Source organism: Gymnoscopelus braueri (assembly GCF_963280865.1).
Source record: "Gymnoscopelus braueri genome assembly, contig: SCAFFOLD_58, whole genome shotgun sequence".
Lineage (NCBI taxonomy): Eukaryota > Metazoa > Chordata > Actinopteri > Myctophiformes > Myctophidae > Gymnoscopelus > Gymnoscopelus braueri.
The window spans coordinates 399092-471180 of NW_027660470.1; the positions used below are offsets into that span (position 1 = coordinate 399092).

The 72089-nt window shown below is 43.8% G+C and overlaps 1 protein-coding gene and 1 long non-coding RNA gene across 5 annotated transcripts; both read right to left on the reverse strand.

Annotated features, from left to right (window-relative positions):
* Positions 1–17632: 17632 nt before the first annotated feature.
* LOC308081210 (uncharacterized protein) lies at positions 17633–55288 on the reverse strand. Of its 4 annotated transcripts, none has more exons than XM_080457601.1 (8): positions 55220–55288; positions 55057–55127; positions 28954–29242; positions 26827–27536; positions 25471–25905; positions 19705–24247; positions 18334–18990; positions 17633–18076 (listed from the first exon to the last, which is right to left on the reverse strand). In XM_080457601.1, exons 3-8 carry the CDS (start codon positions 29077–29079, stop codon positions 17726–17728), a joined length of 6822 nt encoding a protein of 2273 aa, XP_080313727.1. In that variant the 5' UTR covers positions 29080–29242; positions 55057–55127; positions 55220–55288; the 3' UTR covers positions 17633–17725. The 4 variants fall into 4 exon arrangements, with proteins under 4 accessions (XP_080313727.1, XP_080313725.1, XP_080313726.1 ...); XM_080457599.1 differs by having other exon boundaries at positions 18334–18993; XM_080457600.1 differs by lacking the exons at positions 55057–55127; positions 55220–55288 and adding an exon at positions 47040–47076 and having other exon boundaries at positions 18334–18993.
* A 10282-nt stretch (positions 55289–65570) lies between these two features.
* LOC308081209 lies at positions 65571–65848 on the reverse strand. The gene is made up of 2 exons (XR_013932809.1): positions 65734–65848; positions 65571–65670 (listed from the first exon to the last, which is right to left on the reverse strand). It is a non-coding gene; the product is annotated as an uncharacterized lncRNA (long non-coding RNA).
* Between the last annotated feature and the right edge of the window lie 6241 nt (positions 65849–72089).

The following is a 72089-nucleotide window of genomic DNA, read 5'->3' on the forward strand; positions in this document are numbered from 1 at the left end:
TGTAGAGAAGAGATACTATATGAGTTCTACATGTCATTATGTTATCTTCTCCACACTCAATAACCCTGTAGAGAAGAGAAGAGATACTATATGAGTTCTACATGTCATTATGTTATCTTCTCCACATTCAATAACCCTGTAGAGAAGAGATACTATATGAGTTCTACATGTCATTATGTTATCTTCTCCACATTCAATAACCCTGTAGAGAAGAGAAGAGATACTATATGAGTTCTACATGTCATTATGTTATCTTCTCCACATTCAATAACCCTGTAGAGAAGAGATACTATATGAGTTCTACATGTCATTATGTTATCTTCTCCACACTAAATAACCCTGTAGAGAAGAGAAGGAGGAGAAAGAAAACATCACATGGATGCAACCAGTGGTAGAAAAAGTGCTCAAAGTCTTTACTTGATGTAATGTACCAATACTGCAATATAGAAATACTCTGTTACTCTGTTAAGTAAAAGTCCAGAATTCTAAATTTACTTCAGTTAAAGTACAAAAGTATTGGCATCAAAATGTACTTAAAGTACCAAAAGTAAAAGTACTAAAATATTTGAAAATAGCAGATCTACAAGCTCACAACGGGTCGCGATGAGACGCGTTGTGAGCATCGAGATAGCCTATGTATAAAAAATAGGGCTAAAGTGGTTAATGTATGTTTCAAAATATAAAAAATATTTATATCTGAAAAGTAGTGGAGTAGAAGTAAAAGTATTGGAAATTGGAAATACTCAAGTAAAGTACAAATGCCTCAACATTTTACTTAGTAAATGTACTTAGTTACTTTCCACCACTGGATGCAACTGGGACGTATCATCAGTGTTGTAGCCTGGGGTCGACGGGTGTTTGGGGTCTCGCAACAACAGAGACCCTCACCCAGGTGACCCAGCCGAGGTTGATCAAGCCCCGACTTACGTCCCAGTAGCTACTGTACCCACGGTCAGTCCTCTGAGGAACGACAGGGCCACTCAGTCTGCTTCTCTGGAAATACTCTGCCGGGGCCGGGGGAGAGGAGAGGCTCTGGCACGTGGAGGGACTAGGCTCTGGATGGCCTCCTGGCCGGGCTCCTCCTTCGTCTCACCAGGTCCAGGACCTGAGCGTTGCACCAGACTCCCCCCCCGCTCCAAACATTTCATTCTGGCTTGATGGTTTCTTGGGCCGTGGTGGTACTGCAGGCTCCACTTGCGGCTTGCCTGAAAGGCCCTCCTCACCGTGGCTTTGTTGGGCTGCTTCCTCACGGAGGACACAGGCTGGGGCGCTAACTAACCCATCTGCTCCCGGAGGAGATACTTATGTATATGAGTTCTACACTGTCATTATGTTATCTTCCCCACATTCAATAACCCTGTAGGCCTACATCAGTTGTTCCCAAACCTTTTTAGCTTAAGACCCAAAAGAGAACTCAAAAGGGATATTTCACTTAAAAAAAAATTTGGGTCATTTTATCGTCTACACAGGCTTTTTTTTTAAGTTGCTTGATTCAGTATTTAGATATTTGATATTCATTTTATCAGACTCGCCCCCCTTCCTATACAAACCTTATTTCTAGTGACTGATATTGTCCTTCTAATACGTGAGGAGACCGTGTTTTTTCAATTACTTTTTTCATTTATTTTTTGGGAAAATGAAAAAGAAAAAGAGAAAAACGTAATCGAAAAAACACGCCCCCTCACATATTAGGAGGGATGTGTGAGTCACCAGAACCGAAATTGAGTTTGAATTTACAATGGGTTTGTATAGGAAGGGGGCGTGTCTGATCAAATTAACATCAAATATAAAGTATAAATACTGAATCAACTCTCTGGGGGTTTCACAAAAGCCTGAGTAGACGATAAAATGACCCAAAGTGAACCAGAGAGAGAGAGAGAGAGAGAGAGAGAGGGTGAGAGGGGGAGAGGGAAAGGGAGAGGGAGAGTCATGAGAAGAGAAATAGACATTAGCGATATTTTTTACTTTTTACTTTTTTCCCATGTTGTTTAAATCAATGAGAAAAGTCAGATTGTCTTCACTGTGAAATACTGTTGTCTTTCTTGTGTTGTTCAGGAGCTATTGTGTTGTTAAATCAATTAATAGGAATAACACAATGATAACATTGTTTTACTATATAAAACAACATTTTCAACTGCCTCTCACCATTTCATCCTGGTGCCGGGCATGGCTCCATATCTGAAAATTCAGGGTCCCAGACTGTACAATATAGAACTAGAAAATGTGCTCCTCGGAGCACAAGTCTCCGCCAGCAGACCTGTGCTATTTTAATCAAACGGCTTTGCCGTAGGGATATCTGAATTTGATCTTTGACTTGTTGTGCTTCCACCATGTACTGAGCTGCCAGGAGATAGTCTATGTCTTTAGCAAAACGGCCATCACAATGCAAAATACGTTGGTTAAAATATTTTCTGTGTGTGATGTTTTTTGCTCTTTCTGTTTTTAAACCACCGCGGCCATAAGGGTACTTTGATGGGTTTGCCAACTCTTCAAACTTGTCGTCTTGGTAGAATGCGCGTGGTTTTTGGTGTTCTGCAGGGGCGACTGAATATGTAGTGTCTGCATCTAAAAAATGTTCTTCTTGAAGCAATGTGTCATACGGGAGTCCTCGTAATTGACTGGTTTGTTCAAATGCTTGTCTGTCTTCTTCATCTTCATTGTCTTGAACAGTTTCAGCAGTTGATTGGTGTGTTTGATCTATGTCAGTTTTCTCTAGTGCTACATAATGTATTTGATCAAGGTGACCTATTGTTACAGTATTAAGAATTCGGCCTTGTTGTGGGATCAATTCAACTCTATAGTCCTCTTCTGTGTTACTGTTGTAGATGAGTATGCTTTCTTAGCTTTGGCCTTCTGACACACAGCGGGAGAGAACGAAAACATACTCTCCACCTCCGGCGGAGACAATTATAAATATATTATATTATTATTATAAAATATATAGTGCCAAGTTTCATGCTTTTATATAAAAGTGAACAATTCACCAAAGATTAGGGACAAAACCACCGGACTGTGAGAAATGAGCTAAATGTGAAGTAAATGCAGGCTACCTCAAAATGGGTACTTACTGTATGTCGAGTATTTAAGTAAATGTACTTAGTTACTTTCCACCAGAGGGTAGCACAGGTCTGCCCAGAACCGAAGACCTGAGCCCCAAACTGAGAACCGAGCCGGGTGGAGTCCAAAATATTGACTTGTCCCTCTGGCACGAGTCAAACGGTTTCAATTGCCACGGTCCTCTGTCTGTTCATTTGAAGTGGATGGACCCGTGAGGACCGGACAACTAGCTTATTATTATCATTATTATTATTATTATTATTACTATATTAAACTCTTTAAACTTCAGTTTTAAAATGAAACATATGTGTTGTAATTATCCTCCAAAATCCATATCGTCTGTTGTTCTCGCATATTGAATGAGCCCCGTTTAACGTTAACAGCCAATTGAAGCTCACTGCACTGTTAAACACTATGGAGACTTTTCACTGCACCGTTAAACACTATGGAGGCTTTTAACTGCACTGTTAAACACTATGGAGGCTTTTCACTGCACTGTTAAACACTATGGAGACTTTTCACTGCACTGTTAAACACTATGGAGGCTTTTCACTGCATTGTTAAACACTATGGAGGCTTTTCACTGCACTGTTAAACACTATGTAGGCTTTTCACTGCACTGTTAAACACTATGGAGGCTTTTCACTGTACTGTTAAACACTATGGAGACTTTTCACTGTACTGTTAAACACTATGGAGACTTTTCACTGTACTGTTAAACACTGGAGGCTTTTCACTGTACTGTTAAACACTATGGAGGCTTTTCACTGCACTGTTAAACACTGGAGGCTTTTCACTGTACTGTTAAACACTATGGAGGCTTTTCACTGCACTGTTAAACACTGGAGGCTTTTCACTGCACTGTTAAACACTATGGAGGCTTTTCACTGTACTGTTAAACACTATGGAGGCTTTTCACTGCACTGTTAAACACTATGGAGGCTTTTCACTGCACTGTTAAACACTGGAGGCTTTTCACTGCACTGTTAAACACTATGGAGGCTTTTCACTGCACTGTTAAACACTATGGAGGCTTTTCACTGCACTGTTAAACACTATGGAGGCTTTTCACTGTACTGTTAAACACTATGGAGGCTTTTCACTGCACTGTTAAACACTATGGAGGCTTTTCACTGTACTGTTAAACACTGGAGGCTTTTCACTGCACTGTTAAACACTATGGAGGCTTTTCACTGCACTGTTAAACACTATGGAGGCTTTTCACTGTACTGTTAAACACTATGGAGGCTTTTCACTGCACTGTTAAACACTGGAGGCTTTTCACTGCACTGTTAAACACTATGGAGGCTTTTCACTGCACTGTTAAACACTATGGAGGCTTTTCACTGTACTGTTAAACACTGGAGGCTTTTCACTGCACTGTTAAACACTATGGAGGCTTTTCACTGCACTGCTAAACACTATGGAGGCTTTTCACTGCACTGTTAAACACTATGGAGGCTTTTCACTGTACTGTTAAACACTATGGAGGCTTTTCACTGTACTGTTAAACACTAGGGAGGCTTTTCACTGCACTGTTAAACACTATGGAGGCTTTTCACTGTACTGTTAAACACTATGGAGGCTTTCTCTTTTCACTGTACTGTTAAACACTATGGAGGCTTTTCACTGTACTGTTAAACACTATGGAGGCTTTTCACTGTACTGTTAAACACTATGGAGGCTTTTCACTGTACTGTTAAACACTATGGAGGCTTTTCACTGCACTGTTAAACACTATGGAGGCTTTTCACTGCATTGTTAAACACTTTGGAGGCTTTTCACTGCACTGTTAAACACTATGGAGGCTTTTCACTGTACTGTTAAACACTATGGAGGCTTTTCACTGCACTGTTAAACACTATGGAGGCTTTCCACTGTACTGTTAAACACTATGGAGGCTTTTCGCTGCACTGTTAAACACTATGGAGGCTTTTCACTGCACTCTTAAACACTATGGAGGCTTTTCACTGCACTGTTAAACACTATGGAGGCTTTTCACTGCACTGTTAAACACTACGGAGGCTTTTCACTGCACTGTTAAACACTATGGAGGCTTTTCACTGCACTGTTAAACACTATGGAGGCTTTTCACTGCACTGTTAAACACTATGGAGGCTTTTCACTGTACTGTTAAACACTACGGAGGCTTTTCACTGCACTGTTAAACACTATGGAGACTTTTCACTGTACTGTTAAACACTATGGAGGCTTTTCAGCAGGTGAAACGCAAACCAAAGCCTCTGTGTGGAGCATGTTTATGTTTATGGTTCATTTCTGTGGAGACGGACGGTATAAAGTCAGCGAAAATGTTCTTTCCTCGGTCCAACTTCGGGCCGGGTCCAGTAATTTAGAAGTTTTCTCGGATCCGTTCAGACCGGTCCAATTATCCACGAGTATGTTTTGGTTTTGACCAAAACATACTCGTGGATAATTGGACCTTTTTTTTTTTGGGACCCGTGCTACCATCTACTTTCCACTGGTTATAGTACTAACCTCTACTTTACACTGGTTATACCCTCTACCCTCTACTTTACACTGGTTATAGTACTACCCTCTACTTTACACTGGTTATACCCTCTACCCTCTACTTTACACTGGTTATAGTACTACCCTCTACTTTACACTGGTTATAGTACTACCCTCTACTTTACACTGGTTATACCCTCTACTTTCCACTGGTTATACCCTCTACCCTCTAATTTACACTGGTTATAGTACTACCCTCTACTTTCCACTGGTTATACCCTCTACCCTCTACTTTCCACTGGTTATACCCTCTACCCTCTACTTTCCACTGGTTATACCCTCTACCCTCTACTTTACACTGGTTATACCCTCTACCCTCTACTTTACACTGGTTATACCCTCTACCCTCTACTTTCCACTGGTTATACCCTCTACCCTCTACTTTACACTGGTTATACCCTCTACCCTCTACTTTCCACTGGTTATACCCTCTACCCTCTACTTTCCACTGGTTATACCCTCTACCCTCTACTTTACACTGGTTATACCCTCTACCCTCTACTTTACACTGGTTATACCCTCTACTTTACACTGGTTATAGTACTACCCTCTACTTTACACTGGTTATAGTACTACCCTCTACTTTACACTGGTTATAGTACTACCCTCTACTTTACACTGGTTATACCCTCTACCCTCTACTTTACACTGGTTATAGTACTACCCTCTACTTTACACTGGTTATACCCTCTACCCTCTACTTTACACTGGTTATAGAACTGCCCTCTACTTTACACTGGTTATACCCTCTACCCTCTACTTTACACTGGTTATACCCTCTACCCTCTACTTTACACTGGTTATACCCTCTACCCTCTACTTTAAACTGGTTATAGTACTACCCTCTACTTTACACTGGTTATACCCTCTACCCTCTACTTTACACTGGTTATACCCTCTACCCTCTACTTTACACTGGTTATACCCTCTACCCTCTACTTTACACTGGTTATACCCTCTACCCTCTAATTTACACTGGTTATAGTACTACCCTCTACTTTCCACTGGTTATACCCTCTACCCTCTACTTTCCACTGGTTATACCCTCTACCCTCTACTTTACACTGGTTATACCCTCTACCCTCTACTTTACACTGGTTATACCCTCTACCCTCTACTTTCCACTGGTTATACCCTCTACCCTCTACTTTACACTGGTTATACCCTCTACCCTCTACTTTCCACTGGTTATACCCTCTACCCTCTACTTTCCACTGGTTATACCCTCTACCCTCTACTTTACACTGGTTATACCCTCTACCCTCTACTTTACACTGGTTATACCCTCTACTTTACACTGGTTATAGTACTACCCTCTACTTTACACTGGTTATAGTACTACCCTCTACTTTACACTGGTTATAGTACTACCCTCTACTTTACACTGGTTATACCCTCTACCCTCTACTTTACACTGGTTATAGTACTACCCTCTACTTTACACTGGTTATACCCTCTACCCTCTACTTTACACTGGTTATAGAACTGCCCTCTACTTTACACTGGTTATACCCTCTACCCTCTACTTTACACTGGTTATACCCGCTACCCTCTACTTTACACTGGTTATACCCTCTACCCTCTACTTTAAACTGGTTATAGTACTACCCTCTACTTTACACTGGTTATACCCTCTACCCTCTACTTTACACTGGTTATACCCTCTACCCTCTACTTTACACTGGTTATACCCTCTACCCTCTACTTTACACTGGTTATACCCTCTACCCTCTACTTTACACTGGTTATAGAACTGCCCTCTACTTTACACTGGTTATACCCTCTACCCTCTACTTTACACTGGTTATACCCTCTACCCTCTACTTTACACTGGTTATACCCTCTACCCTCTACTTTACACTGGTTATACCCTCTACCCTCTACTTTACGCTGGTTATACCCTCGACCCTGTACTTTACACTGGTTATAGTACTACCCTCTACTTTACACTGGTTATAGTACTACCCTCTACTTTACACTGGTTATACCCTCTACCCTCTACTTTACACTGGTTATACCCTCTACCCTCTACTTTACACTGGTTATACCCTCGACCCTGTACTTTACACTGGTTATAGTACTACCCTCTACTTTACACTGGTTATAGTACTACCCTCTACTTTACACTGGTTATAGTACTACCCTCTACTTTACACTGGTAATACCCTCTACCCTCTACTTTACACTGGTTATACCCTCTACCCTCTACTTTCCACTGGTTATACCCTCTACCCTCTACTTTACACTGGTTATACCCTCTATCCTCTACTTTACACTGGTTATACCCTGTACCCTCTACTTTCCACTGGTTATACCCTCTAACCTCTACTTTACACTGGTTATACCCTCTATCCTCTACTTTAGACTGGTTATACCCTCTACCCTATACTTTACACTGGTTATAGTACTACCCTCTACTTTACACTGGTTATACCCTCTACCCTCTACTTTCCACTGGTTATACCCTCTAACTTCTACTTTACACTGGTTATAGAACTGCCCTCTACTTTACACTGGTTATACCCTCGACCCTCTACTTTACACTGGTTATACCCTCTACCCTCTACTTTCCACTGGTTATACCCTCTAACCTCTACTTTACACTGGTTATACCCTCTATCCTCTACTTTACCCTGGTTATACCCTCTACCCTCTACTTTACACTGGTTATAGTACTACCCTCTACTTTACACTGGTTATACCCTCTACCCTCTACTTTACACTGGTTATACCCTCTAACCTCTACTTTACACTGGTTATAGTACTACCCTCTACTTTACACTGGTTATACCCTCTACCCTCTACTTTCCACTGGTTATACCCTCTACCCTCTACTTTCCACTGGTTATACCCTCTACCCTCTACTTTCCACTGGTTATACCCTCTACCCTCTACTTTCCACTTGTTATACCCTCTACTTTCCACTGGTTATACCCTCTAACCTCTACTTTACACTGGTTATACCCTCTACCCTCTACTTTCCACTTGTTATACCCTCTACTTTCCACTGGTTATACCCGCTACCCTCTACTTTCCACTGGTTATACCCTCTACCCTCTACTTTCCACTTGTTATACCCTCTACTTTCCACTGGTTATACCCTCTACCCTCTACTTTCCACTTGTTATACCCTCTACTTTCCACTGGTTATACCCTCTACCCTCTACTTTACGCTGGTTATACCCTCTACCCTCTACTTTACACTGGTTATACCCTCTAACCTCTACTTTACACTGGTTATAGTACTACCCTCTACTTTACACTGGTTATACCCTCTAACCTCTACTTTACACTGGTTATATTACTACCCTCTACTTTACACTGGTTATACCCTCTACCCTCTACTTTACACTGGTTATACCCTCTACCCTCTACTTTACACTGGTTATACCCTCTACCCTCTACTTTACACTGGTTATACCCTCTACCCTCTACTTTACACTGGTTATACCCTCTACCCTCTACTTTCCACTGGTTATACCCTCTACCCTCTACTTTCCACTGGTTATACCCTCTACCCTCTACTTTCCACTTGTTATAGTACTACCCTCTACTTTACACTGGTTATACCCTCTACCCTCTACTTTACACTGGTTATAGTACTACCCTCTACTTTACACTGGTTATACCCTCTACTTTACACTGGTTATCCCCTCTACCCTCTACTTTCCACTGGTTATACCCTCTACCCTCTACTTTCCACTTGTTATACCCTCTACTTTCCACTGGTTATACCCTCTACCCTCTACTTTACGCTGGTTATACCCTCTACCCTCTACTTTACACTGGTTATACCCTCTAACCTCTACTTTACACTGGTTATAGTACTACCCTCTACTTTACACTGGTTATACCCTCTAACCTCTACTTTACACTGGTTATATTACTACCCTCTACTTTACACTGGTTATACCCTCTACCCTCTACTTTACACTGGTTATACCCTCTACCCTCTACTTTACACTGGTTATACCCTCTACCCTCTACTTTACACTGGTTATACCCTCTACCCTCTACTTTACACTGGTTATACCCTCTACCCTCTACTTTCCACTGGTTATACCCTCTACCCTCTACTTTCCACTGGTTATACCCTCTACCCTCTACTTTCCACTTGTTATAGTACTACCCTCTACTTTACACTGGTTATACCCTCTACCCTCTACTTTACACTGGTTATAGTACTACCCTCTACTTTACACTGGTTATACCCTCTACTTTACACTGGTTATCCCCTCTACCCTCTACTTTCCACTGGTTATACCCTCTACCCTCTACTTTCCACTTGTTATACCCTCTACTTTCCACTGGTTATACCCTCTAACTTCTACTTTACACTGGTTATAGAACTGCCCTCTACTTTACACTGGTTATACCCTCGACCCTCTACTTTACACTGGTTATACCCTCTACCCTCTACTTTCCACTGGTTATACCCTCTAACCTCTACTTTACACTGGTTATACCCTCTATCCTCTACTTTACCCTGGTTATACCCTCTACCCTCTACTTTACACTGGTTATAGTACTACCCTCTACTTTACACTGGTTATACCCTCTACCCTCTACTTTACACTGGTTATACCCTCTAACCTCTACTTTACACTGGTTATAGTACTACCCTCTACTTTACACTGGTTATACCCTCTACCCTCTACTTTCCACTGGTTATACCCTCTACCCTCTACTTTCCACTGGTTATACCCTCTACCCTCTACTTTCCACTGGTTATACCCTCTACCCTCTACTTTCCACTTGTTATACCCTCTACTTTCCACTGGTTATACCCTCTAACCTCTACTTTACACTGGTTATACCCTCTACCCTCTACTTTCCACTTGTTATACCCTCTACTTTCCACTGGTTATACCCGCTACCCTCTACTTTCCACTGGTTATACCCTCTACCCTCTACTTTCCACTTGTTATACCCTCTACTTTCCACTGGTTATACCCTCTACCCTCTACTTTCCACTTGTTATACCCTCTACTTTCCACTGGTTATACCCTCTACCCTCTACTTTACGCTGGTTATACCCTCTACCCTCTACTTTACACTGGTTATACCCTCTAACCTCTACTTTACACTGGTTATAGTACTACCCTCTACTTTACACTGGTTATACCCTCTAACCTCTACTTTACACTGGTTATATTACTACCCTCTACTTTACACTGGTTATACCCTCTACCCTCTACTTTACACTGGTTATACCCTCTACCCTCTACTTTACACTGGTTATACCCTCTACCCTCTACTTTACACTGGTTATACCCTCTACCCTCTACTTTACACTGGTTATACCCTCTACCCTCTACTTTCCACTGGTTATACCCTCTACCCTCTACTTTCCACTGGTTATACCCTCTACCCTCTACTTTCCACTTGTTATAGTACTACCCTCTACTTTACACTGGTTATACCCTCTACCCTCTACTTTACACTGGTTATAGTACTACCCTCTACTTTACACTGGTTATACCCTCTACTTTACACTGGTTATCCCCTCTACCCTCTACTTTCCACTGGTTATACCCTCTACCCTCTACTTTCCACTTGTTATACCCTCTACTTTCCACTGGTTATACCCTCTACCCTCTACTTTACGCTGGTTATACCCTCTACCCTCTACTTTACACTGGTTATACCCTCTAACCTCTACTTTACACTGGTTATAGTACTACCCTCTACTTTACACTGGTTATACCCTCTAACCTCTACTTTACACTGGTTATATTACTACCCTCTACTTTACACTGGTTATACCCTCTACCCTCTACTTTACACTGGTTATACCCTCTACCCTCTACTTTACACTGGTTATACCCTCTACCCTCTACTTTACACTGGTTATACCCTCTACCCTCTACTTTACACTGGTTATACCCTCTACCCTCTACTTTCCACTGGTTATACCCTCTACCCTCTACTTTCCACTGGTTATACCCTCTACCCTCTACTTTCCACTTGTTATAGTACTACCCTCTACTTTACACTGGTTATACCCTCTACCCTCTACTTTACACTGGTTATAGTACTACCCTCTACTTTACACTGGTTATACCCTCTACTTTACACTGGTTATCCCCTCTACCCTCTACTTTCCACTGGTTATACCCTCTACCCTCTACTTTCCACTTGTTATACCCTCTACTTTCCACTGGTTATACCCTCTACCCTCTACTTTCCACTGGTTATACCCTCTACCCTCTACTTTCCACTGGTTATACCCTCTACCCTCTACTTTCCACTGGTTATACCCTCTACCCTCTACTTTCCACTGGTTATACCCTCTACCCTCTACTTTCCACTGGTTATACCCTCTACCCTCTACTTTACCCTGGTTATACCCTCTACCCTCTTACTGTTATGGTTATAGTTATTGTTATGCCCCAGTCTAGGGGTGCCTGAGACACAACATGAATATGTTCCCGCCTTCCCCAACTCCAAGTAGCCACACAAACAAAGGGTTGAAGTGCAAAATATAACAATGGTTTATTTATAAAGATATAAAGTAATAACAAAAGATTAACATATACTTGGGTCATAAGGGTGTAACTCACTGAGGAACTAAAGTAACAAACCAAAAGAACTAACTGAAAAGAAATCTCTTACCTATCAAAAGAACCAATAATACGATATCTTACCTTCCTAACATAAACAATAAGCAAAAGAAACATCACCTCAGGATCAACTTATATCAACTGAAAATAACTTAGGTCAAATCATAGAACTCATAAGTAACAGAACATAAGGTGTGGCCAGTTGGAAGTGGAGGAAGACGGGCTCCTGCCCCTGCGTGCTGCACTGAGATCTGTGCTTCTCTTATATAGGGAGCCTCCACCCTATTAGCCACTTGGAAGGCAGCACTCCTATGAGCTCCCCACCAATCACTGGCCGGCTTGGATCAGCGCCCCACCAATCGCCTCCCGGGAATGGCACACCTGAATTTGCATACCTTCCTTTCATCTCCACCATCTCACCTCTGACACACACACACACACACACACACACACACACACACACACACACACACACACACACACACACACACACACACACACACACACACACACACACACACACTTCCACACTAGGACCAGACCAACTCATAATAATAACCTTAAATACGACCCCAGTCGTAACACCCCCCTTCCCAAGAATCAAGCACCCCCCCATAGTGCCTAACCCTTGTAAAGGTTACCCACTCAAAACACTCTTGATAAGGCATCTGCCATTACATTTTCAATACCCTTTTTATGGCAAATCTCCAAATTGAAATCCTGCAAAGCAATGGACCAGCGCATTAGCCTCTCGTTAGAATTGCGCATCTGGGCTAAAAACACTAATGGGCTGTGGTCTGTAAAAACTTTGACAGTTTGTGGGGTAGAACCAATATACACTTAAAAATTCTGCAGGGCGAATAACAGAGCAAGAGCCTCCTTTTCTACTGTACTATAATTTACCTGATGTTTGTTAAATTTTTGGGAAAAATAGCAAACAGGATGGTCAATGCCCTGCGCATCCTCCTGCATAAGAACAGCCCCCGCACCACTTGCACTTGCATCTACCTCTAATTTGAAAGGCTTAGCAAAATCAGGTGCAGCAAGTACTGGTGTACTATATAGCAATGCAGACTGACAAGCTGGAGACCACACATATGGTTTTACAGGACTAACCATTGCTGTGAGAGGAGCCACTACAGCAGAAAGGTTTCTGCAAAAACCACGATAATATCCGCACATGCCAATAAATCGGCTTAAAGCTTTCTTTGAATCTGGACCAGGGAACTCAACCACTGCCCTCACTTTCTCCGCCACCGGACGAACCTGCCCCTGCCCCACCTGTTTACCCAAAAAAGTTACCGTACCTTTACCAAATTCGCACTTGGCGAGGTTTAGGGTGAGGGAGGCCTCCCTGAGACGACTGAAAATGAGGGACAAAGTATTTAGATGGTCCGACCATGTATTTGAATACGCCACTACATCATCTAGATATGCCTCACAACTCTCCACGCCAACCAGGACCAGCGCATTACGCACAAGTGCGCGCGTAATTGCGCACACAGGGAACACATTTGGCATGGTTGACGCAGGGGGATCGCAACTCAAAACAGGAATTTCAACGACTTCGGATGGAGGAAAAACTTGTCCTCCCGCTATGTCATTACCGAGAATAAACGCGATACCACCGATTGGCAATTTAGGACGCACAGCTACCTTAAACTGTCCTGACACCAGGGGCGAACTAAAATGTACCAAATGTAACGGTGCTCTAAGCACGCTCATTTTAATACCCCACACGAGCAAATCTGCTTTACACAAAGTTTCATTTGAGAGTGGCAGGACAGTATCCAACATAAACGGATGATAAGCACCTGTGTCTTGCAAGATTTTTATTGGCACTTTATCTTTCTCCTTACCAGTCACCGAAACAAAACCGTCAAACACAAAAGGCTTAAAACGAGGGTCCACCTCTATATCAGACTCAGACTCCCTTTCAGATTGGCTATGATGCAACGAAACAGACTTAATCAATCCAATGCCTGCGGGAAAGTTGTTATTAGACTGCCACCTTCTTTCTGGTGTCGCAGTAAAACCATGAGATGTTGGGGCAGAGAACACACTTTTATGAGTTAAAATAAACTCATCAGCCAGGATTGCACCTTTTGTTAATGATAATACCTTTTGCTCATTAATATACATCACAATTCGTTCGGGTAGGCATTTCTTAAATTCTTCAAGCTAAATTAATTCCCGCATCTCAGCCGTAGTATTGATTTTAGAAGCCTGGCACCACTTATCAAATAATGTGCTTTTCTCGCGTGCAAACTCCACATAACTCTGGTTGGCAGTTTTATCTTTATTGCGAAATTTTTGCCTATATGCTTCAGGCACAAGCTCATAAGCCTGCAATACACTCTGTTTAAGTGTCTCATATTCGAGATCAATGGATAGCATAGCGCCCGCTTCTTGGGCTTTTCCTATTAATTTACACTGTACTAGTATTGACCAAGACTCCTTGGGCCATTTTAAGGCCTCAGCAATTCGTTCAAAAGCGCCAAAGTATGAATCCACTTCAGACTCTCGAAATGGTGGTACTACTAATGCTATGTTTCTGCCAATGTCAAACCCCCCCGGCTTACTGACCCCGACTGTGTTTTGGTTACCCGACCTTATGTTGGACGCAGCTGTCGGGTTTTCAAGCTCAAGGGCTCTGAGCCTTAGGTGTAGGGCTGTGATCTACAGCTCTTTAGTTCGGCACTCTGCCTCCTTTATCTGGAGTGTCAGCTGGAGATCACCCGTTGTCATACCTGCCTGTAGGCCCAGTGAGCGAGGAGCCGACCCCACATTAGTGGCGGGTGTTTCCGTTGCCTCCGCCTCAGCAACCCCCACCTGCAAGGCCTCCTCCTCCTTCTCACCAGGTCCAGTCGCAGGTAGCACGCCTTTCTCCACTATTCTCCGCTATAGTACTTAAAGAGGCAGAAGGCAGAGGAATGGATTAAAAGAGTTTATTTATTGGAATGGTAAACAGACACAAACCAGCCCTGCTTTACTTGACTAGGAATCAAGTGCAACAATTATTATCCTACAAAGTATCATGTGTTACAAAACTAAAACATGACACGTTTCAACACAACCTGCACTAAGCTGTCTGCATGCAAAACAATGTGTACTTTACATTAAAATGTAACCAAATGAAACAATAAAACAAAACAAAACATGTGTACTTTAGTGATTCAATTAAAACGTGACCAAATTAAACGCAGACCAAACCTCCGTGGTTTTGATCACGTCTGTAAAATATTTCTAACGGTGATTCTAGAGATGGCAAATGGAAAAACTAAAACATTGCATGTAATAAAACTCAAATCAATCAGACCTGAAACATGGTGGTGAATAAAATAAACTCTTATTATTTATATTAAATCTGCATCATTTACATTCAAGCGTCCTTCTTTGTTAACATGTAGAAAACATACATGTTCATATCTCTGTTAACATGTAGAAAACATACATGTACATGTTCTTATCATCTCTGTTAACATGTAGAAAACATACATGTACATGTTCTTATTGTCTCTGTTAACATATAGAAAACATACATGTACATGTTCTTATTGTCTCTGTTAACATGTAGAAAACATACATGTACATATTCTTATTGTCTCTGTTAACATGTAGAAAACGTACATGTTCATATCATGTACGTGTTGTCGGGCACAAACCTGCTGTCGGGCACAAACCTGTTCTCTCCATAATTTAACTTTTAAAAGTAGCAAAAAGCGCCCAGGTGGAACAGTGGTATAGTACCACCCACCACCACTAGGTGGAGCAGTGGTATAGTACCACCCACCACCACTAGGTGAAGCAGTGGTATAGTACCACCCACCTCCACTAGGTGGAGCAGTGGTATAGTACCACCCACCACCACTAGGTGGAGCAGTGGTATAGTACCACCCACCACCACTAGGTGGAGCAGTGGTATAGTACCACCCACCACCACTAGGTGAAACAGTGGTAAAGTACCACCCACCACCACTAGGTGGAGCAGTGGTATAGTACCACCCACCACCACTAGGTGGAGCAGTGGTATAGTACCACCCACCACCACTAGGTGGAGCAGTGGTATAGTACCACCCACCACCACTAGGTGAAACAGTGGTAAAGTACCACCCACCACCACTAGGTGGAGCAGTGGTATAGTACCACCCACCACCACTAGGTGAAGCAGTGGTATAGTACCACCCACCACCACTAGGTGAAGCAGTGGTATAGTACCACCCACCTCCACTAGGTGGAACAGCGGTATAGTACCACCCACCACCACTAGGTGGAGCAGTGGTAAAGTATCACCCACCACCACTAGGTGGAGCAGTGGTAAAGTATCACCCACCACCACTAGGTGGAGCAGTGGTAAAGTGCCTGCCCACCAATACTGCTCATTGGCAGTGAGTCAGCGAATCCGCACGCTCACAACGTTTGTAGATCTGCTACTTTTTGCAATTTTTTAATCCCGGAAAGTAACCGTTTTGGACATTGGAGGTTGTCACCGACAGCAGCCATATGTACACACATATGTACACACACATATGTACACACATATGTACACACACATATGTACAGTACATGTATAAATACATTATGTACATCAAACTTCTCTTGGCGTTCTGTAACACTTCACTCAACAAGGTGTTATTACAGAATATTTGACCTCTATGACCTCTATGTTCAAAAGTATTAAGCTCCATAATAAATGGAATAAGGTCAATATGTCCTCAGTATTGGCTGTACACGATTCCCTGAATTTACACTTTGCACCTTCACTAATCACTGATTAAATGACCTCCACCTTCACTAATCACTGATTAAATGACCTCCACCTTCACTTTCCTCAGACATTAATCATCTTAACTTCATTCTTATTTTATATGAAAGGCACCATGGCAGCTCCACAGAGCTCCTCAAAGTCCCTGATTTGTTAAATTAGCAAGAAAAACTAGCAAACAAACAAATAAAAACAAACCAACCGTCAACATAATTCCAAAATGTTCAAAACTTCAAATCAAAGTGGACAAAATCTATTTCAATTGAAGAATTTGTCTCAAATCAACAATGTTTACACATTCAGGGCAAAGAGAGCATTTAGGGGCGTGTCCACTAAGAGGTTGTTTTTCTTGAATTGTTTACAATACAGCGTTTTGATGTGCTTTTGCTGAGAGCTGAAATATGTGCGTTTTTAGGATGGACAGGGTCTCTTACACAGCTGTTGCTCTGCTGAAGGCTCTTAGTAAACAATACATACTAATGTCAGTACATTGTCTTCTGTGACTCTTAGTAAACAATACATATTCTTACGCATTTCAGCACCACATTTTGGTGCCCAAATGCGGAAGACTTGAGCACCGAGCAGGCGCACTAGGGTTTCAGACAATAGAAACACGCGCAGTAGCGTTTTAAATGCAGAAGTCTTCAATCCCAGATTTGACCACCAGGTGACGCAGCTTCACTAATCCACACGGTTCTGGGGGCGTGGTTTATCCTGCACAGTGGGGGGCGTGGTTTATCCTACACAGTGGGGGGCGTGGTATATCCTACACAGTGGGGGCGTGGTTTATCCTGCATAGAGGGGGCGTGGTTTATCCTGCACAGTCCAGCTCCTCTGTTCCATAGAACTCTCCCAGCAGAAGGTCAGCCTGACCGTACACAGGCTCCAGGTACGGGCATCCCTCTGACGCGCCGCGCATCGGCCTGCCGCCAGACCTCTCGTACTCTGGCTCCCCCTGATGGCCGGAGGACAGCGGTACGTACTCTGGCTCCACCTGCTGGGCGGAAGACAGCGGCACGGGGACGAAGCGGTGGTGGTACACCACCACCGGCGTGTTCAGCAGCTCCATGGGAGACGCCTGCGGAATCGAACCGTCGGACGGCTGCACCGGCAGCTGCACGTAGCTCCCCGTCTCTGGGTCGAAGAAGGTTTTGGTCTTGACCTGTAGGGGGACAATAATGAAGATCATTTACTTAAAGGGCTAGACCACTTTGGTAGACGTTCCGGTTGTGTACACCTACTATTTACAGATACAACTGCCACTTTACCTGTAGTCTATGCTCGACTCACTTAAATGAACTCTATTTCCAATGTGTTCCAAGTTAACCATACCAGACTGTGCACTTCTTCATAGATGGTGTCGCCCCCAACCCCCCCCCCCCCCTAAAATCGGTACCAGGTGATTCTACCACCACTCACCTGGACGGGCATGTCCACGAAGAAGTACTGCCCCGAGTCGGGGTCCTGGAGGAGTTTGCGTTGCGTCATGATGGTGGTGGGTTCCATGCTGGACTGACGGGACAGCTGTCCCCCCGTGGTGCTGGACTGACGGGAGACATTGGAGGGGTGGGGGGAGGGGTGGGAGTAGGAGACGTCGCTGACGTACGACGTGTCGATGCTGTGACTGCGTTTGATCGTGTTGTCCCTGCCGGTCGGCCGATCTCTGGCCCGGCCTCTGAGCTGCAGTTCGTCCATGATGGATCTCTCGATCCGCCGAGCCCGGGAGTCCGTTGCCGTTTCGTTGGTGACCGCGTCGGTGCTGAGCCTGCGCTCCGTTGTTTTTTTATCACCGACACTCCTGTCGAAGCTTTGAGACCGCTGGAACGGACGCTCGGCCGCCGGTCGTCTCTCGCCGACGTGAGATTTATAGACGGGAACGTTGCTGAAGACGCGTTCAGTGCTGTAGTGCCGATACTCCGGCTTCTCCCGGGTATGTTTTTCGCCGCTGCGGCCTCGGCGTTCGCTGTCACCGCTTCTCCTCCTGCCACTCTGCTCCTCGGGGAGATCGAGTCTGCTGCTCTGGTGGCTGTCGCCACCCTGGTGGTTGTCGCCTCTCCTCTCGCTCCTGTTGCTGCCCTGCTAGAATAAAGAAGGATCATTAGTCTCTTACAGCAGTGGTTGATACATAGATACACACATACACATACACTAGCCCAGTGGTTCTCAAACATTTTTATCGCAGGTCATCCCTGTAAATAACGTTTTTATCCATGGCACCCCTGAATTACATTGTTACTTTATAGCGCCTTACATTTATGTCATATTGTGGTATGTAAATATTAGTGCAGGAACCAATACCCCAAAATTAGGACATACCCCTACCCAGGGTAGAACAAAACGTGACATTGTTTTTTCATATCTTTATATATTTTTTTGTTCCAAGACAACTAGGGGTGTGCCGATATATCGTCCCGCGATATATCGCGATACGTTTTCGTTTTATTTTTTAATTTTTTACAATAATAATAATCAGGCATGCAAACAGCCCCGAGGTGAAAAGGGTGACAACTTGTTGTGTTTCGGGTCAGGTGTCACACTATTTTCCTATTTGGATTCAAAACGGCTATTGTAGCTGAAAAGCTACAAGTTCGCATATCTGAATAATGCAAAAACAGAATTATTTGTTTGCATTTGCTTTTTTTCTCCCCCATATATTTTTCATAATAAAAAAGTGCGTATCGTATCGTATCAAAATCGTATCGAAGTTGTGAGCCACCCCTAAAGACAACCCTTTCCCATGTTCTACCTGCTGGTTGTTTTTACATCATAATTGCACAGATGTACCGTTACCTTGTATCCATCATGAGGACTCTGGGTCGTTCTCTCGCTGTGGTTCCCGCCGCTGCTTTTACGCTCTGACGATTTCTGCTCTGACGATTTCTGCTCTGACGATTTCTGCTCTGACGATTTCTGCTCGGAGCCGTCTGGCCGTGTGTGTTTATCCACTCTGTGTCTCCCGCCAACACGGGACGACCTGTGATTGGATGACTTGGCCTGCGCCTCCTCCTTTCTGATCCTCCTATTGGCCAGCTTCATGGCCTTCAGGAGAGCCTTCTCCGACTTGGGCAGGACCACCGGTGGTCTGGGGAGTCCTGATTGGCTGTCATTCCCGGTGCTGCAGGGAGACCCTGAGCGCTCGCTGGGGACGACCTCGTCCGCCGGCATGGCGGGAAGGAGCGGCGTTCCGTCAGAGGCGTCGAGAGAACTCCCCACCCCCTCCGATAGCAGGCTCTCTCCTGACACTCTGCCGCTGTCGCACCGCGGGACCGTGAGGAACACTCCGCACAACGGGCTTTTCTTGTGGCTGTCGCTGAGTTGTGGAGGAGAGAGGTTTAGAGGTTGTGGAGGAGGGAGGTTTAGAGGTTGTGGAGGAGAGAGGTTTAGAGGTTGTGGAGGAGAGAGGTTTAGAGGTTGTGGAGGAGAGAGGTTTAGAGGTTGTGGAGGAGAGAGGTTTAGAGGTTGTGGAGGAGAGAGGTTTAGAGGTTGTGGAGGAGAGAGAGGTGCGAGGGGAGGAAGAGGTCGTAAAGTGTGTTTGGGTTTAAAACTAGCGCCTGGGAGTTCGGCGGTGTCGGTAACGCGGCCTTTAGCTCTGCCACTACTGCTAGTTGTTGTTTCATTGTCCCGTGGAGGCAGCGGATTATCCTTCATATGATGTCGCTCCGCTTCTCCCTTCCATTCCAAACCAATCGGGTTCTCCCTAGGAGAGAACGGATGCACCGGTCTCACCGCCTTGTTAATGACGGTGTTGTCTTTGACTTTGAACAAAACGGGGACGCCCAGGACGGGTGAGAAAGTGCTGGAGGTGGGCGGGGACATGGTGCCGGAGGGCGGGGACATGGTGCCGGAGGCCGGTGACATCGCTGTTCGTTTGTCGGCGTCGTCGGACCAGCTTCGACTTGCGCCAGCATTGTCCGTTTCTGTACCGCTTTGTTCGCCATCGTGAACGGCCGCGGCCCACAGCGCTTCTTTCTCTCTGAGAGGAGAGACCGCCGTGTTCTTGCCAACTTCAGGTTCGCTTTCCTGATCGCTCACAGAATAATAATGTTCCTGTTCGTTCTTGTCTGAATCCCTCTTCAGGGTTCCTGACAGATCGTCCAGGTCGTCCAGATTCTCCAGCGAGGTGGTTGAGTTCCGGTGCAGAGCGCTCTCCACCGAAAAATACGATGACTTGGAAGACAAGCTCCCCTGATCAGGGGGGCTTTGATTGAAGTGAACTCCGTTCAATAGTAAAACGGGCGACACCGTCTTCCCGGGGAGGTGGTTGAACACTTCCTCATCCTCGGGGAATCGCTCACCGGTTTCATTCGGCTCCTCTGACACTACAGTCGTTGTTGCTGTGCCTTCCGGACTCGTAGTAGTGTCTTGTTTTGTCCGTTCCGCTGAGATTAAATTGTCTGGCTTTAATGGGGCCTTACGTTTGACTTTGCGCTGCTCCTGCTGTTCTGAATTACAGCTATTGTTATGATCTGATTTGGCTTCACTTGCAGTTCTTACAGTCGGCTGCCCGCTACCTGCTTTTATTTCATCTCTTCTGTCAGCCCTCGTCGGTAAAGGTGAAGGTTTATTTTTAGACTGATGATGGAGTTCTGGGGATCGAACATATTCAGGTACAAGTGTTTCAGAAACGTGTTTTGTCTTTTCAATATTTTCACTATCCCAAATATGGTTATTGGAACTGATTTGACTTTGCTCCAGATCCTTTGCATACACACGTCTTTTTTTTTCTTGTTTCCCTGATTCTGTATATTTGGTTTCTTTTGTAGTGTCTGTCGCATTTAAATATGTTTTATCTTTAACAAAGAATTCCTGTTCATGTTCTACCTCGGCTGTAATGCTGTCCTCTCTACTCATGACTCCTTTCTTGCTTCTCGGAGGAACCGGTGGAGCGTCTTTCTTTTTCCCATCAGTTTCCTTTCTGTTCATTGGAATTTCTCTGTTTTCGTCACCTGCCCTCCTGACCTCATGTCTCTTGCTGTCTTCTCCAGTCTCTACAGCTGTATGGTTAAAGTTAGCTACTGGTTCATCTGGTTTAGTTTGGTTGGTTTGTTTGACCAGTTCTCTGTTCACTTTCTCCACGCCTGGTGGAGCTGCCTTAGCGCTGGACCGGTGAGCATCACCGAGTTTGGCCTCGGACTGAGACAGAATCTGTTTCAGGTGAAGATCGCCCAACCGCCCTCTTGCATCTTTCTCTCGTAACGTGGACACGCTGCCATTTTGTCTTTCCTTAACCTCCGTCGCAGAATCCCGCAAAGCCTTTTTAGGGTGCTCTGCTCTCGCCACGTAACTGTCCTCATGGGCGTTTCCCTCACCTTCTTCCTCTTTCACAAATTTGTTTTTCAGCCTCTCTGATATGATCTCCTCGAGCGCCATCTTAGCTCTGTCGTAGTTGTTGTTTATAAGTGCTTTGTTGACGACCACGTTGCTGTCGATCTGGGAGAATATTTGGTGTTTGCTCTCCTCTCTCTTGGACGTGGAGTCTCTCTTGGTGAAGGTGTTTCCTCTCATGGACATCATGCCCCTCTTGATGTTCTTCAGCTCTCTGGAGATCAGGTCGTTCTTGGCCTTCGTCTCCTCGTCAATGTTTACCACGCTCAGTTTATTCTTGGCGTTCTCGATGATGCGGTCACTGAAGCGGGCTCTCTCCAGCTCTTTCAGAGCTTGCAGGTCGTTGATGATGTGGTCGCTGTCGTTTATCTCCCGCGGTGTTGTCACTTCCTCCCGCCTCTCCACTTTCGTGTTTGTTTTTTGCCCACCTTCCTCGCAATCTATTTCCTGTTCGTCTTCAGTCGTCACGTACCGTTGACTCTTGATGTAATTGTTCTGTCGCGCTGAGAAGACGTGTTTGAATCGCCCAGGATTGACGTTAGGCTCCTTATCGTTAGCGTTTGGCACCGGAACGTCTTGTTTTTTGTCGCCCAGATCATCGTTGAGAACTGGCTGATTTTCGAGCGAGTGTTGAATATCGGATTTAACAAAATTTCTCTTTGGCACTGGCGGGGGATCTTTTTTGACAAAATTCTTACTGACTGTAGTTGCTTCTTGGGTTCTGTTTGGAGACAGGGTGTGCTTTATCTCTGTTATTGACGTTTCCTTATTATTAATGAACATTTCTGTTGAATCGATGCCATGTTTGTTACTGTTTCTCTTTCTGGTCTGTGTTATTTCATCTGACAGAGTGTTTTGGTTGTTCTCTGACTGAGTTGCAGTCAGGGCTTTGTTTTTCACTGCATGACTCGCTTCCTTCGCCGCCCGTATCACATCCATCGTACTCTTAGGCAGAACACTCACATCCTTCTCCTTACTAGAAACACTCTGCGGGCCAATGTCATAGTCTGTTAAACCTGCTGAATGTCTTTTGTTTCCTGGCAAATTGAGTGAAACTCCATCTTTCTCCTCCAGCCCATAGGCCGAAAGTACTTTACTGCCCCCTGCAATGTTTGGTGAAACTACTTTCTGGACGTGTGCAACGTTGGGTGAAAGTCCTTTCTGGATGGGTGAAGTATTCGTTTTAGGTGAAAGTACTTTGTGGATTGGAGTGGTATTTGGCGCAGTTTTTGATGCAGTATTTCGAGCAGTATTTGATGCAGTATTTGATGCAGTATTTGATGCAATATTTTGAGCAATATTTGAAGCATTATTTGGTGCAGTATTGGGGGACAGTCCTGTGTTGGTGGCCACTGCGTGAGGTGAAAGTGTTTTGCTGTACGTTGGAAGACCTTTATTTTGTGCCACAGAATCGTCTGTGTTCAGGGGGGAAAGTGAATCGGCACCACCTAGTGGTGGAACTAGAAAGTGTTTCATTTCATTGTCAATAGGACTGGCCTTCTTGTACAGGTTCAGAGATGGGTAGCTCTGTTTGTTGGGACTCTTATTTTTTCTGGACTGCAACAACAAGGGGTAATGATTCTCCTCCCCGACGCTCCTGCTGCCTGCAGCCTCTCCTTTAGTTTGTAACAGATTTGATATCAAATAATCGTCGGCTGTTGGCAACTCGTTATCGCCTCTGTTCAGTCTGACCGTTGGCGGGTTGGACGTGTATGAAACAGGGCTACAGACGGCCTGTCCATCTATCAGGATGGCCGGAGTGCTGAGGCCCGAGGCGCTGCCCTCCTCAACTTGGGTGGTTTTCGGGGGATCCAACGTGGGAGACTGAGTCCCCCGATCAGGCAGCTCTGAGGGCAGCTCTGAGGTCCTGAACCTCGGGGGGGTGTAGCGACTCTTCACCCGCTTCCTGTTGTCTTTGAGGTTGAACAGAACGCTGGAGGCCAGGGACTTGTAGTTGTCACGCTTGACCACCGGAGGCTCCGGGGTCACTTTGGGCTCAGAGTCCGGCCTACACAGACAGACAGACGGACAGACAAACAGACAGATTAGATAAGATACTCTAACAATAGATACTATGTAATTGTAGCTGTACAGCAGTATCTCAGAAGTCTGGGTGTTTTATATGGTATCTATATAGATACTATATATACTAACTATAGCATTAGATACAGTAGATCTTATATAATCCTACAGTATAGATACTAACTATAGCATTAGATACAGTAGATCATATATAATCCTACAGTATAGATACTAACTATAGCATTAGATACAGTAGATCTTATATAATCCTACAGTATAGATACTAACTATAGGATTAGATACAGTAGATCTTATATAATCCTACAGTATAGATACTAACTATAGCATTAGATACAGTAGATCTTATATAATCCTACAGTATAGATACTAACTATAGCATTAGATACAGTAGATCTTATATAATCCTACAGTATAGATACTAACTATAGCATTAGATACAGTAGATCTTATATAATCCTACAGTATAGATACTAACTATAGCATTAGATACAGTAGATCTTATATAATCCTACAGTATAGATACTAACTATAGCATTAGATACAGTAGATCTTATATAATCCTACAGTATAGATACTAACTATAGCATTAGATACAGTAGATCATATATAATCCTACAGTATAGATACTAACTATAGCATTAGATACAGTAGATCTTATATAATCCTACAGTATAGATACTAACTATAGCATTAGATACAGTAGATCAAATATAATCCTACAGTATAGATACTAACTATAGCATTAGATACAGTAGATCATATATAATCCTACAGTATAGATACTAACTATAGCATTAGATACAGTAGATCTTATATAATCCTACAGTATAGATACTAACTATAGCATTAGATACAGTAGATCAAATATAATCCTACAGTATAGATACTAACTATAGGATTAGATACAGTAGATCTTATATAATCCTACAGTATAGATACTAACTATAGCATTAGATACAGTAGATCTTATATAATCCTACAGTATAGATACTAACTATAGCATTAGATACAGTAGATCTTATATAATCCTACAGTATAGATACTAACTATAGCATTAGATACAGTAGATCAAATATAATCCTACAGTATAGATACTAACTATAGGATTAGATACAGTAGATCTTATATAATCCTACAGTATAGATACTAACTATAGCATTAGATACAGTAGATCATATATAATCCTACCTGTACGTTAGTTCCAGTATCTCAGAGGTCTGGGTGTTTTGTCGGGAGGGGATCAGAGGAGTCATCAGCTGGCAGATACTGAAGGGAGTGGAGGCTGAGGAGCTGATCTCCTCCATGGCCTCCACCTCCTCCCCCTTCCTCCTCTCCTCCACCGTAGCTCCACCTCCTCGAGGAGGAGACAGTATCCCCGACTGGCCGGCCGGCACGGCGCTCTGCGCTCTGGTTCTGTGTCTCCTCCAGGGGGCGCTGCAGGCCTCGCCCACGTCTGACGAGCATCTCTTCTGAGCGGGAGTCATGGACGGTTTGGGGAGGAGCTTGGGTGGAGGAGGGGGAGGGGCCGGTTTAGCAGCACTACGAGGAGGAGGGGCCTCTGTCGCCTCCTGCTGGTGAGTCTCTATTTGATCAGTCAGCTCTTTGTAGAACACTGAGTCGTACCTGTGGTGGACAACGTAGTTATACAGTACTCAAGTAAATACTCAAGTATTCAAATTGTGAGAATTACAAAGTACATTTTCAGAAATTGTGAAAATAGCTTGTGAGCTTGAAACTTGGCTATTTTCACTACATTTGAAAAAGGCATAAGTGGTTAATTCAATGTTTTTAAGTTTGGGTCCCAAGAGTCTCTTCCTAAAAATGTAGTGGAGTCAAAAGTACAACATTTATATTAGAAATGTAGTGAAAATCATCAGCTTGCAAAAAAAAACTAAAAATAGAAAAGTGTGCTCCTCTTAACACAGGTCTCCGCCAGGCCGGGTTGTCTACCCAGGGCCTGTCATAGACACTTGGAAAGGGATCTGAAAAATCTGACTCATACGTCTTGATCACATGACCCCAGAAGTAATGTGTACCGAGTAACAAAAAACAATTGTTTTTTTTTAAATTGGCCTCCTGGTGGCGCTATAACAGGCCTATGTGAGACATTTGGGGTAGAAGTACGAGCCAATCGGTCCAACGCTGCCGGAGATTAGCTACGGACAGACGGACTTACAGATGGACACACACTGACAGACAGGGGCGAAATCACTCTTGGCCACGCCTTAGTTTTTTGGGTCACGTTTCGGTACAGTAAAAAAAAATACATTATTTAAACACATTCCAGTATTTTTTTCCTTTCATTATGCTCACTACGCCTCACACCCCCGCAAGGAAGAGGGAGGTACTGTCACAAAGAGTTTAGCAGGGATCCTGTGCTAAAGCTCGCTCATATTAAACCATAAATCCACGGTTCATAAAGGCGTATTGAACCATGGTTCATAAGGTTAAAGGTCAAAGGTTAAAGGTCAAAGGTTCATAAAGGCGTATTGAACCATGCATTCAGTTTAAGGTTAAAACTAATTCCGTAGTACGTGTACTTACCATGTGGGGGCGGTGTCTGTGGGCAGCATGGAGGCCACAGGCTCTCCTCTGAAAGGGAAGCGGTTGAAGTCTCTCCAGGCCTGGAAGGGGCTGAGCTCGCTGTGAAGGAACAAGTTCTTAATGTTCAGCTTCTTCAGTTTGACGGCTGCTTTCCCGTTCTTCACCTTGGCCGCCTTGCCGGCCGCGTCGTCGCCAGAAGAAGGCCCCGCCCCCCGGTGGTGACGGTTGTGACCGCGGCCGAAATGTCCGCCCTCTGCGGCCGCCAGATTGCCGCGGTAGTCCGAGGAAAACTCTGAGAGTTCCTGGCGAATACTGCGCAGCGCCGACTTGTCCCAGGACTCCCCGTTGGAGTCCTCGTTACAGAAGTCTCCGTTTCTGATCAGGATCCCGTCGTCGGCGCGTTGACGCGACTTAGCCGCGTCGCCGAGTGCCTGGAGGAAACACGACACGTCGGACACGTCGTCACGCATCTCCTGCGTCTGTTGTTGTTTCCATGACGACCGTCCTGCGTCTTTGGCCGCTGGGTTGGGGCCCTGATGTGTCCCCTGATGCGTCCCCTGCTTCCTGGATGAGGTCTTTCTGACCGGCTCCTCCACCAGCGGCTTGGTGCAGCTGAACGGGGAGTAACCGCCATACGTCAACTCATCGTTGTAAACGGCATCGTCTCCGACGCACAGGCTGCGGAACGCCCGGTCAGTGAGCGTGCTGACCTGGACAGATGAGAAGAGAATAAATACAATGGAATAGATCATTTAATTAATTCTAATAATAAAAATAATAAAGCTGGGTGAGCGTGCTGACCTGGACACAATTAAATTAAATTAAATTAAATTAAATTAAATTAAATTAAATTAAATTAAATTAAATTAAATTAAATTAAATTAAATTAAATTAATAATAACTATAAAAAGTGCTGGCGGAGCACAGGTCACCGCCAGGTCAGGTAGGTTATTGTGGGCCAGCAATGTTCGGAATTTGCCAATCAGCATGGAATATGAAAAATGAAACAGATCCATCTTGATCACTTGACTATAGAGATAATGTGTACCGATTTGCATGATGTTTGGACAACATTTGTAGGAGTAATATAAAAAAAGAAAAGAAAGTGTTGCAAATATCGGCCTCCTGGTGGCGCTAAAATAGGGCAATGTTAAAAGAGTGGCATTTGTTCCTCAACGTAGTGCGAATGTGCGTGGCAAGTTTCACCGCAATCGGACGCTGCGTTTATGATTTGCGGCATTTTGATCCAAGACGGTCTTAGAGATCCGTCTTGATCACATGACTATAGAGATCATGTGTATCGATTTGCTTAAAATTTTGATACAATCTGAAGGCTTAATATCTAACAATGTGTTTAACATAAGTCGGCCTCCTGGTGGCACTATAAAAGGCAAATGTCTTCTAGGGAGTGTGTGCGCAAAGTTTCACGCAGATATGGTTCAGTTATAGTTAAAAACGCAAATCGGCCTTTTATAGCGCCACCATGAGGCTGATTTGAAATTTTTCAAGTGGCATTTCTTCCTCGGCCTAGTGGGAAGGTGTGAGTGAAATTTCACGGAAATCGCTGCGTTCATGATTTGAGGCATTTTGTTCAAAACGGACCAATCTTGCAAACTTTGGAAGCCAACCTTAGCCAATCAGGATGGAATATGGAAAATCGGACAGATCCTTGTTGATCACATGACTACAGAGATACTGTGTACTGATTTGCGTGATGTTTGGATGAAATCTGTAGGAGTACTGTCAAAAAATGAGTTTTGCAAAAGCGGCCTCCTGGTGGTGCTATAACAGGCCCATGTGAAAGATTTGGGGCAGAGGTTCTGCTCCGGCATCCAGGGAGTGTGTGTGCACAGTTTCGCTGCGATCAAGCCAACGGTGCCGGAGATTAGCTGTACACAGAATGACAGAATGACACACGGACGGACACACACACTCACACACGGACGGACGGACAGGGGGTAAAACATACTCTCACAATAATTAAGCAGGGTGAGTGTACTGACCTGGACAGATGAGAAGAGAATTAAATGTAATTAAATTGATAATAATAATAATAATAATAATAATAATAATAATAATAATAATAATAATAATAATAATGATAATAATAATAATAATAATAATGACCTCACGGTCCGTCTCGTCCATCAGCAGGTCGGCAAAGCCGTTGGGGAAGCGGTGGTGCAGCATGGCTCCGCCCCCAGCCGCGTAACCACGGAAACCACCGTGGCGTTTTTCCACCACGCAGCTCATGATGATGATGATGATGTCATGGATGATGTCACTGGCCGTGTGGGCGGGGAGACGCTCGCATCACCGGTCTCTCTCTCTCTCTCTCGTCTGGTCTGAGGGCGATCAGACGCTCAGTGCTTTCCCCTGATGCTCGTCTGGAAGTTTGTGGGGAAACGTCAAATTCCTGAAAAGAAAAAAACAGGCACATTAATATGACAGTTTAAGCATGGAATATCTGTCTATGTACATACATATGTATGTACGCATGTACAAATGTACATATATACGTACGTACGTACATACGTATATATGTATGTATGTACATACATACATGCATACACACATATACATAGTAGTAGTAGATTTTATTTGGTCTGTAAGGCAGTTATATACATACACTTTTCTTTTCTCTCTCTTTTTTTTTTTCCCATCAATAATAATTACAATAATCGTAGTAATAAATAATAAATAATAATGATGGTAATACACAGACCAAAAGGTGTAGGCTGAAGCCTAAGCTTATTATGCCTACCCTTTGCACATGTTAATAAACATCATGCTTAAAGGAGATACTAGCATACTGGAGTAATACAACACAAAACAACCAAAACAAAACAAAGATCAAAACATGCAAGATGTTTTGACAGAAACGAGTACAAAAAAATAAATAATCAAAGTACAATCGCTTGAATTTGCAAACAATAAGAAAGAGAAGAAAGCAATGAAAGGTGCAAGAAGTTTTTTTTTTTTTTTTCCTTTTTTTTGTGTCACCCGATGTCTTTTTTTATAGAACACGTATATATATATATATATATATATACATACACATACATATATATATACACATTCACATATATATATATACATATTACGATTATACTACACCTAGATCCTCATTTTGTATATACAAATTAGAATATACTTCACTCTAAGGTTCTATATTTATTTATTACTTTTGATTTGTACATCTTTTTAAATTTATATATAGAGCTACAGTTTTTTAAATCGTCATCTAAACTATTCCATTCTTTTTTGTCAGGTGTTCATTTATGTAGACCTGGGTTCCCTTCAGCTTCTTCGCCTGCATCATTAAATCTGCTTTGTGCTTACGGTTCACAAAGCGCATTATGATAGCAGGGGTGGCCGTCTTGTCCTTCCTTGGTAGGGTATGACACGCTGAGATGCTGTTTGCATCAAACTTGATGTTTTTATTCTCGAGGAATTTCAACACCTGCTTCTCCAGCGTCAACAGATCTTCAGTCGCCGCGTCCGCGGCGACTTCTCCTCTTCCCTCCACAGCTCTGGCGTACGAGCGAGGTTGGACTTTCAGGCCAGTGATGATAACATCATCCATCCTTGAGTACTGTTCTAAATCGTGTACCCTCTTCTCCAGCTGGTCGATGGCTTTGTCCTTTTCTTGAATTACGGCTTTGAGTTGCTTCACTTCGCTGACTAGTTCAGTCAGCGTCTTCAGCTGCTTCAGCACCTTGGCCATGTCGGTCGCCAAGGTGTCTACAGACTTACGGAGCTCTTCGATGTCTCTTTCCATCATCGGATTTGCTCGAGTTTTCTTTCCTTGCTTTTCTTCTTTTCTGTCACTCATTTCGTCTTCTTTAACCTGCAGTGTTTAACTTTGTTTGAAGAGTTTTGCCGGCCGGCTACAGGGCGCCGCCATCTTGCTTACCCAGCAGCAACATCTCTCCTATACATGTATATGTACGTATGTATGTGTACATATTTATGTACGTACGTATGTTTTTTTTTACATGTATATGTATGTATGTATGTATGTATGTATGTATGTATGTATGTATGTATGTGAGTGTGTGTGTGTGTGTGTGTGTGTGTGTGTGTATGTGAGTGTGTGTGTGTGTGTGTGTGTGTGTGTGTGTGTGTGTGTGTGTGTGTGTGTGTGTATGTGTATGTGTATGTGTATGTGTGTGTATGTGTGTATGTGTGTATGTGTGTGTGTGTATGTAGCCCAGACTCTGAATCTCTGGTTTTTACACAAAAATGCTAATAAACAGCTTACATTTTGGGAACGCTCCAAATAAAGATGACAGTACTTTCAAGACTTGGAATCAAAAGGGATTGAGGATATTTGGGCAATATAGATAATAAAGGAATTATAAGATTTGAGTCTCTTAAAAGAGACTACGATCTACCACACTCTCATTTTTTTAAATATTTGCAAGTTAGAAGCTACATCGAGAAAAGCACCAGACAGAAGAAAAGTATTTCAGATTTTCATCCCATGACACAGTTCGGTTATAAATGATAAGTGTGCGAGGGTCAAGCACCAAATCTCTGCTTTATATAACATCTTGGAAAGGCAGAACAAACCAGAAGAATTGAGAAAAAATAAGATGGCAAGAAGAACTAGATTTAACCTTGTCTGAAGTTGAATGGGGAAATATAAGCATATCCTTACACAAGACAACAGCATCTCAGTTCTGGCGAGAATATGCTTGGAAATGCCAAATGAGATATTTTCTTACACCAGTCCAATTATCAAAATTTAAAAAATCAGCAACACCAAAATGTTGTAGAGATTGTGGAGAAAACCATGCCAACTACAGCCATATCTTCTGGGTTTGTCCTGTCTTGAAAAAGTACTGGGACAATATTGGTACGGAAATAACAATTAAGGTAAATATCAGTCATGAATATATCCTGTTGGGTAAAATACCAAAGGGGATAGACAGAACTGAAGACAAGTACCTTATTAAAATATTAAGATTAACGGCCCTCAAACTTATAACCAAAAACTGGCTTCAGAAACTAAGCGAAAAGGTTAAATAGTCCCACAAGGCTCTGTACTTGGACCAATACTATTTACTCTATATATGCTTCCTTTAGGTGAGATAATTAGGAAACACTCTATACATTTCCACTGTTATGCAGATGATACACAATTATATCTATCGATGAAGCCAGATGAAACAGATCAACTGGCTAAACTTCAAGCATGTTTTATAGACATCAAGAGTTGGATGACCCGTAATTACCTACTCCTCAACTCGGACAAAACTGAAGTTATTGTACTTGGCCCTAAGCACCTCAGAGATAAATTAGCCGATAAGAATTTTACCCTAGATGGTATTACCTTGACCTCCAGGGCCACTGTAAAGAATCTGGGAGTCACGTTTGACCAAGATATGTCCTTTCAGTCCCACATAAAACAAATTTCAAGAAATGCCTTTTTTCACCTGCGTAATATTGCAAAAGTTAGGCACATTCTGTCCCAAAATGATGCAGAAAAACTTGTTCACGCATTTGTTACTTTTAGGCTGGACTATTGCAACGCTTTATTATCAGGCTGCCCAAGTAAGTCCCTAAATAGCCTGCAGCTAGTCCAGAATGCCGCTGCGCGCATACTGACAGGAACCAGAAGAAGAGATCATATCACTCCTTCATTGGCCTCTTTGCACTGGCTCCCGGTTAAATACAGAATAGAGTTTAAAGTTCTCCTCCTCACATACAAGACTCTCAATGGACAGGCACCAGTATATCTCAAAGAACTCATCGAGCCCTATAAACCAGCCAAAACACCATTGCGTCCACAGTATGAAAAAATGCTTACGGCTCCAGGAAACCCCCAAAAAGTTAGAACAGGAGGCAGAGCATTTAAGTTTCAGGCGCCTCAGCTGTGGAACCTTCTCCCAGTCTCAGTCCGTGAAGCAGACACACTCTGTATATTTAAGACTAGACTAAAAACCTTTCTCTATGATAAAACCTATAGCCGAAGTGTATAGACTCAGTCACCCTATAGTCATCCTTTCTCCCCTCCCCTCCCCACCTCCCCCTTTTCCTCTCTCCTCTCGTCCTCTCTCTTCTCGTCCTCCCTTTGGTTGTGTGGGTTTGTGTCCCATTGGTACAATCGTAATTAACCCTGTACGGATTCACGCTCTAGTAAGGCCTGCCACTAATTCTACAACCGGGGACCCGCTCCCCGGAGTTTCTTTTATTTCCCACGTCGCAGGTCCATGGACTGTCACTACGGACCCCCAGCTGCGGCTCAAGACTGTGACTGCGGACCGGGCCTCTCCATGGAGCACGACCGTGGATTTCTACTACACTACACTATACCACTACACTATACTGTATATTATCTTAACATTCTTATATTATACCATTATATACTGCATACACACTATTGCTGTACTATATTATATTATCATATACTATCTTACACTATTATATTTGCTTCTATTGTTATTGTTACTACTTGCACTGTATCTCTTTCTGTCTCTCCTCTGTCTGTCTCTCCCTCTCTCTCTCTTCTTTCCCCCGACACGGTCGAGGCAGAAGGACCCTAGAGCCTAGGGTCTGCCTGACGTTTCTTCCTGTTAAAAGGGAGTTTTTCGTTGCCACTGTCGCAAAATTGCTTGCTCAGGGTGGGATGTCGGGTCTCTTCTCTACATGTAAAGTGTCTTGAGACAACTTCTTGTGATTTGACACTTTAATAAAATTTAATTGAATTGAATTGAATTAAGCCCTAGTGTACAGAAATGGAGGGAACTAATGGAACAAATAAAAGTAATGGAGCAGTTAACATATAAAATCAGAGGAAATCTCAGTAAGAGTAGTAGGGGGTGACCATAATGCAAGCTATGAGGACCTAGCACAGCAGCCTAACTAAAAGCATATAGAATACTATTGGAAATATATAAGGAAGAGTCAACAACCAAATGGGGGGAGCACTTCTAACACGGTACTGGTTTATTATCAGGCACTTGATGAAGGACTGACTTAATTAAGATCTTTTTGCTCTGATGTTGTTAGTTGGAGAAAAAGAGTGGTAAAGAATATGAACTTGAACATGGGTTAGTTTTTATGTGCCTCCGTACCTTGTTTCTGTTTTTTTTGTTTTGTTTGTTTTTGTTTTCTCCAGTTTTTCTTGTTTTAGTTTTCTTTTTTCCCTGTTAATGATGTCCACTTTGTGTTAATTTGGTGCCTTATTTGTTTTAGTTTTCTTTTTGTTCTGTTTTGCCCTGCTTTGTCCCAATGTTGTATTTTGTGTTGTCTTTGTAGTCACATGACTACTCACTGTGGTGCCCATCTGATTAAAAAAAAGTATTAAAAAAAAAATTTAAAAAAGAATTTGGGACTAGACTTTTCTCTCTTCGCTAAAACACCCTGGACAACGCTCCACACGTCCTAGACTCTTTTCTCTTCGCTAAAACACCCTGGACAACGCTCCACACGTCCTAGACTCTTCTCTCTTTGCTAAAACACCCTGGACAACGCTCCGCACGTCCTAGACTCTTCTCTCTTTGCTAAAACACCCGGGACAACGCTCCACACGTCCTAGACTCTTCTCTCTTTGCTAAAACACCCGGGACAACGCTCCACACGTCCTAGACTCTTCTCTCTTTGCTAAAACACCCGGGACAACGCTCCACACGTCCTAGACTCTTCTCCCTTCTGGCATCCTATAGTGTGTAGTTTCAATGTAGGTTGATGATAGGTTCTTGGTTTACGTACAGTACGTAGTTATTATTGTCTCCGCCAGGCCGACAGGCATGGCGAGAGAGTATGTTTTGCCCCCTGTCCGACCGTACATCTAGGACGTGTAGAGCGTTGGTAAAGAAGAGTCTAGGACATGTGGAGCGTTGGTAAAGAAGAGTCTAGGATGTGTAGAGCGTTGGTAAAGAAGAGTCTAGGACGTGTAGAGCGTTGGTAAAGAAGAGTCTAGGACGTGTAGAGCGTTGGTAAAGAAGAGTCTAGGACGTGTAGAGCGTTGGTAAAGAAGAGTCTAGGACGTGTAGAGCGTTGGTAAAGAAGAGTCTAGGACGTGTAGAGCGTTGGTAAAGAAGAGTCTAGGACGTGTAGAGCGTTGGTAAAGAAGAGTCTAGGACGTGTAGAGCGTTGGTAAAGAAGAGTCTAGGACGTGTAGAGCGTTGGTAAAGAAGAGTCTAGGACATGTGGAGCGTTGGTAAAGAAGAGTCTAGGACATGTGGAGCGTTGGTAAAGAAGAGTCTAGGACGTGTAGAGCGTTGGTAAAGAAGAGTCTAGGACATGTGGAGCGTTGGTAAAGAAGAGTCTAGGACATGTGGAGCGTTGGTAAAGAAGAGTCTAGGACGTGTAGAGCGTTGGTAAAGAAGAGTCTAGGACGTGTAGAGCGTTGGTAAAGAAGAGTCTAGGACGTGTAGAGCGTTGGTAAAGAAGAGTCTAGGACGTGTAGAGCGTTGGTAAAGAAGAGTCTAGGACGTGTGGAGCGTTGTCCAGGGTGTTTTAGCGAAGGTTCTTACAGCTTTATAAAACATCTATCAGGAGACCACAAGGGGAGGTAGATGTATAAAACATCTATAAGGAGACCACAAGGGGATGTAGATGTATAAAACATCTTTAAGGAGACCATAAGGGGAGGTAGATGTTTAAAACATCTATAAGGAGACCATAAGGTGAGGTAGATGTTTAAAACATCTATAAGGAGACCATAAGAGGAGGTTAATGTATAAAACATCTATCAGGAGACCATAAGGGGAGGTAGATGTTTAAAACATCTATAAGGAGACCATAAGGTGAGGTAGATGTATAAAACATCTATCAGGAGACCATAAGGGGAGGTATATGTATAAAACATCTATAAGGAGACCATAAGGGGAGGTATATGTATAAAACATCTATAAGGAGACCATAAGGGGAGGCATTTTCAGGAAATGTAAAAAGAAAAGTACCTGCAGTGTTCTAATGCTGTTTTTTAGTCACAAGATCTTAATGCTTGTCATTGGTTACACACACACACACACACACACACACACACACACACACACACACACACACACACACACACACACACACACACACACACACACACACACACACACTAGAAACAACATGTGTCTCAGAGCTTGAATCCAAACAAGTCCAGAATGTACAGAATGTAAACAACAAATCCACTGCCTGTAATGGAAGACATTGAGCAATATTTTGCAGCTGCTTTGCCTTATATTACACGATGAGGACAACCTCATCATTCTCAAGCCCCCCCCCCCCCCCCTCTGACCACCAGCCTGTGGACATCATGACCTCTGACCTCTGACCACCAGCCTGTGGACATCATGGCCCAAGCTGATAGATATAAAAACAATGAGCTGACACTTATAGCCTAGAATATGTATAATGGCTAGTGACACACACACACACACACACACACACACACACACACACACACACACACACACACACACACACACACACACATACACACACACACACACACACACACACACACACACACACACACACACATTGGCTGTGTGACCATGAGGTTCAAATGTTTGTTGTTGTTTGAAATGTTTGTTCTGATTTGATTATTTTTGTTGGAATATAGATTTATTTTGGATGTAATGCTGCCAAATGACCCTAACCCTGTCCCTATGCAATACACTGACCCTAACCCTGTCCCTATGCAATACACTGACCCTAACCCTGTCCCTATGCAATACACTGACCCTGTCCCTATGCAATACACTGACCCTGTCCCTATACAATACACTGACCCTGTCCCTATGCAATACACTGACCCTAACCCTGTCCCTATGCAATACACTGACCCTGTCCCTATGCAATACACTGACCCTGTCCCTATGCAATACACTAACCCTGTCCCTATGCAATACACTGACCCTGTCCCTATGCAATACACTGACCCTGTCCTTATGCAATACACTGACCCTGTCCCTATGCAATACACTGACCCTGTCCCTATGCAATACACTGACCCTGTCCCTATGCAATACACTGACCCTGTCCCTATGCAATACACTAACCCTGTCCCTATGCAATACACTGACCCTGTCCTTATGCAATACACTGACCCTGTCCCTATGCAATACACTGACCCTGTCCCTATACAATACACTGACCCTGTCCTTATGCAATACACTGACCCTGTCCCTATGCAATACACTAACCCTGTCCCTATGCAATACACTGACCCTGTCCTTATGCAATACACTAACCCTGTCCCTATGCAATACACTGACCCTGTCCCTATGCAATACACTGACCCTGTCCCTATGCAATACACTAACCCTGTCCCTATGCAATACACTGACCCTGTCCCTATGCAATACACTGACCCTGTCCTTATGCAATACACTAACCCTGTCCCTATGCAATACACTGACCCTGTCCTTATGCAATACACTAACCCTGTCCCTATGCAATACACTGACCCTGTCCCTATGCAATACACTAACCCTGTCCCTATGCAATACACTAACCCTGTCCCTATGCAATACACTGACCCTGTCCCTATGCAATACACTGACCCTGTCCCTATGCAATACACTGACCCTGTCCCTATGCAATACACTGACCCTGTCCCTATGCAATACACTGACCCTGTCCCTATGCAATACACTGACCCTAACCCTATACAATACACTGACCCTGTCCCTATGCAATACACTGACCCTGTCCCTATGCAATACACTGACCCTAACCCTATACAATACACTGACCCTGTCCCTATGCAATACACTGACCCTGTCCCTATACAATACACTGACCCTGTCCTTATGCAATACACTGACCCTGTCCCTATGCAATACACTGACCCTAACCCTATACAATACACTGACCCTGTCCCTATGCAATACACTGACCCTGTCCTTATGCAATACACTAACCCTGTCCCTATGCAATACACTGACCCTGTCCCTATGCAATACACTAACCCTGTCCCTATGCAATACACTGACCCTGTCCTTATGCAATACACTAACCCTGTCCCTATGCAATACACTGACCCTGTCCCTATGCAATACACTAACCCTGTCCCTATGCAATACACTGACCCTGTCCTTATGCAATACACTAACCCTGTCCCTATGCAATACACTGACCCTGTCCCTATGCAATACACTAACCCTGTCCCTATGCAATACACTAACCCTGTCCCTATGCAATACACTGACCCTGTCCCTATGCAATACACTGACCCTGTCCCTATGCAATACACTGACCCTGTCCCTATGCAATACACTGACCCTGTCCCTATGCAATACACTGACCCTGTCCCTATGCAATACACTGACCCTGTCCCTATGCAATACACTAACCCTGTCCCTATGCAATACACTGACCCTGTCCCTATGCAATACACTGACCCTGTCCCTATGCAATACACTGACCCTGTCCCTATGCAATACACTGACCCTGTCCCTATGCAATACACTAACCCTGTCCCTATGCAATACACTAACCCTGTCCCTATGCAATACACTGACCCTGTCCCTATGCAATACACTGACCCTGTCCCTATGCAATACACTGACCCTGTCCCTATGCAATACACTAACCCTGTCCCTATGCAATACACTGACCCTGTCCTTATGCAATACACTAACCCTGTCCCTATGCAATACACTGACCCTGTCCCTATGCAATACACTAACCCTGTCCCTATGCAATACACTAACCCTGTCCCTATGCAATACACTGACCCTGTCCCTATGCAATACACTGACCCTGTCCCTATGCAATACACTGACCCTGTCCCTATGCAATACACTGACCCTGTCCCTATGCAATACACTGACCCTGTCCCTATGCAATACACTAACCCTGTCCCTATGCAATACACTGACCCTGTCCCTATGCAATACACTGACCCTGTCCCTATGCAATACACTGACCCTGTCCCTATGCAATACACTGACCCTGTCCCTATGCAATACACTGACCCTGTCCCTATGCAATACACTAACCCTGACCCTATGCAATACACTAACCCTGTCCCTATGCAATACACTGACCCTGTCCCTATGCAATACACTAACCCTGACCCTATGCAATACACTAACCCTGTCCCTATGCAATACACTGACCCTGTCCCTATGCAATACACTGACCCTGTCCCTATGCAATACACTGACCCTGTCCCTATGCAATACACTGACCCTGTCCCTATGCAATACACTGACCCTGTCCTTATGCAATACACTGACCCTGTCCCTATGCAATACACTGACCCTGTCCCTATACAATACACTGACCCTGTCCTTATGCAATACACTGACCCTGTCCCTATGCAATACACTGACCCTGTCCCTATACAATACACTGACCCTGTCCTTATGCAATACACTGACCCTGTCCCTATGCAATACACTGACCCTGTCCCTATGCAATACACTGACCCTAACCCTGTCCCTATACAATACACTGACCCTGTCCTTATGCAATACACTGACCCTAACCCTGTCCCTATGCAATACACTGACCCTAACCCTGTCCCTATACAATACACTGACCCTGTCCCTATACAATACACTGACCCTGTCCTTATGCAATACACTGACCCTGTCCCTATGCAATACACTGACCCTAACCCTGTCCCTATACAATACACTGACCCTGTCCCTATACAATACACTGACCCTGTCCCTATGCAATACACTGACCCTGTCCCTATGCAATACACTGACCCTAACCCTGTCCCTATACAATACACTAACCCTGTCCCTATGCAATACACTGACCCTGTCCCTATGCAATACACTGACCCTGTCCCTATGCAATACACTGACCCTAACCCTGTCCCTATGCAATACACTGACCCTGTCCCTATGCAATACACTGACCCTAACCCTGTCCCTATGCAATACACTGACCCTGTCCCTATACAATACACTGACCCTGTCCTTATGCAATACACTAACCCTGTCCCTATGCAATACACTGACCCTGTCCCTATGCAATACACTGACCCTGTCCCTATACAATACACTGACCCTGTCCCTATGCAATACACTGACCCTGTCCCTATACAATACACTGACCCTGTCCTTATGCAATACACTGACCCTGTCCCTATGCAATACACTGACCCTGTCCCTATGCAATACACTGACCCTGTCCCTATGCAATACACTGACCCTGTCCCTATGTAATACACTGACCCTGTCCCTATGCAATACACTGACCCTAACCCTGTCCCTATGCAATACACTGACCCTAACCCTGTCCCTATGCAATACACTGACCCTAACCCTGTCCCTATGCAATACACTGACCCTAACCCTGTCCCTATGCAATACACTGACCCTGTCCCTATGCAATACACTGACCCTGTCCCTATGCAATACACTGACCCTGTCCCTATGCAATACACTGACCCTGTCCCTATGCAATACACTGACCCTGTCCCTATGTAATACACTGACCCTGTCCCTATGCAATACACTGACCCTAACCCTGTCCCTATGCAATACACTGACCCTGTCCCTATGCAATACACTGACCCTGTCCCTATGCAATACACTGACCCTAACCCTGTCCCTATGCAATACACTGACCCTGTCCCTATGCAATACACTGACCCTGTCCCTATGCAATACACTGACCCTGTCCCTATGCAATACACTGACCCTAACCCTGTCCCTATGCAATACACTGACCCTAACCCTGTCCCTATGCAATACACTGACCCTGTCCCTATGCAATACACTGACCCTGTCCCTATGCAATACACTGACCCTAACCCTGTCCCTATGCAATACACTGACCCTGTCCCTATGCAATACACTGACCCTGTCCCTATGCAATACACTGACCCTGTCCCTATGCAATACACTGACCCTGTCCCTATGCAATACACTAACCCTGTCCCTATGCAATACACTGACCCTGTCCCTATGCAATACACTGACCCTGTCCCTATGCAATACACTGACCCTGTCCCTATGCAATACACTAACCCTGTCCCTATGCAATACACTGACCCTGTCCCTATGCAATACACTGACCCTGTCCCTATGCAATACACTGACCCTGTCCTTATGCAATACACTGACCCTGTCCCTATGCAATACACTGACCCTGTCCCTATGCAATACACTGACCCTGTCCCTATGCAATACACTAACCCTGTCCCTATGCAATACACTGACCCTGTCCCTATGCAATACACTGACCCTGTCCCTATGCAATACACTGACCCTGTCCCTATGCAATACACTGACCCTGTCCTTATGCAATACACTGACCCTGTCCCTATGCAATACACTAACCCTGTCCCTATGCAATACACTGACCCTGTCCTTATGCAATACACTGAACCTGTCCCTATGCAATACACTGACCCTGTCCCTATGCAATACACTGACCCTGTCCTTATGCAATACACTGACCCTGTCCCTATGCAATACACTGACCCTGTCCTTATGCAATACACTGACCCTGTCCCTATGCAATACACTAACCCTGTCCCTATGCAATACACTGACCCTGTCCTTATGCAATACACTGAACCTGTCCCTATGCAATACACTGACCCTGTCCCTATGCAATACACTGACCCTGTCCCTATGCAATACACTAACCCTGTCCCTATGCAATACACTGACCCTGTCCCTATGCAATACACTGACCCTGTCCCTATGCAATACACTGACCCTGTCCCTATGCAATACACTAACCCTGTCCCTATGCAATACACTGACCCTAACCCTGTCCCTATGCAATACACTGACCCTGTCCCTATGCAATACACTGACCCTGTCCCTATGCAATACACTAACCCTGTCCCTATGCAATACACTGACCCTGTCCCTATGCAATACACTGACCCTGTCCCTATGCAATACACTGACCCTGTCCCTATGCAATACACTGACCCTGTCCCTATGCAATACACTGACCCTGTCCCTATGCAATACACTGACCCTGTCCTTATGCAATACACTGACCCTAACCCTGTCCCTATGCAATACACTGACCCTGTCCCTATGCAATACACTGACCCTAACCCTGTCCCTATGCAATACACTAACCCTAACCCTGTCCCTATGCAATACACTGACCCTAACCCTGTCCCTATGCAATACACTGACCCTGTCCCTATGCAATACACTAACCCTAACCCTGTCCTTATGCAATACACTAACCCTAACCCTGTCCCTATGCAATACACTGACCCTAACCCTGTCCCTATGCAATACACTAACCCTAACCCTGTCCCTATGCAATACACTGACCCTAACCCTGTCCTTATGCAATACACTGACCCTGTCCCTATGCAATACACTAACCCTGTCCCTATGCAATACACTGACCCTGTCCCTATGCAATACACTAACCCTAACCCTGTCCTTATGCAATACACTGACCCTAACCCTGTCCCTATGCAATACACTGACCCTGTCCCTATGCAATACACTAACCCTAACCCTGTCCCTATGCAATACACTGACCCTGTCCTTATGCAATACACTGACCCTGTCCCTATGCAATACACTGACCCTGTCCTTATGCAATACACTGACCCTGTCCCTATGCAATACACTGACCCTGTCCCTATGCAATACACTGACCCTGTCCTTATGCAATACACTGACCCTGTCCCTATGCAATACACTGACCCTGTCCTTATGCAATACACTGACCCTGTCCCTATGCAATACACTGACCCTGTCCTTATGCAATACACTGACCCTGTCCCTATGCAATACACTGGACACCTACTGTAACTGAGAACAGAATTTCTCCCATGGGATCAAATAGGTCTAATTATTATTGAATGTGATGGAGGACAGTCTCAACCAAGACATGAGCACCATATAGCCTACTAGTAAAAGTACCTACAGTTAATGTCTACAGTAAAAGTACCTACAGTTAATGTCTACAGTAAAAGTACCTACAGTTAATGTCTACAGTAAAAGTACCTACAGTTAATGTCTACAGTAAAAGTACCTACAGTTAATGTCTACAGTAAAAGTACCTACAGTTAATAGTTACTCTAAAAACCAGTGGGTTATTTCATCTACCCAACCATGGAGTTATGAAATGTTTAACCCCTTCTGGGTTATTTATATGGTATTGGGTTATTTTTGTACCCAACATGTATATTATTTGTTTACCCAATAGAGCACGAAGTCCTGACATCACTGCCAGTAAAGGGCGCTTTTCCGCAGGTTTGTGGCTTTACTTTTTGTATTGTTATCCTCATTGGGGAATCTTAGATCACATCATAAGAACTGTGTTCCAAAAATAAACACACCACCCTGGTTTTACTCATATGATATGAAGCATCGACTGAAGGTGTAAATGTACACATTTACCCAAAGAGTAACACAATATAAACACTAGAAATGACTAAACGACCCAAAGACTACATTTCCCATAAACGCGGCTGCTGTAGGGACAGTGATATCAGACCCGGAAGTAATAGTTCTTAAGACTTTTAAGGCAGAATTAATTTCATTTTTGCCAGAAACAGGCTGTATCAAATATGAATGAATATCATAAACGATGCAGAGCCACCCCCCTGACAGAATCGCCAGGGTGGTGTGTTTATGTTTGGAACACAGTTCTTATATGACGTGATCTAAGATTCCCAAATGGGGATTTCAACACAAAAAATAAAGCCACGAACCCATGGAACAGCGCCCTCTAGTGGCAGTGACGTCACACTTCGGTGCTATTTTCTAACCCTAGGGTTAGAAATTCCTCCAAAAAGAGATGTACGAAATGGGAGGAGAGGAGACAAAACCTGTTACGTTCTTGTGTTCAGCAATACATGCTTGCAGGTAGAGGCTTGTGGACTTGATCCTTTTCTTTTCTCTTTCTTCTGCTGCTCCTCCTGTTCTATTCTCTTTCTTCTTCTTCTGCTCCTCCTGTTCTATTCTCTTTCTTCTTCTTCTGCTCCTCCTGTTCTATTCTCTTTCTTCTTCTTCTGCTCCTCCTGTTCTATTCTCTTTCTCATTGACTCAGAGTAGAGTTCTATCTGGATAGTAGATAGTAGTGTATTTAGAGTAGAGTAGTTAGAGTAGAGTAGTCAGAGTAGAGTAGTCAGAGTAGAGTAGTCAGAGTAGAGTAGAGTAGAGATGGAGTAGAGTAGAGATAGTAGATGGTATAGTATATATATTGTAGTAGATGGTAGAGTAGATTCTGGATTTGTGAATTGTGTTCATGTTCAGAATACTATATTGTGGACTTGATCCTTTCTTTTCTTTTTCTTCTGCTGCTCTAAGGCTCAGAGTAGAGTTCTATCTGGTTAAATCAAATGGATTTTTGAAGTGTGTGTGTGTGTGTGTGTGTGTGTGTGTGTGTGTGTGTGTGTGTGTGTGTGTGTGTGTGTGTGTGTGTGTGTGTGTGTGTGTGTGTGTGTGTGTGTGTGTGTGTATGCGCTACCTACTTTTCATCCAAAATGTTACCTCATGCTCAAACAAAGTATTTTATGAGCAGGTTATGTGCCAAGTGAGTATATTATATATGAATATATTATATATATATTATATATATATATATATATATATATATATATATATATATATATATATATATATATATATATATATTATATATTATAATATATATATATATATATATATATATATATATATATATATATATATATAATATATATATATATATACACACGAGTGAAAGAGCTAAATGGTGGATACTTGAAGATAATTTGTTAAAATGTTTATTTGCACATCTTAGTTTCCTGTAGTTGAAGGAGCAGTACATGTAGTTTCCTGTAGTTGGGATCACCTAAAGGAGCAGTACATGTGTGTGATCATGTTGGAGGATTATCTTAATTACATAGCCAGTATGAAACAGTCATATATTATAGGGGCGGCCATAGCTGAGTGGTTAGTTAGCCTGCCTAGGGAGCCAGAGGCCCTGGTTGCCCCAGGTTTGATTCCAGGCCAGGCCAGCATATGTGTCGATGAAATGAAAATTTTCCCTGAGCAAGACTCTTAACCCCTAATTGCTCACAGGTTCTCCTTGGAAACAAGACCTCATGAACGACTTGTTAAAAGGAATTATCCTTATCCTTATATTTACTGTTTTTCATCATGTCTGACACAAACATGCCCTTTAGATGCTGCTTGGGTTAGGGCGAGTGCCAGATGCACATTTTTATTAATTGCCTATGTTAAGAGAAAAAAAGGTAATCTGTGGTGAGGGTGGGATACCCTTATTGGGAATGTCAAGCCTTTTTGGGAATACCCGATTCTACAAATGTCTTCTAAATCAGTTTTCTGAAAAAAACGTATGTTGCTATTAGTGGTTCTCAAACCTTTTCATGTCAAGGACCCCCAAAAATATGTGTTTAGCCGTGGACCCCAATCTCAAAATATGTTGTTCCAGGGACCCCCAGAAGAAAATAATTAGAGTAAAAAAAACGAGGTTTTTAAGAAATGGCAGATCTACAAGCTCAGAGCGTGGCATGAGCTTGTAGATCTGCTAGGATGCTGTTAGGACGTGTTTGTTCTAATGTGTGTTGTTTACAGGCTAACCATACATGCATAAATGTTCAGTTGTATTGTTAAGAAAGTTTTGCACTTCATTGAACTGAATCTTTTGCACTTTATTGTCAATTGTTATAACAATACAATATTTTTCTAAGATTCTAACATTGTTTAAAAGTGTTTATTGCATATTATATTATTTGCATGACCAAATATAGGATGTATTTTAACTGGGTTTGTAATTTAACTGTTTAAGAGACATGGGTATTTCATTAAAAATAATTTTACAGATTTGACATTTGGTTTTGGGAAAACCATCACAGATCCCCAAGATATAGCCCAAAAGTTCAAAGAGAGATGGAAGTCCCCTGGACTATAGTGATGGTTGTGATAACTGTGAATGCCCTGCCCCACAGGAGGTACTGGACATCAATATGTGATAACTGTGAATGCCCTGCCCCACAGGAGGTACTGGACATCAATATATGATAACTGTGAATGCCCTGCCCCACAGGAGGTACTGGACATCATAGATAAGCTGAAACCAACTGCAGCCGGCCATGATGAAATCAGAACTTCACTTATTAAGGAGGTAAAAAAACTATCATAGACCCACTAACTGTTATCTGTACAATCTCACTGAAAACTGGTACCAAGTGACCTAAAAATAGCTAAAGTCGTCCCTTTTTTTAAATCAGAGGATCACAACCACTTATCGCCCTATATCAATATAGTCTTTTTCAAAAATCCTAGAAAAAAATGTTTACAAAAGAATCCTCCAACATATAAACTCATATAATATACTTTATAATCGTCAATATGGCTTCCGTAAAAAACACTCGGCTTACATGGCTTTACTTGAATATCAAATGCACTAGATAACAAGGAATATGCGCTGGGACTTTTTCTAGACCTTTCCCAGGCTTTTGACGCGGTCAATTATAATATACTGCTGTTTGGTGGTCCTGTCTTCACTGACAGACAGTCAAAAATACTTCATTATCCAGAGCAATATTATCATGTGGAGTGGCGCAAGGATCGATTCTTGGCCCACTGCTATTTCTAATTTATATAAACGATCTACCGGCAGCCTCAAATACTTAGTTTTCAATCCTATTTGCCGACGACACAAGTGTCTCCTTTCATCCTTTACCACAAAAAAAACTATTCTCTCATCAATGAAGATAATCAAGGTTTGCAAATACTCTCCAAATGGTTCCAACTTAATAAACTGTCATTAAACATAAAGAAAACTACATTTATAATATTTTTTAGCAGGAAGAAATTCAACCCAGAGGAAGCTAAGCTCAGTATTGAGGGTATGGACATAAGTAGAGTAGCCTCCACCCCATTCTTGGGAATAATGATTGATGAAAAATACAGCTGGAAAGAACACATGGACCAGAACCCTAACCCTAACCCTAACCCTAACCCTAACCCTAAAGAACACATGGACCAGGTAACAAAAAAGGTTTCAGAATCAGTGAGGATTATTAGAAAAATCAGCCCAGTCTTAAACAGAGACTGTCTAAAAACCCTTTACTACAGCCTAATATATCCTTACCTTAACCTACTGTAATATTGTGTAGGCTAGTAGTCTAGAAACTATCCTTCTTCTATTCATAAATGATATATACTATGAAAAAGGTTTGTCAGATTAGCAACAAATTCCAGTCCACTGGACCTGTCCTCACCTCTGTTTTCAATATAAATGTACTCCAAACATGTCTATTCACCTATCAAACTAAATACCAGTACACCCACCTCCCAGATCATTTCAAACTGTATTTTGTGGTAAATTGATACACATTTATGGACTTACAGAGCCCAATTTGAACACAAACACACAGAGATAAGTTTGGATACTGAGTGGTCTACAGAGTGGTTGCCCTAACACTAGATGTCCAGTTCAAAGGATAATTCCCAGAGGGCATCTGACCTTAGCTGACCTCTAGGATCTGGGGGTGTTGTTCTTCTGCACAATGGACACACACACTCACACTCACACTCACACACACACACACACACACACACACACACACACACACACACACACACACACACACACACACACACACACACACACACACACACACGTGTATGTATATCCTGTATATGAATACAAAACATGTTGTGTAAATCAAATAAATCAAATAATAAATCAGATCAGATCTGCTGGGTTAAAATGGAGAACCCATTATATATATATATATATATATATATATATATATATATATATATATATATATATATATATATATATATATATATATATATATATATAATATTGAACTACTGCTGGGCTGGTCCACTATTGATCCTGGCGTTGGGTTAAATTACAACCCTAATTGAGTTGTTTTTAACCCAGCATGTTTTAGTTAATCTCTACAGTATGTATTTTAAATACATTAATTACCAGCTATGAATCATTACTATAAATGGGTTTTGAACTAGGTCAGTGCTGTGCTGACCTTTGTGTACACACACACACACGCCAGTGTGTCTATTTTAAAGCATGCAGGGTGTCTGGGTTTATGAGGCTGAACTCCTACAGTCCATAAACAGTACAGTAGGCCAGAGGGTCTCAACGTGTGGTCCAGGGACCCCCAGGGGTCCTGGAAGGGGTCCAAGTGGTCCCCGAACAATCAAAATATCAAAGTATCAAAGTATCAGATATCTGATTAAAAATAACGGACAATCATTTTTAAGGCATGAATTGACAAGCAGGTGCATAAACGTTGCAGCCAATAACAACTTGACCTCAAAAAACCTTAGACAGGCCACCCCCCCTCCCCTCTTTTCTTTACCCCATATATATATATATATATATATATATATATATATATATATATATATATATATATATATATATATATATATATATATATATATATATATATATTGTGGTGTCTGACCCCAACCCGGCACAGAGAACAGAAACAGTTCAGGCATTAAAGCTCAATTTATTGAAGGAAAACTTAACAGGTCATGGGGCATGCATCTCAGGCAAAAACAAACGTAGGTTCTTCCCACATCAGGGGTTAGCAGGGTTTAAGGTGAAGCAGTGCAGGCTTCATGAGCGCTCGTACATTGCCTACAAAACAAAATAAATATAACATGAGCCTTGTATTCAAACATAGCATTGATCTCTAATAACACTGAGAAATGAGTGGAGTGTATCGCTTACCGCCGGACTGTGTTTCCCCAGGAGAGTCAGGAGTGAGTGAGCCTGAGTGAGCTGCTTTTGTAAACTCAGCCCAGCTGCCTTCTGATTGCCCAGCACACAGGTGTCATCATTTCCAACTGATTGAGGATGCAGAGTGGCACGTACCGCCCCTCAACCAGTTGCCCTAGGCAACGGGTCTGAGGTGCTGGACTCTAGGCTCCTCACTCACTCCTCCCTTAGTGGCCATCCACTTCAGCGGGGCGTGGTCAGTGATAAGGGTGAACTCTCGACCCCAGAGATAGTATCGAAGGTGGTGAATGGCCCATATCACTGAAAGGCCCTCCTTCTCCACCGTTGCATAATTCCTCTCATGTTTTAACAGTTTTCTACTGATGAACGTCACCGGGTGTTCGTCCCTGTCGATAACCTGGGTCAGGACGGCTCCCAGACCCGTCCCGGACGCGTCCGTGTGGAGAATGAAGGGCTTCTTAAAATCAGGGGCCACCAGCAATGGCTCCTCACAGAGGGCCCTCTTTAGCGTCTGGAAGGCCCGCTCACTTTCCTCTGTCCATTTCACATGGTTTGGCAACTTCTGTCGGGTTAAGTCATACAGGGTTAGGAGCGCTCTGTCCATCAGGCGCTGGAATGTAGCGGGGGCTCCGTGGACACCAAATGGGAGGGCCGTGTATTGGAAGAGACCGTCTGGGGTGGTGAAAGCCGTCTTTGATTCGGACCTCTCGGTCAGGGGCACCGGCCAATAGCCTTTGGTCAGGCCTAAGGTGCTGACGAATCGGGCGGGGTCTAACCGCTCGATCAACTCGTCCACCCGGGGCATGGGGTAGGCATCGAAGACGGAGACCTCATTGAGTTTGCGAAAGTCATTACAGAACCCTAGTGAGCCGTCTGGTTTCGGCACAATCACTATTGGGCTGGACCACGGGCTGAAGGACTCTTCCATGACGCCTAGCTGCAGCATCATCTTGACCTCCTCTCTGAACGCTTCCCTTCCGGCCTCCGGGATGCGGTAGGGCGTTGCCTCACCACCTCCCCTGGTGAGGTTTGGATATCATGCTGGATGACACTGGTTCGGCCGGGGAGGTCGGATAAAACATCCCCGCTCCGACCCAGCATCTCCTTGATGTCCTGGAGTTGTGCGGGTGCGAGGTCCTCTCCTATGATGACTGGGGGTGGGGCCTGGGGAGAAACGGACGTTAACAGGGCCGAGGAGGGCAGAGGTCCAGCCGGGGTCCATTTTTTAAGAATATTTACATGGTACAACTGATGACCTTTTCGCCCGGCTGGCTTACCCTGTAGTTGACGGGCCCACCTTCTCCACGATTTCATAAGGTCCCTGCCACTTAGCGAGGAACTTACACTCACTGCTAGGCACTAGAACCAGGACCTTCTCCCCCACTTGGAATTCCCGGACGCGACATGGGCCGGAAAGCCGAACATGCGGCCCTGGGAGTTGGGCGGCGACTTTGGCGTCGTCCTCGTCGGGGTGGCCCTGTACGCAAGCCGGGCAACCAGTACCTGTCGAAGATGACGCAGTCAGTCCCGATCAGTAGTGGTACCGGGAGGTTCGGGACGACGCCAACTGGAACGACAGGGTCACCTCTGGGAGTCTCGGAGCTCGCTGCAGACGGCATGGACACGTCTCTGTCTCCATCTGGGCAGGCCCATGAGATGTGGTCTGCCTGACCACAGACGTAGCACCTCCTCTGGGGCTGGGACGCCCGAGGTGCTCTCTCAGTCTGTGGCTGTGGAGGGGTCGGCGTTCCTCTCCGACGATCTCGGCTAGGTCACTCTTCCTGGGCGGGTTTCTGCGTCTCCATCCTTGTTGTCCTCAGCATTTCCGAGCTAACCTGGTAGTTCTCGAGCAGGGCCACGGGGTCATCTACCGAGGCAGGACTAACTTGGGACGCGTACTTACGAGCCTCCGGCGGCAATGAGCGGTCTTTCAAGCCACGGGGCTCCCCCGCACTGGTGAGCCAACCGCGAGTGAGCCGCGTTAGGGCCGCGACCTGCGGCCGTGGGGGCTGGGCTGCACACTAGTTCTAATTGTGAAAGCGCTGAGCCCTGGCAGGCAGGCTGTAGCCCTGGCAGGCAGGCTGTAGCCCTGGCTGGAGAATATGGCAGCCTTTAGCTTATTGTAGTCTCGGGCGTCGGCCAGGGAGAGATCGCAGCAGACGCGCTGGGCTTCTCCCGTCAGAAACGGGGCGATAATGCTGGCCCAGTCTACTGCTGGCCAATACTCCCGAGCAGCCGTCCGTTCAAACAGCTCGAGGTAGGCTTTGATGTCATCTTCAGGGCTTAATTTGGTCAGCACGTCACTTGGAGGGCGGGGAGCCGTAGCGTCCTTATCTATTTTTCAAAAAATAGCTGATCTACAAGCTCACAGTGACTCGTGTTGCATGGTGTTGTGAGTTTGTAGATCAGCTATTTTCACAATTTTTGCCCCTTTCTTATATTATTTGACAATTTGGCCAGTTTGTATAGTATAGTTTATAGATTACTTTTGATGCAGTAATGATTCATATTCATTTATTTTCTATTCTTAAATTTTTTTCTTATTTTCGTCTGAGAAGTCCTTAAATTGTCACTTTACTGTCTGTACCTGGGGACCCCTCCAAAATCATTTGGGGACCCCCTGGAGGTCCCGACCCACAGGTTGAGAACCACTGCCTTAGGGCAGTCTTAACAAGGTGAGAGTCTGACTGGAACTACAGGAAACATGGGGGCTGTAGTCCATTGTAGTCCATTGTAGTCCATTGTAGTCCATTGTAGTCCAGGAAGAACTGACATTGTGTATGATGATGTCACCCAAATCATGTTCATAATATGAAAACACAAAAAAAGCAGAAAACACTCCAACATGTTTATCATGTTTATCATGTTTAAACACTCCAACATGTTTATCATGTTTATCATGTTTAAACACTCCAACATGTTTATCATATTTAAACACTCCAACATGTTTATCATGTTTATCATGTTTAAACACTCCAACATGTTTATCATGTTTAAACACTCCAACATGTTTATCATGTTTATCATGTTTAAACACTCCAACATGTTTATCATGTTTATCATGTTTAAACACTCCAACATGTTTATCATGTGTATCATGTTTTAAACACACATTAAAATAGGGTTTTAGTGCAAAATTGGCAACCTTGACCTTATATTGAGTCATTTAGCTAGGAACCGTGTGTGTGTGTGTGTGTGTGTGTGTGTGTGTGTGTGTGTGTGTGTGTGTGTGTGTGTGTGTGTGTGTGTGTGTGTGTGTGTGTGTGTGTGTGTGTGTGTGTGTGTGTGTGTGCGCTTTTGTGTGTGTATGTGTGTGTGAATCATGAACACTTGTAAGACATCATACAGCATCTGAAATCCTATTCTTGTTGCCTTGATATCCTGATATCCTGCCAACAGGCCTTTTCAAAAAGACATTCAAATTGCATGGCCTCAGATCTAATACAGACCAGGTGTCAACACAGGCCCTGAAAACAGCCATTAAGCCACTCTTAAAAAAAAATAATTTAGACACATCACTATTAAACAATTATAGGCCCATATCAAACCTCCCGTTTCTAAGAAAATCATTGAAAAAGCTGTATTTCAATAACTGAACAGCTTCTTAACACTAAACAATGGCCTTGATATCTTCCAGTCAGGTTTTCTACCACAGCACAGAGACTGCTTCTACTTAAATAAAGACACTAGATCTCACTGCTGCATTCGACACGGTCGACCATAATATCTTACTACAGACTGAAACGTTCTGGCACAGTTCTATACTGGTTTGAATCACATTTAGAGAACAGAGACTATTTTGTATCTTTCGTTAATTACACATCTGTGCGGACAGAAATCACAGGCGGAGTTCCGCAAGGATCCATTCTAGGGACCCTACTGTTCAATATCTACGTACATGCTCCCACTAGCTCAGATTATGCAAAACAACAAAATAAGCTACCATAGTCATGCAGACTATCCAGAGGACTATGGTCAATACAAGCACTGAGTAAATGCATTGAACAAATCAACAACTGGATGTGCGTGGAATCTTTGGAGCCAAGGAAGACAGATTAAAAGTCAGCGCCCAACTCTAATCACTATTAAAAACCTCTGCATGGCCACGTCAAAAACCTTGATGTAGTCATGGACTCAGAAATACATTTAAACAGCTACAAAAACCTCAAAAATATAGCACGGGTTAAAGGACTTATGTCTCAGCAGGATCTAGAAAAACTTGTCCATGCATTCATCTACAGTAGAGTAGCCAACTGTAACTGTGTCTTTATATATATATAACAATGATTACTATCACAATATAGATCTATTTAACACTATTACTGAACAAACACTCTATAGCAATGATTACTATCACACTATAGAGCTATTTAACACTGTTACTGAACAAAAACTCTATAGTAATGATTATTATCACAATATAGATCTATTTAACACTGTTACTGAACAAACACTCTATAGCAATGATTACTATCACAATATAGAGCTATTTAACACTGTTACTGAACAAACACTCTATAGTAATGATTACTATCACAATATAGATCTATTTAACACTGTTACTGAACAAACACTCTATAGTAATGATTACTATCACAATATAGATCTATTTAACACTGTTACTGAACAAACACTCTATAGTAATGATTACTATCACAATATAGATCTATTTAAAACTGTTACTGTTACTATTTTTGTGTTGAGTTTGTAGCCAGCAGTAGTTGACAGTAACTAAGTACTTGAGTTACTTGAGTATAATACTTTTTTCCCCACCACTGGTCAGTCAGTACTTTAAAGTATAAATACTCTAGAGTTGAAGCACTCAGTAGTTGAGTGTATAAATATGCTAGCAGATGCTGTGGGAAAGTACCGGTGGCGTTGCTAAGCGGATCAGGTTCTGTTGAGACACTCAGCCAACACATTCTTCTGTCTGAGATCCACTCCAGGTCTTTACTCAGCCTTTGGTACTCAGTACTTTAGTACTTTTACTCAGCCAACACATTCCTCTGTCTGAGATCCACTCCAGGTCTTTACTCAGCCTTTAGTACTCAGTACTTTAGTACTTTTACTCAGCCAACACATTCCTCTGTCTGAGATCCACTCCAGGTCTTACATGATACACAGTGGTGGGAAAAGTATACACGTTTTACTTAAGTAAAAGTATCAATACTGCAATGTAGAATTACTCTGTTACAAGTAGAATTCCTGAAAAAAGTACTCATTGTGCAGAATATCCCATTTCACAAGTTAAAAAACATCTTTTGAAAATAGCCGATTAACAATATGCATTGTGAGCTTGTAGATCTGCTATTTTCAAATGGCCGAAATGTATATAGGCTAGGGCTGAAGTGGTTAATGTATGTTTTGTAATAATAATCTAAATCTACAAAGTAACTAGTAACTAACGTTTTCATATAATTGTAATGGAGTAAAAGTACAATATCTTCCTCTGAGATGTAGTGGAGTAGAAGTAAAAGTACTGACAATTTTAAATACTGAAGTGAGTTAGAAAACAAAAACAAATTGTAAGTACAGTACTTGAGTACATGTACTTAGTTACTTTACACTACTGCAGTGATGTGGAGCCAAAGCATTCTTTAAGATACAGTAAAGTCTGGTTATGATCCTAGATGATGTCATATTATTATTATATCTCTCTCTAGATGATGTCATATTATTATTATCTCTCTCTCTGGATTAACAGCGTCTGATTGTAATCGTAAACAAAGTCAAAGTAAATACCAGTTGTGGAAGAAGTACTCAGATATTTTACTTAAGTAAAAGTAGCAATACCACAATATAAAAATAGCATAAAATAGGGCTGAAGTGGTTAATGATTGTTTCATAATATAATGCAATTTATATCTGCAAAGTAACTAGTAACTAAAGTTTTCAAATAATTGTAGTGGAGTAAAAGTACAATATTTGCCTCTGAGATGTAGTGGAGTAGAAGTAAAAGTACTGACAATTGGAAATACTCAGGTAAAGTCCAAATACCTCAAAATTGTACTTAGTACAATACTTGAGTAAATGTACTTAGTTACTTTACCACTGGTAAATACCCACATATTCAGAAATACAATTCACTATAAGTATGTTTTCTTTGTTTTCATGTCAATGCATTAAAACATAATAAAACAATAAATAAAGATATTTGATCTACAAGCTCACTGACAGTCACTTGGAACACCAGCTGGTTCTCAGAATAATAATAATCATAGATCTACAAGCTCACTGAACACCAGCTGGTTTTACGCCCATATTTGGACATGTATGAGTGTGACATCATCAGTGAACCGGTGTGATGTCATCACATGAGTCACTGGTTTTCAACTTGAGGTCCGGGGGACCCCAGGCGGTCCTTGATGGGTTCCAGGGGGTCCCCGGAGTTATAGGAACCACATGGACCCTTACAGGTCTGTAACTCTGAGAGTGTACAAAGGGTCCATTTGGTTCCATTTGTACACTCTCAAAGTTACATGAACACAGCCTACATGAGGGTCCCAACGACTAATAAAACAAACAAAGAAACAAAACAATGGGATCAGATTTGAACCCTGGACATTAAAAAGGTTCAGAACTCACCTTGTTGTGACTGAAGCTTCTGCCATGTTGAACCCTTTAATCCTTAGTAGAATATTGATCCCTGAAGACGCCTGTTGATAGAAACCACCTGTTGTTAGATATAAAGATCCACACTCTGATAAAACAAGGTTGTTTAAACAGAAAGAATTAATAAAAAACTCACTGTTTTAAAGGTTCAAATGTTTCACTTTGTTGAGTCAAACTCTGAACGCCCTGAACGCTCTGAGACACAAATAACCTGTGTGTGTGTGTGTGTGTGTGTGTGTGTGTTTGTGTGTGTGTGTGTGTGTGTGTGTGTGTGTGTGTGTGTGTGTGTGTGTGTGTGTGTGTGTGTGTGTGTGTGTGTGTGTGTGAGAGAGTGTGAGAGTGTGTGTGTGTGTGTGTGTGTGTGTGTGTGTGTGTGTGTGTGTGTGTGTGTGTGTGTGTGTGTGTGTGTGTGTGTGTGTGTGTGTGTGTGTGTGTGTGTGTGTGTGTGTGTGTGTGTGTGTGTGTGTGTGGTGTCCAGTAGCAGCCGGGCAGTAAAACATGTAAGGGACTGTCTATCATTGGTCTATTTCTGTCTCCAAGGCTCAGAGACCCCCAGCGGAGCTGGCGGTGTGTGTGTGTGTGAGAGAGAGAGAGAGAGAGAGAGAGAGAGAGAGAGAGAGAGAGAGAGAGAGAGAGAGAGAGAGAGAGAGAGAGAGAGAGAGAGAGAGAGAGAGAGAGAGAGAGAGAGAGAGAGAGAGAGAGAGAGAGAGAGAGAGAGAGAGAGAGACAGTGTGGGTGAGAGAGTATGAGAAATAGAGAGAGAGAGAGAGAGAGAGAGAGAGTGTGTGTGTGCTGTAAAATCCAATAGCTATCTAGACTTAGATAAATGAGTTAGCTTTACTCATTTGTTACAATACTAGGTTTAATCAAGTAATCTGTACTAAAACATACAATTTACTTATTGTTTTGAGTCAAGATATCTTTGTTTACTTGCCCAGAGCGAGTAACATTTAATTGCACTTGTGTTTTAGAACACTTTATATTAGTAAACTTCACATGTACTAATTAAAAGTACTGTATTCAAAATTATACTTGAGTAAAAGTACAAAAGTAATGGCATTATAATATAAAATGTATATACTAAAAGTACAAATTATACAGAATGTCCAATTTCACACGTTTTGAAAATAGCAGATCTACAAGCTGACAATCATTGTGAGCTTGTAGATCGGCTATTTTTGAATAGACAAAGTATAACAAAGGTCCTTTTGTACCATATGTTTTGTGATAATAATCAACATCTTCAAAGTAATTAGTGATAGTGATTAATATTATTTATTTATTATATGTATTTTAGAACACTTACCAAGAGCGAGTAAACATTAATTGCACTGTGGTTTAAGTATTGTTTACTTATTATTTGTATTTTAGAACACTTTATATTGATCAGTAACGTCACTTGAGCTGGGCGTGGCTTAATATGAGCATAATGCACCGCGCAAGTGACTCACTCAGCAATCAGCAACAGCTTGGTTGAAAGTTTGTTTGGAAAAAACACGTTTTAATTTCTTTAATTTAAGTCATTTGGTCAATAAGGTAACTAAGTGTTATCAAGTGTGAATGTGTGTATCTAGTGTGTATATAGTGTTATCTAGTGTGACTGTGTGTATCTGACTGACTGCTGCCATTATGAGTTGGTTGCTGGTTTGAAACAACACGGACATGTTATAAAAGTTACTACTTGCTGAGACCATTTCTTTAAGCCCTAAAATAGCTTTGGCACTTTCTCCATTACAACCCGTACATCTACATAAACGTTCATATTTCAAATATAAAGTGCTGACCCCATGGCCACGGATGTTACAATTTGAATCGGGTGCGTCTAAGTACCTGTATATTCCGTATTGTTCAATAAAAAGCATTTTAATCGGATCGCCGGCCATTTTCTCCTAAAGTGATAATGTATCAATAGTTCAATACACCTCCCAACCGATAGGGTCACGTAGTCGAAAGCTTATGGAGACAATTCGGACAAAATGGCCACCGATCGGATTAAAATGCTCTTTATTGAACAATACGGAATATAAGGGTACTCAGACCCACCCGATTCAACTTGTTACATCCATGGCCGTGGGTTCAGCACTTTATATTTGATAATCTGAACGTTTATGAAGACGTACGGGTTGTAGATGGAGAAAGTGGCAAAACCAGGTGGAACCATGGCTAAGACCATTTGAGAGACTATACGCTGCTCAAGGGAGAGAGAGACGGCCACTAGGAAGAATGTTTGTTACCAAGTTGCTTATTTGTAACCTAAAATGTTTTCAGATACATATTTTAGTGTGCTGATTAAGTTTACAATGAGTATTACATGGAGCAAGTGAGAGGAACATTGATATGTGGTCTAACGTTGCAGATAAGCTTAAGGGCTTGGTTTAAGTGTTGTATACAGTTTTGTGACCTTGCACAGGTATAGGCATTGATTGATTGATGTACTTTATTTAGTAAGACATGAGAACATCAGTACATGGAAGTACAAATTCACAATACAAGGTCTACTAAACTGGAAGACTCATTAAGCACTGAGCTTGTTTAAGATGAGATCCCCATGCACACAAATCATGATGACATATAAGAGACAGACAGATATACACACTACTATACATATAAGAGACAGACAGATATACACACTACTATACAGAACGTCATACAATCAGCTTACAGGTTACTTACTGGTATGAAGAGTGAAAAATATGTACAAGAGAAGAACAAAAAAAGGGGAGGGGGGGTTGGGGGGGTAGGTTAAGACTTAGACAGGGGCCATTTTCTAATTGCAGCCTCCTGATGTCAGGAACTGGTGTGGTAGGACCCAAAAGCAGGAACTCAGACAAAGCAGATGAGGATCTCAAACATAACTTTACTAGTAGGAATAGTGCAGGTTTAAACAACCAATACAGAACTCATAACATACACTAAACATGACGATAAGGAACCTGACAAACAACTTATGACCCAGCACTGAACACACACAGAAACACAGTCTTTATAGTCACAGCAGCTCGTCAGCAAACCAGGCTCAGCTGATCCTCACAGGTGATGGCATTCAGGGCAATCAGACTCATGGAGCAGAGCAAGGGAGGGGCAGAGGCACACTCAGAGGCAAACAGTCACATGGGCCCACTGTAGAGGCTGTGATCGTGACAGTACGTCCCCTCTATGGGACGGCTACCAGACGTACCTCCAGGCCAATCGGGACAGGCCTCAGAATGACGGGAGTGGGATGCGGAGACCCTCGGGCAGGCAGGGTAGGGTAGACACAAACAGCGAGGCAGGGAAAGGGGCTGAAACCCCCCGGAGCTTTCTTCCACTGCCAGCCATAGGACATAGAGATGGAGTCCAAAAGGCAGGGGAAAGGGGCTAAAACCCCCCGGAGCTGTCTTCCACTGCCAATGGGGGACGGGATCCGAAGGACAGGGAAAAAGTGGCCAGCAAGGGCTCTGGCACGGGTCATCATGACGATACTCAACGTGGAGCAGAGGGCACATGCAGGTCAGTCAGGGCAGGAGGGTAGGGCAGGGTCTCCAGGTCAGATGAAGGCCAAGGTGTGTTTAGTTCAGCACTGGGAGTTCCGCTGGGTCCAAGTATGGCTGGGTTATACTGTCAGGAACTGGTGTGGTAGGACCCAAAAGCAGGAACTCAGACAAAGCAGATGAGGATCTCAAACATAACTTTACTAGTAGGAATAGTGCAGGTTTAAACAACCAATACAGAACTCATAACATACACTAAACATGACGATAAGGAACCTGACAAACAACTTATGACCCAGCACTGAACACACACAGAAACACAGTCTTTATACACAGCAGCTCGTCAGCAAACCAGGCTCAGCTGATCCTCACAGGTGATGGCATTCAGGGAAATCAGACTCATGGAGCAGAGCAAGGGAGGGGCAGAGGCACACTCAGAGGCAAACAGTCACATGGGCCCACTGTAGAGGCTGTGATCGTGACACCTGAAGGTTTGTCTTTAGGACAGTTTTGAAAGTGAGTAGGGTTTTACACTCCTTTACTCCTTTTGGTAGGGCATTCCACATTTTTCATGAATAGCATGAGAACGAGTTCATTCCCTTTGTTGAGACAAATCTGGGTTGAACATGATTTGTGGAGCTGCCTCTGGTGTTATGATCATGGACTTTGTTAACATTTTGGAAGTATTTTGACAAATACAGGGGGATCCCAATGTAGTGGTGTATCTTGAAGACCAGGCCCATAGCAAGTTGCTGTACTCTGTCTTCCAACCCTAAGCCATCCAACCCTAGCAAAGTGAGCAGGGGTTAGATGGGTTTAGATGAGCAGGGGTTAGATGGGTTTTGTGATTGAGGCCAAGAAGTAGCCTTACTAGTTTGTTTTGGGATGTTTGGAGCATGGTGTTTGGCCCTTGCATTTGGATACATTGTTGGTCCTGGGAGGGGTGGTATTTAACCTTCTGTGTTCTTATGTGTTTGTATCTTGTTTTTGTTGAAACTGTATTAATTTAAACATAATTATATTGCTGATATGATAATAAAAACAATTGATAACAAAACAAAAAAAGTTTACAATGAGTAATACACCGTCAAAAGGCACCAATGTTGATCAAACTAAATGCAGATGTGTGTAAAGTGTCTACATATCCCTTTGCCAAAAAAAGCCGATCTACAAGCTCACAACGCCTCGCAGCGCGAGGCGTTGTGAGCTTGTAGATCTGGTATTTTTGGCTAAAGTTCTCCTAAAAAAAGGGATTCTAGGGTTCAAGTGGTTAATGTAAAAAAAAAATCATATCACACAAAGATTTGGCGGATCCCCTGTAGTAACTCTGAGGACCCCCTAGGGGTCCCGGACCCCCTGTTGAAGACCCCTGCTATACAGGATTGTGACGGCCAAAGTGAAGACGCCTGGGCAGAGGTATCGGTGGGATTGATTGCTGACTGTGAGCAGTGAAGATTCACCTCCCTCAGATGGTATCGACCTTCAGCCAGTGTCAACAGCCATCATCCTAGAAGGAGGTATTGTGATGGATAATCTCCAGAACCTCCCTCAAGCACTGTGCTGTTTGGCCTGACAGCACTGTGCTGTCAGGCCAAACAGCACAGTGCTGTCAGGCCTGACAGCACAGTGCTGTCTGGCCTGACAGCACTGTGCTGTCTGGCCTGACAGCACTGTGCTGTCTGGCCTGACAGCACTGTGCTGTCTGGCCTGACAGCACTGTGCTGTCTGGCCTGACAGCACTGTGCTGTCTGGCCTGACAGCACTGTGCTGTTTGGCCTGACAGCACTGTGCTGTTTGGCCTGACAGCACTGTGCTGTTTGGCCTGACAGCACTGTGCTGTTTGGCCTGACAGCACTGTGCTGTTTGGCCTGACAGCACTGTGCTGTTTGGCCTGACAGCACTGTGCTGTTTGGCCTGACAGCACTGTGCTGTTTGGCCTGACAGCACTGTGCTGTTTGGCCTGACAGCACTGTGCTGTTTGGCCTGACGTATATGCACTACATTTGAACTACCTAATGATACGAAGAACACTTTGAACTTCATTCAAAGAGTGATGCTTGGCTTGGGAAAGGAAAAACTACCCCCCAAACTGTCTCAAAAACCTCCTGTCATTTTAGAAAGATTTTATAGTGGGCACTCGGGTGATAGCTCTCGTAATGAGACATCCATTAGGCAGACTTCACCCATTTTCAACCTATCTTCATATAATTGGTCTTCTCTAATGAACACTTTGTCTCATAGGAGGGCTGTGGACACTTCAGAAACTAGGGTCAGTGACAGCAGGGAAATTAATGTATTATTGAAAACTGAAAAGGTTCAATTTAAAATTGACACAGGTGCGGATGTGACTGTCATTCCAGACTATGTGTTCAATGCAGTGTACACCAGTAACAAACCCTCCCTACACAAAGCAACTAAATCCCTGCTGGGTCCAGGTGGTGCCCCACTGGACGTGTTGGGGGCCACAGACATCCTACTGCAGAGGGGGGAGAAACAGACGGTAGAGGAAGTGTTTGTGATCAGGAGCCTACACACAGCCCTGCTGGGTAGGTCAGCCAGTGTAAAGTTGGGCTTAGTAGCTCGCCTGGACAGCATTAACATGCAAAACCTGAGAGACAGCTATCCAAAGCTGTGCAGCGGTCTAGGCATGATAGAGCAGCCTTACACCATTAAGCTAAAGCCAGATGCAGTGCCATACTCGCTTAAGACTCCACAATGGATCCCTTTTCCTTTAACACATTGATTGCCAAGATCGCATTGATGCGTTCTTTCAAATCCATCGCTTGCATGCCAGCAATTCAAAAGAACGCATTGATGCGTTCTTTTGAATTTTCATTGTTTAATCTGTGATCGCACGGCTCTGTTTATTTCTCATCAGCACTTTCGTTTTCCACTTACGTCACACTCACCCGGAGCCGGATGTATAACGCAGATTTCATTTCCGGGTCACATTGTTTTTCTCCGGTCATTTTCGGCCAGAATAGGGAAAAACACGTTTTTTCACACGGTATAAAAAACGAACGGACGGCTCAACTTCTATTTTCTTTGGTCCGGGTGACTACCAGTCATCGTCGTCGTGTATCACATCGTTTTCAGGCCGATCAGCGGATCAGGGATTGTCGAAAACATAACATCCGGTGAATGACCGGATGTGACGTGAGCCTGTTTGGGAGGGGGCGAGCGAGGTGATCAATGTGTGGATTTGCTGCTCTCTACTGGTGGAACTGTCGTATGTGCTTAACACCACAATCAGAGAATTTATTTGAATGAAAAATTAAAAAATTAAAACAAACAATTAAAACACGCAAATTGCTGGCACAGGGGTGAGTACATTATGAATAAACTCTGGCAGTCAATGTGTTAATGCCCAAATTCAAAAAAGAGCTAGAGCGCATGGAGAAGTTAGGGGTCATCAGCAGAGTGGAAGAGCCCACAGATTGGTGCTCAGGCATGGTGGTGGTGCCTAAAAATAATGCTGATCCACGTATATGTGTTGACCTTACCAAGCTAAATGAGTCAGTGCGCAGAGAAAAGTACATCCTCCCATCGGTTGAGCAGACCCTGGGCTCACTAGCTGGAGCCGAAATCTTTAGCAAGCTCGACGCCAACATGGGGTTATTGCAAATTCCGTTGGCTGAGGAGACAGCAAAGCCGTCTACCGTTCGGAATAGCCTCTGCACCTGAACATTTCCAGAACAGGATGGTCACACAGGTCACTGAAGGCCTAGAAGGAGTTGTGTGTCATATGGATGACCTGCTGATATGGGGGTCCACACAAGAAGAACATGACTCTCGGCTTCATGCTGTTCTGCAAAAAATGGTGAGCGCTGGCATGACACTCAATGTTGAGAAATGTGACATCTCTAAACGGGAAGTGAAGTTCCTTGGCCACATTATTTCGGACAAGGGTGTGAGGTCAGACCCAGCCAAAATGTCAGCGGTCAGAGACTTGGCTGAGCCGACAAATGTCAGTGAGCTACGCAGCTTCCTAGGCATGGTGAACCAGCTAGGAAAGTTTGTGCCACAGCTAGCAGAGAAGGACAAAGCACTCAGGGACTGCTTTCTAAGAAAAATTGCTGGTTCTGGGGAGCTGACCAAGTCAGAGCTTTTAACAGACTGAAACAGGAGCTTTCATCCACACCTGTGCTGGCGCTGTACGACCCGAACAAGGAGACTAAAGTGTCGGCGGATGCGTCTTCCTTTGGGTTGGGAGCAGTGCTTCTGCAGAAATGGAGTGATGTAAGGAGGCCTGTAGCCTATGCGTCGCGTTCTCTCACAACTGTCGAACAGAGGTACGCACAGGTCGAAAAGGAAGCCTTTGCACTCACATGGGCATGTGAACGTTTCAGAGACTTTCTCATAGGACAGCACTTTGAATTAGAGACCGATCACAAGCCGCTGCTGAGTCTCCTGGGGGCCCAGGCCTTGGACACCCTACCCCTACGCATACAGGATGAGGCTCATGGGGTAGTCATACACAATGTCTCACGTCGCCGGAAAGAACCTGTGGACAGCCGACACTCTGTCGCGTGCGCCGTTGCGCCAAAGCAACGTGTGCGGACAATGAGCTCATGGAGAGCACAAATATCTATGTAGACAGCATCATGAACAATCTTCCAATGAGCGCCACCTACATGGATACTCTGAGAGAGAATCTCAGGACCGACAGTGTGTGCTCTGCTGTCATGAAAATGTGTCAAGATGGTTGGAGAGAGAACAGTTCCTGTAATGGTTTGCTGAACCTGTATTGGGCAAAAGGTGCCTTTCTCACAGTCCAAGATGGTCTGCTGTTAAAGGAAACGCGACTGGTAATTCCGTCAGCCATGAGGAACGACGTCCTAGCTAAGATACATGAGGGTCACCAGGGAGTGGTGAAGTGCCGGGTGCGAGCTAGACAAAGCGTGTGGTGGCCTGGCCTAAGCCAGCAACTCAATGAACTGGTCCGAAACTGTAGGCCGTGCATTAGGGAGCGCACAAACCACACCGAACCACTCATCCCCACAGAACTCCCAGAGAGACCCTGGCAGAAGCTAGGGGCAGACTTGTTCACTTTGAAGGGGAAAATGTACTATTCCAGGTACGTGGAAGTAGCAAACCTTTCCCTCACAAAGTCTGCTGATATCACTGACCATCTCAAATCTATGTTTGCCCGTCACGGGGTCGCTGAGATTTTGGTGACGGACAACGGGCCACAGTTTGCTGCAGGTAGCTTCTCGACCTTCGCTGCGAACTATGGATTCCAACATGTCACCAGCAGTCCCAGGTTCCCGCAAAGCAACGGTGAGGCTGAGCGCGCAGTTCAGACTGTTAAAAACCTCCACACAAAGGCTGAGGATCCCTACCTTGCCTTGCTGGCATACCGGTCAACTCCACTCCAGAACGGCTTCAGCCCAGCGGAACTGCTAATGGGTCGCAGACTCAGGACCACTGTGCCTACCCTCCCATCACTGCTGAACCCGTCTCTCCCTCACAGTGCGGCTGTCAGCTCAAAGGAAAAGGAGATGAGACTGGAGGAACAGAAAAGCTTTGACAAGCGCCACCGGGCGCATGTCCTCAGCAAACTCACGCCTGACGCGGCCATAGCTGAGTGGTTAGTGAGCCCGCCTAGGGAGCCAGAGGCCCTGGTTGCCCCAGGTACGATTCCAGGCCACGCCAGCATATGTGTCGATGAAATGAAATTTGTCCCTGAGCAAGACTCTTAACCCCTAATTGCTCACAGGCCCTCATTGGAAACAAGCCCGCAAGGACTTTCATGAACGTCCTGTTAAAAGGAATGATAGGACAAGAGGTGTGGGTGACTGACGCAAGAGTCACAGGGACTGTGGTTGGCGCACACGCAACACCACAATCCTACATGGTCGATGTACCTCATGGGACTGTACGGCGGAACCGCCACCACCTGATTCCAATGGGTGGGCCTGAGAACAGTAGCACTACACTGGAGAATCCTCCAGTGCACGCAGCTGTGCCCACTCCTGTGTCAGCCCCAAAGGCCCCAACACCCAGGGCCAGCCCACAGTCCAGCATACCCAGGACAAGGTCTGGGAGACCAATAGTGAAACCCCAAAGACTGGATTGTACTGTACAAATTGTATTTGTATTTGTATTGGTTTTGATGCACCTGTTTATGTTATTTGATTGCTATTGAGGCTTTGGTGCAAATGATTATTTGAAGTTCATATTATGCTTACGTAGGCTTGTTAAAGTATTTTGAGCTAAACAGGAAGAGTTATTGTTTTACTTAAAAGCAGTGTTGGGACTAACGCGTTACTAACGTAACGTGTTACGTAACGCAACTACTTTTTGCGGTAACTAATAACGTAACGTGTTACCTTTTCCAATTCAGTAACGGCGTTATAGTTACTGTGATTTAAAAAGGTGCGTTACTGCGTTACATTATGTGATCCAACTGAACTGTCTCCCCCGCAGAGCAGCTTGCCTGTCATCTAAACAGGACAGGCAGGCTTGGATGGATACAGGCAAATTCAAGCGATCCCTCTCACTCTAACTTGAGAAAGTGAAAGTGGCCAGAGAGAGAGGAGTAATGATTGGTTAACAGGGGGTAAAATGTCAGCCTAAGCCAATCAGAGACAGAGTTGGGCGGGTCTTGCCATACACAGACCCTCCCTTGCTAACACACACACACACACACACACACACACACACACACACACACACACACACACACACACACACACACACACACACACACACACACACACACACAGCAACACACCCACCACCACTACCGCACACACACAGTCTCAGCTGAGTGACAGCGTAGTGTTAGTTTGCAGCTTGGAAATATAACCATTATTTAGAATTTGTGGGGATAAAGGGCGCTAAAAACATTGCAGTGACAGAAAACATTGTCCACATCGAGTAACAGCAATGCTAATCTCCTGAAGCACCTAACTAAAGTACATGGGGTTATAAAAACTAGTCGCCAAAGAAGACTCCACCGGCAGTGATCTAGATGGAGCTACAGCTACTCCATCTAAACAGCCAAAAAAACGAAATCGCCACAGCATGTCACCCAGACTCAACTAAACAGATTGATTGGCAGGTATGTTGTTGAGGAGGACATGCTTCCCATCGCAACGGTTGAGTTTGTTGCCTTCAGAGAACTAGTCAGCAAAATAGCGGTGAAAGCAGCAGGGCCACTACGGTGCAGAAAGACGTTTAATTGTTCCACTACATTTCATAATGACTACAATGGTCTTTTCTCTCACTGTGCCACAGAGCAACACTAAAACTCTCTCTCTCTCTGTGTGTGTGTGTGTGTGTGTGTGTGTGTGTGTGTGTGTGTGTGTGTGTGTGTGTGTGTGTGTGTGTGTGTGTGTGTGTGTGTGTGTGAGTGAGTGTAATACTGTACACTGGCATAAGTGTGAGAGGTTTTTTATTTTAAAATTAAAAAAAAGTTTTGTCAGTTAAATTAAGGCCACTCACATCTATATGCAAATGACATCAAATTCATTCAAACTGATAACTGACTTGGGAGGGAGTGTGGGAGATAGGTGGGTTATTGTATTGCTCTGAGTGTAATGATCATTACATCCTGATGTGAAAGAAAATATTTCTAAAGAAGAAGAAACAAATAAACGTTTTTATGTATAGCCTATCAAAATCATTTGGAAATAATATATATATTTTTATTTTATTTTATACATTTTTTCTTCTTTTTTTAAAAAAGTAAAGTTAAGTAACTAGTTACTAGTTACTTTCATAATTTAGTAACTAAGTAAAGTAACTAATTACGTTTTTGGAGCAGTAACTAATAACTATAACTAGTTACTTTTGAAAAGTAACTTGCCCAACACTGCTTAAAAGGGGAGATGTGGTGTAACCTGCTAGATACACAGTGTAATGGTTTAGCCTAGACACCCCTGTGGTTGGTATCGCCCAGACACCGGAAGTGATGTTCACGGATGTAACGTGCGATTGAATGAATGACATTCCATTGGGACCCGGTGTAACAAACATTCCTGTGAGATTCCGTATAATAAAGCCTAAAGTATTGTACCTCGTCGTAGCCGAACTCATCCTTATAATATACAATTACCTAACACAACAACACTGCCATGAAGTCTTGTGCAAAGGTCATTAGGTCATTTAGATAGCATGTTATTTAGACAGATGCCAGGTTAATTTGTTCACCTGGCATCCTGTAGTTTATATAGTTTTAATGTACAGATGACTTATTATGTATTTGTTGGATACTCTACTGAGTCTAGGTTCATTGTTTATCTGTGATCCTAGGTTACTGAGACACAACACTGTCTCTCTGTATTCTATGTATGTGTAACGGTTGATCTGTGTTGTGTTGTATTGTGGATTAATGCAGTTCCAGACCACTTCTCTCTTTGTTGACAGTTTATTTTGGTAAGAATACACAAGTCTCTGGTCAGACACTTCTTTTGGTGTAACACATCCAAGCCTCAGCACATCTACAACAGAATTAGCAGCAGTTTGTTGTAAACCATATACTGTTTGGTATGTCAAAATGACTAACTGAACACATGTACAAAGCATCACTACTTCATGTAGGTACATTTAGCATGTTTAGAACAACCTGTATTCATCCCGGTATCACAGTAAACATACAGACTCTTGCTGAGGAACACATCTTACCTTGTTGGGCAAATCTCATTTAGAATGCTGGCACCGCTTTAACATGGACACCTGTGTTAATGAATGAGATGCCGCACACTAACCAATAAGAAATGCCCTTACTTCCTTAAGTAAGGGCATTTCTTATTGGTTAGTGTGCCAGTGGATCCCACTAAACTGTTACATATGTGTTTACCTTGTTTACTGTAAGTCACTCTGGATAAAGAGTGTCTGATAAATTAATACATTATAAATATTTTATGTGTTTCCAACAACAGGTCCAGTCCTTCAGGAAAGCCATGAAGGAAGGAGGAGTCACTCTGAGTGAACCTAGAAGGAAGTACGTTGGAACATAAACACAAGCTTCCTCTCCTCCTCTCCTTCACACAGAAGTTTCCTCTTCTTCACACAGAAGTTTCCTCTCCTTCACACAGGATATGTTAGTGCTCCTCTGACCAAGAGACATTGCCTTCATCTTGTTACTGCACTATTATATACTGTATACTATGCTGGCCAGTCCATAGTAATTGCAGTGGAGAGAAGACCCCCACCTCCAACCCCTGTCACAGAAAAGGGTTGCATAGACATTGACACATGGACTGGAGGGGGACTTTAGAAGAGTATTTGTCTGAGGTTTGTTGACAATGACGACAGCTTCTGCCATACAGGGACAAACCAATACATAGTCCCTTTGTGATATGAATGTCAAGTTTGAGGTTGATCGGACGGTTCTCAAGGTACGCGGGACACTGGTAATGTGATGAATACCAATAGTGTGGAATTATTTTAAGCTGAAGTATTGTTGACTAGTTTGTGCATAAAGTACTTTGATCATTAATGTGTTTGGTCACTAGATGGCAGTCTAAGACCATATAATGGACCAAGTGTATGTTAGCAGAGAGTCTCTCACAGCAGATGTCTATTGAAACTGGAGGTCTCTCCACTATTCAAATAATCATAACTCACAGAATTGTAAAGGATTTTGTTTGTTATAAATACCAGACATGTAGATATGTTAAGCTATAGGATACTTGGTTACAGAAAAAAATTGGGATTTCATACCAAAATGCTTATATACAGTAGCAGTAATGGTTATAAAACAGATAAAGTTGTATTCTCCCCATACTTATGACTCAGACATATTTCTTGGCACGGTGCCTGTAGAAATATGGCGGTGATGTTGACAACAGACGATCCAGTTCAAACTGACCATTCTGTAAGACGAGGTTTGGCCATATAAAATGATGGAAATGTCCTCATTTCTCAGTTTCCTTAATTTTAGATTAAATTCAATCATTGGCTAGCAACGACATGGCAATAGTTTGTGATTCATAATGCCCATTTATTTTATATATATAAGTATTACATTTATTTTGGCATGTCAGCCCTGACAATCTAACTGTAGGTTGGTGAGGTCTATGAAGGCCATGTATAGTGGTAGATTTTGTTCCCGGCATTTGTCTTGCAGTTGGTGGGTGGTGAAAATCATGTCGGTAGTGCCTCTGTTTAGGCGAAATCCACTCTGAGACTCAGGAAGGATGCTTTCTGACAGGGGGGTGAGTCTGTTGGCCAACACCCGAGCTAGGGCTTTCCCTATGGTGGACAGGAGAGAAATGCCACAGTAATTTCCGCAGTCTGCCTTATCTCCCTTCTTAAATATGGAGACAATTAAGGCATCCCTAAGCTGTGCAGGGATTTTCTCTTTGTCCCAGATTTTGAGAAGCAGGGCATGGATGTGCTTAAGAAGATCGGGTCCGCCTTTCTTCAGGACTTCTGCTGGGATGCCATCGGCAGCCTTGTTGTTTTTAATATTCCTAATGGCATCCAGCACCTCACCCAGGCTGGGCGGTTCTCCCATGTTTTCAACTATGGGCGGTTGAGGGAGTTGTTCAAGAGCCTCCATCTCAGGAATGGTGTCCCTGTTTAAGAGGTCCTTATAGTGCTTTTTCCACCTGTTTGCTATTGCATCCTTGTCCTTCAGTAGCAAGAACCCATCCTTAGAGCGAAGGGCGGTTAGGCAGCGATGGCTGGGGCCATATACCGCTCTTGTGGCGTCAAAGAATCCTCTCATATCTCCAGAGTCGGCAAGCTGCTGGATCTCCAGAGCCTTCTTTGTCCACCACTGGTTCTTCAGTTTCCTAACTTGCGTTTGGACGGCTGCCTTCGCTTTGGCATGGGCTGCTCTTTTAACCTTGCAGTGAATGTTATTCTGCCAGGTAATAAAAGTTTGCCGCTTGATGTCGATGAGCTGTTGGATCTCGATGTCATTCTCATCATACCAGTCTTGATGTCTCCGCTTTTCGAGACCGAGGATGTTTCTGCAGGAGTTCATGATGGAAAGTGTGCCCCAGTGTTTTTCAGTATCCTCCGGGTACTGTTTGGGCAAGGCTGCGCTAAGAGCATCCTGCAGCTGTTGTTGGTAGGTAGTGTCACACAACAGCTCGATGTTAAGCTTTGGCCGGCTCTGTCTTTTCTGCATCCTCCTTTTCCGCATTAAGCGGATGGACATGACGGAGCGAATGAGGCGGTGGTCAGTCCAGCAGTCGTCTGCGCTGGTCATTGCTCTGGTGTTAAGGACATCACGGTGGTCTTTGGAGCGGACAATGACGTAATCAATGAGATGCCATAGTTTGGAGCGAGGATGCATCCATGATGTTTTGAACTTGGTTTTCTGACGGAAAAGTGTGTTGGTAATGACCAGGTTGTGCTCTGAGCACTTGGTTAGCAGTAGTATGCCATTGGAGTTTGTGTTTCCAACCCCTTCTCTCCCCAGCGTGCCCCTCCATAGGTGGTGGTTTCGTCCCACTCTGGCATTGAAATCTCCAAGTAAGATTAACTTGTCCTCCTTACGGATACAATTTCAGGTCCAGGTCAGCATAGAAGGTCTCCTTTACTTCATCCTGTGCATCAAGCGTTGGGGCATAGGCACTAATAACAGTGGCCATCTGACTGCTGGCAAGCATCAGACGTATGGTCATTAGGCGCTCGTTGATGCCCACAGGGAGTTCATGGAGGTGGCTAATGAGGCAGTTCGTAATAGCAAAACCCACACCATGGATTCGTGGCTCATTTGCAGGCTTTCCTTTCCAAAAGAAAGTATATCCGCCTTTTTCCTCCTTTAGCTGCCCTTCATCCACCAGTCGGGTCTCGGAGAGCGCTGCGATGTCGATCTGGAACCTCCTTAGCTCTCTGGAGATGATGGCAGTTCACCTTTCAGGTCTATCACTGGCTTGGTTGTCCGTGAGGGTCCGCACATTCCAGGCTCCGATACGTAATTGTTTTTTGTGTTTCTGACCGCGTAATGGTGATCCCTCTGGATGCGATATTCCAGACAGGATTTTTGTGAGGCAGGCTATGTTTGGGGTACCTTTTCTAACCCCCTCCCCTACTGGGGTGAGCAGAGTGGACCCTGAATAGGGGCTGCTCAGTCATGGGTGCAGCTGCCGAGAAGCTCTTTCTGCCTCAGTCCAAGAACTTAACGACTGAATCAAACACCCACCGCCTGTGTGCCAGGTTGTGACTAGGAACTCCGAGACTTCACTGTCCTGTCCCCGTTACCACTTCCTGAACGCCACAGGACTTTTTCTTTGTCCAGGATGTGAAATGGGTAGGTTCCATTCGGGAGGACGCCTGCGCGTGATGTCTTTTAACGTGGGGAGACTGATGCGCCTGCAGCCACCACACGGTCCTTGGCAGAAAGGGGCCTGAATCCAATGGTATGGAATCCATGACGACTGGAGACCACCCTCTGTTGCAGCCTTCATCCGCCTTCAGTGCCGTTGTGACTTACATCATCCTCCGCCACTTCCGCCGTTGAGGTCTTTCGATCGCACTTCGTCTGGAACCTCCCCCTCGACCTTACCGCCATGGGTGACCCTGCATCGCTCTTAGGTTCATTGGAACACACAAGGTTCTCCTCCACGGCAAGGTGGCGATCCATGGAGAACACACATACATACACACACATACACACACACATACATACACACACACACACACACACACACACACACACACACACACACACACACACACACACACACACACACACACACACACACACACACACACACACAACACAAACAAATGTCAGCTATTTCCATGAACACATGAGTACAGCAGAAATAGAAGGGTAAAAAGGAAGACACAGATTAAATGTTGTTCCTCATGGAGGAATGTCCTTTTATCAGACCAGTCTCCATGTGGAGGTCTGAGCACAGGACCTGTCCTCCTAAACAGGTCTTCAATTCTCTACATAATGTGATATAAACAAATAAAACACACAACATGTTTCATGAAAGCTGTCTAATATTCATTGAGTGCTGATGTTGTTTTTGTTTTCACACTGAGGAGGCATAAGAAATACGTAGAACAACATTATAAAAGGACTAGTCTGCATTTTATAGATAAAACCATTAAGACTTGCCTTAATTTACTTCACCCACTTTGTCTCCTGCGCGTGTGTGTCGGTGTGTGTGTGTGTGTGTGTGTGTGTGTGTGTGTTTGCGACGGACGGGCAACAGGACGGACGGGACGGGACGGTACGGGGACGGGACGGGGACGGGACGGGGACGGGACGGGACGGGGGGACGGCGGTGTACTGCGACGGGGTCCGCAACGGGACGCACGGGACGGACGGGACGGGGGGGGGGAGGGGTTGACTGACGGGATGAGCGGGGGACGGGACGAGACACGCAATAACCCCACATTTGCAAGACCACTTTGGTAGAGGTTTGGGTTGTGTAGTTACCTTGCCATCATGATGTAACTCCAAAGGTGGACAAGAAATAAAAAACAAAACAATTTCTCCATTGACTAGAAATTGATAATTTAAAATATGCTCCTTATTGACTTACACAGAGGCTCCTTTAAACCCGTAACTAATAATTTATATATATATTTAAATATATATATATATATTATATA

What these genes read in the sequence shown, in the direction of transcription:
- LOC308081210 (XM_080457599.1), bottom strand. Translation starts at nt 29,079, where the DNA reads ATGAGCTGCGTGGTGGAAAAACGCCACGGTGGTTTCCGTGGTTACGCG. An exon ending in ACAGACACCGCCCCCACATG is followed by an intron (nt 25,906 to 26,826) that starts GTAAGTACACGT and finishes TGTCCACCACAG; the next exon opens with GTACGACTCAGTGTTCTACA. An exon ending in ATACTGGAACTAACGTACAG is followed by an intron (nt 24,248 to 25,470) that starts GTAGGATTATAT and finishes CTGTCTGTGTAG; the next exon opens with GCCGGACTCTGAGCCCAAAG.